General features: G+C 46.8%; 1 protein-coding gene across 3 annotated transcripts; it reads left to right on the top strand.

Moving 5' to 3' along the window:
- The first annotated feature begins 1710 nt into the window (after positions 1-1710).
- LOC144158250 (ninjurin-2-like) lies at positions 1711-48826 on the top strand. 3 transcript variants are annotated; one of them, XM_077688990.1, is made up of 3 exons: positions 1711-1964; positions 43114-43350; positions 46487-48826. In XM_077688990.1, the coding sequence occupies exons 1-3, from the start codon at positions 1959-1961 to the stop codon at positions 46697-46699; spliced, it is 456 nt and encodes a 151-aa protein (XP_077545116.1). In that variant the 5' UTR covers positions 1711-1958; the 3' UTR covers positions 46700-48826. The 3 variants fall into 3 exon arrangements, with proteins under 3 accessions (XP_077545116.1, XP_077545115.1, XP_077545114.1); XM_077688989.1 differs by lacking the exon at positions 1711-1964 and adding an exon at positions 22374-22502; XM_077688988.1 differs by lacking the exon at positions 1711-1964 and adding an exon at positions 30438-31192.
- Positions 48827-60948: the final 12122 nt, after the last annotated feature.

Here is a 60948-nt window from a genome sequence, read left to right as displayed (position 1 = left end):
CCTTTGTCGGTACACAAAGCCAGCCTGGAGCGACTTCTGAGAACTGAAAGGCTAGGGGTCAATGCTACGTCTGCCTGTACTGGGGAAGCGATTGCTCCATGCGCTACGGCGTGTCTTCAAGCCGAATCGTTGTTCTGAAATCTAGATGAAGTTGTTGGTTTTATACTTATTAAAGGAGTCGTGAAGAGAAAATACCAGTTGGGTTTAGTTACGAGACGGCTTTGTATCGATAACTATAATACCAATTTCATCGCATACTTCAGACATATATTACAGATATCGGTAAATGCAGACGACGCAGCCGCCCCCCCCCTTCCCCCCCGCCGCTTTCCGGATATTTCTCTATGACGTCACAGAATCTTCTTTCTGTGATTGGCTGCCGCCCACGTAAGCCACCGCTAAGCAACACGACTGGGCGATTGTAGTGGGGTTTATGCTTCCGATTGGTCGCATCACTTGAATGCTAGCGTGCAGATAACACAATTATATCTACTTTTTTTGTGATGCCCCTTATTACGTCTTCGTAATGATAAGGTTTCAATATATTTGTTGCGTTTTTTTTTTTTTTTTGGTTTGATAACTGTGCTTGGACAGGACACAGACAAGGCGACACGAGACTGGGCGCTGACTGACAACAAAGGGTTTATTTCGCCGCAGCTGAATGTATTCCCTGGGAAATATAAACAATAACACACCCAAAATCATAAAATGGCGACGGCAAGGGTTTGTTTATATAAAAAATGCATATGCGCAAAGGTTACGATTCAGAGTTCATGTCCATGCGTCCTGTGTTTTGTCCTAGCGGTGTTATCAAGCTAAATATGTAACAACAAGCCCGTAATAACCCCGTTTTTATTGTTGCCTCTTTTTTTCAGTAAAAGAACGTTTTTTGTGGCTAGAATAAAACTGCCCGTTGCCAAGGCCTAGTTGTTTCAAAGTGAACAAAGTTTTATCTTGTTTTCATGGTTTCCTTAGGGTTCTGCGGTTACTGGTAGCGCAGAATGCCTGCAGCCAGCTCGGCAGCCGCTCCGACGGGTTAGCGCTCAGACGTCGGTGACCCACAAGTTCTGACTAAAAAAACGGGCGTGCTAAGCCGGGAGGACACACTAGAACGAGCAAACAAGGTAGTTGCGGTACGTATATTTTGTTCGGTGCTTAATTTAAATCATGATGCAGAAGCCACCCTATTCTAAACAGTTGCAATACTTGCGTTTCAAGCCAGCTCTCGTGCTGCATGCTGCTTTGCCACGGTAGGCTATGGCTTTACGCGCCTTCAAGGCGCGCTAAGCGTTACGGTCAAAAACCCACAATCCTCTCCCCTACCGGTATCCGCCGCAAAAAGTGGGCGTACTTCAATCGCTTTTATTTACGTACTTTTTGTTCACGTTTCTTCTCCTTTCAGATTTACGCTTTCCCCACGCATGTGTAGAGGGTAAGCGAACCGCGCAGCATAGCGGCCAGATAGCGGGGCAACCCAGACGAGGGGAAACAACCCTCTCGAACAGGCAAGAGGGAGCGCAACAAAAGCCGAAAATAATGCGCGTCCTTGATTGGTCTACCGCGCACCTCGGCCGTTGCACTCCTTCCTCCCAGAGATCTTCCTCCTCTCCCTCCGTTCGGCTTTCACTTCTCTATCTCCCTTCCTTCCTTTCTCTATGCGTCATAGAGGGGCGCTCTCGATTTTTCGTTTTGTAATGGCAGCTTTGTTTTTTACACCGCGTCTTTCTTCGCTTGAAGTGACGCGCTGTTCGTGCCAGCGCGGGCGCGTTATTCTGTCCGTCGAGTGGTGGTCCCGATCGCGCGTTGCCTGCGTGCGCCTGCGCTCTTTGTGCGGTCCGAAACACGGATATTCGGCTGTCTTCTGCTGCGAATTGGTGTCGTATGCTGCAACTCCTGTTTTCTGCGTTCAGTGCTACGTCTTGAGGATTTGACGGCGGCGCGGGATTTGAAAATCCGTCATGGAGGTAAGAAAAAAAATCACCCCTGCATCTCTGAGCTGTCACTAAGGCCAACCACAGATCTACAAAGGTTAAAAAAAACCGCATGCTACCGATGGGCTGCCCTGAATGCTCTGAAAAGAGCGGAGAGATAGGAATTAAGGTGACATAACTCGAATGCACTAAACGTCTTATGCAGAAATTCATTAGCAAGTCAAGCGGTGTTTAGCCAGTCAACTGATGTTTCTTAAATTTCTTGTGAGGCACTGAAATGAGGGTGGCTGGGACTTCTTGATTAGTTCGTTCAAAATTCCTGTCGTTTTCTTCCTAATAGTTTTTTTTTTTTTTTGAGGTGGGGAGACGATTGGGAGGTGGTCATTGTGAGTCCTGAGCGCTTAACCAGATTTTGACGCTTTTTGATGTATTAGGGAAGGTTGGAGACCCCTGCCCCCTAAAAGGAGTGAAATCAGCACTCATATCATAATTCGGTGCATTCCCAAAAACAAAGTGTCAAGAGGCTTATGTTCAACGTAACCAATTCATCCCTCAGAAAATTACCCTTACTCTTAAAGGGACACAGCGGAGTGGATTCCTTACGCTATAGATTTAGGCGGCTTAGCGCCGTTCTACTCGTCTGACTTTTTATGCAACTATGTTGTGAATGACTGGGGCCTTCGGTCAGCTATTCAGTTTATAAGAAGGGAGTCCAGCGCAATTCGTAGCTACCATGCAGTTTACCGCAGTATTTTCCAACAGCATTGGAATGTGATTTGATACCAAGTCAACACATTTTCCTCCTTACGTGTTTCAAAGGTATTTCCAACTTTTATGTTTGCACCATTCTGCGGGATATACTCCTTAGCAAGTTTATAAATGTATCCCACAAGAGTTTCCAGTGCACAGGTACAGGGAAGTAGGGAAACTGCAGCGAAATAGGCGAAAAGAGTTGTATCTGTCATAGCTACTGTCTTTAATGGGGCAGACAACCGATTTTTGTCAAGAATATTTTCTTTACGCCAAGCGAAAGGGCATCACTTCAAACACCTTAACCCGGAACGGTTTTGCTGATAGCGCCCTAGAACGTTTGAAATCGAATACTATTTAGATCTACCAGCCATCCGTATACCGCCTAGAGGAATGCTCGCAACCATGACAGTCAGCGTGCGGCACGGCGGGATTTAAAAAGGGATTTAGAAACTTGTTCTCGGCTAAAACAACAATAATGTGCAGTCTTTCATATTCCCTCATTCGCTTTCTGAATCACGCTTTCAATTCGATGTTTACACGTCGAATGGCGCCACCTTACAGACCTCGGGAATTTTAGGGCAAAATTAAAATTATTTCTTCCTATTTATTTAAAAATTAGTTGTGGTTAGTTCAGTATACAAAACGCTCGCTTTAATACGAACTACATGACAAGCACTCCGCAAAAATCGGTTGTCCGTGTCATTAAAAGTTATCTGCACTAGAAGTGCGGACAATTTTTAAAATGTTTGCTCTAGGAGTGCGGATAGGGACAGCCAACCAAAACAACAAGTGAAGGGAGCGCCGCTCTAAAATTTTCAAATTTAGAAATTGCAGATTTCACAAATTTAAAAATACATTGACAATTCAAGCTACACGAATACTCGTGCTAAACGGTTTTGCATAAGTGAACTCAAATTTAAAAAATTTAAAAATACCTTTACAATTCAAACTTACACGAATACTCATGATAAAAGGTTTTGCATAAGTGAATAAACATTTCAGCAGTTTCAGTAGCTGCAAGGTTTGCAGGTCACGTGACGAAGACACATACTGTAGTGTCAAGTTTCCACACTACGAACCGCCACCCTTGAGATTTTAGAAAGTTTCGTGCCAAATTAGAATTATTCCCTCCAACTTGTTTATAAATTTCTTGTGGTTACCATGCAAAATAGAACGCCAATTTTCATCTGAGCTACAGAGCATGTACTCGACTAAAATCGGTTGTCTGTCCCTTTAAAAGGGGGGCGCGCTGATTAGTAAAGTAAAAGAATGTCGTATTTGCGACACAACTGCCTGTCTAGAACATGTGTTGTGTGTGGAAAGTGGCAAACTTCTGTTCTTGAATTCCAAGTCATCGCTTTTTTCACTCAAGAGAACTGGTTAAAAATATCAAAACATGTGTCACGCATACTGCAGTAATCTTTAGAAAGTTACCCGGAACATCAAAGAACCTGGAAGCCTTGTTCAGTTTAGCAGGAGTTTCGTTTACAAAGAGGCTACGTTCAACATGCGCGATGTGAAATCTGGGTAATAAGTTAGCAGTACAATGTGGTACACGCTTTACTGCTCAAAAGTAAGCCGTGCATGTTATTTTTTTTCTATTTAAACAACACTGTAATTGAGAAATGTCACTACCTTGCTTAGTCATTCCACTTTGACTATACGCCGGTCACTGCATTTTATTACACATAGAGACAAGCGACTTCTTATTTGCTTGTTCCCGCTTTCGAAATCATTTATTTAAAAACAAATGCGTGAGCACACTCGGTTCATTTGGTGAAAAGGGCGGCGTCCCCAGATTGGCGTCGCAAAACAGAAGGAAAAAGAAATCGGGGCCAGGGTCTGTCATCGAAATTCCCGCTGGCTGCCTGTAGCCCGAAACCCTTCATCAAAATTCCCATCGACGGCTCGAATGCATGCCTACTCAGGTGAATGAGGGGTGGTGACAGCTCCCGTCAAAAACTCGGGTTACTTTCAGCAGCGTAGCCCTAACGCAATGTTTTGAGTTCTGTCGTCGTCGACCGAAACACGCGCATTGACGTACAATGATTTGGACGTTCTTGGCATGTCGTGACGGCTAACGTTATTCTCACATAACGTTAACGCTGATAATATGGCTAAAAACATACCTAGTCAGGTAAAGTGACCTGAGGTGGTGACAACTGCTGTTCGGCGTTTATGGCCAATTCAACAGCGGCAGCCCTAACATCACGGTTTGACGTCCAACGTCGTCGACCGGAACAGGCGGATTGACGTTCAGTAAGTATAATGGTCTTGACACGTCGTTACGGCCAGCGTTATGGGCACCTAACGTTAACGCTGAGTACATATCTACCACCATATTTACTCAGGTTTGTTGGGCAGAAATATGTGGCCGTTAGGAGCTCACGGCCGATTTAAGTACGTTAAGCAATATACTATTACGTTATGACGTCTAGCGTCGTCAGCCGGATCCCGCAGCTTGACGTGCAATGTGTTTGACATGGCTTGGCACGTTTCCTGCTCAACGTTTAAGTGCACCTGAGGGCAACATTCTGCTTCGCAGACGGTAGAAAACTAGCACTTTCAGCGAGTCAATAGCATGGTATACTACGTCGCTTTCGACATTAGCGACATTCTTCAAGCCAACTACTCAAACGTACTAGCTGTTGGACCTCTCTTAGTTTGAAGTACAGTCCTCACAGGCTAAGGCGTTGTGCTGCTGAGCACGAGGACGCGGGTTCGATTCCCGGCCGCGGCGGCCGCTTTTCTGATGGAGGCTAAAAGCAAAAACGCCCGTGTGTACGAGATTTCGGCACACGTTACATATCCCCAGGTGGTCAAAATTAATCCTGAGCTGTCCACTACGGCGCGCCTCATTGCCTGCGTTGCGTCGGCGCGTTAAACCCAACAATTAAGCAATCAATCAAATCAAATGAAGTACAGTCCCTGGTTTATACGGCAACCGCCTCAGTTTTAGGTTGCTGAGTTTGTAATTTTTTGACTGATGTAGTTTCTGGTTTAATAAGTTATAACTAAACTGTTCACTTTTTTTCTAAATAAACTAACACCGAACCTCAGGTATTCTTCAAAACACGTGTCCAAGTGATTACGTGTACACTTCTATAAAAAATGCCTTGACTTGAGAAACATATAGAGCAACGTGAGCTCCAGCCCAGGTCGCCACAATCACAATAGGAACCAGGGCGTGCAGCTCAAAACCACGGAAGTCAGAATAACGAGTTCTTTCAGAAGTTGGTCAAAAGTCACTTGTGTGTAAAGCCAACCAGCAGACAGCGCTAGGAGCTCGCATAAAGTACCGCTTCTGTACCGTTTAGAAAAAAGTAATGTCGCAGACGCTCACCACCACTTCGAAACTTGCCCTTTGGCTGCGACGTACTGATATCTATCAACCCATAATTCTCGCATAACCACTTATAGAAATTGCCGAGTGGCAGTCAGGGGCTCATTGCCCTTTTACCTATTCCCATTAGCAGTATTTTCAGCATCCTCACCCACACATATGCTTCCACAATTCAGTAAGAAATGCTTCTCTTCATTTTTACATCACAAACGAAAGCTCAGCTGCCATCGTAACCTTTTTAATGGCGCCATCATCGTTGACAAGCTACGCAGAAACAGTTTAGACCATTTTAAACAAAATATCGAGCGAAGGTTGTGAGGAATAAGCCTACCTTAACAGGGCTACAAGCAACAAATGCGGGTACGGCGTGTTGGATGTGCGACCACCCCGGAAACCACGGACACGGGAACCGGAGATTTACCGCTACGACGACGGCGCTGTTTATGCCTGGCTAGTTGCGATTTCGAGTTCTCACCTCGTTTGGTGGTTGTAAAATTCCTGTTCCTAATACTCACTTTTTTTTTATATTTCACTCCTTAAAAGCGACCACCGCTGAGGTGTTCGTTTCCTTAAAGTAGCTGTTCCATTCACGCGATTTCCATTTGCGCTTTCCTGCTGTATTTGTGAACTTGAAGTGAAGAGGTTAGTCAATACTTAAAACCCATGTCAGCGTGGCTTGCAGGAGGGAGTCAGACTTCCTAAACTTTGTGCATGCGTTCTACCATCAGTCGCTGTTTCACTTGGGACGAAAGAACAATAGACCAGGTGGGAAAAGGAAGATAAGCTGCCAGCCCAAGCAAACAACTTGTGGAAATGGCATGGGCGTGTCTCTCAGCACCGTTTTCGATCTGTATAGACGTTCTGAAGCCTTACCGCTTATCGGACGCAGTTGTATACCTGAGCCCCTCGACTGCGCTATCTCTTATCAGTTTACTTCCTGCGAAGGACAAACGAATCCTGTATGCCCCGCAGGGCTGTGGGCTGCTCCGACCCGGCTCATTCAAAGCATCTACACCGTAGAAATGCCCTGAACTGACCCACAGGACGGCACAGTAGTATTCCAGGGAATATAGAGTTTTATCTAACCGTTTCCGATGGTCAGCTCCAGTTTTGGCGGCACGGTCAGTGCGACCGGAGCCAATGCCGTTCGCGGCCAAGCGTGCCACGCATGCGCAACGGCGTTCACGCTAGCTATCGGAGCGGAGCGGACCGTGAAAAACGGTGATCTAAAACTCGCTATTATTTGCTGGTGGTCCGCGCAAAGCAGTAAATCCGATATAGAAACACTTCTTTTCACGTGGCACGGTAAGAATTGCTTCTACTTGCAGACAGGTGACACTTCACGCCAGTACTTTTCCAATTTGAACGAAATAGCGCAAGGACGCCGACGAAAGAACGGACAAAAGACAGTACAAGCGCTGTTAACACAGTGACTTCGCAACTTTACGATCAATCAAAAAGAAAAGGAAAATGGAAGGATGAAAAAACCGGTAAAAAATGAACAATGTACACAGCACTGAGGGTAACGTTCTGATGCTGCTATCTCCGACATGCTCCATCTATGTAGTCACGTTTCTTCTGTAGCAATGTACCAGAGGGCTGACTGACCCACCTGTCGCCCTTTATGAGGTATCCGCTACCGTGTATGCCTCAAAAATTTCGCCCGTGCGCAATCCCAAGTAGTGCTTCAGAACCTTCGTGTTGTCAAAAACAGGAACCCACAAGTCCAGCAATGAGAAGCCAGGTGGCTGCCGGTGCCGCTTGCAGTGCCTTTTTTTCCTTTCTTTCGTCCGCGTCCTTGCGCTGTTTGTTAAAATTGATGTATAGCCAACAAGCCAAAACCCAAGCCTTGGTTACGTTTCCAAAATCGCCGTTCTCCGTACCTCGGGTGCAGTTGTTCTCCTCGCGTGCCACCACGTGCGCCCGCTGCCTATTGGCTTCGCCGCCACGTGACCAATACCGCACGCGCTCCTCAGTCGGAACGTGGAGCTTCCGTTGCCTTCGGGGTGAGTGAGTGATTTGTATCGAAAGTGGAAAAAACGTGGACTGGGGATATTTCAAACTCATCTGGGAGTTCACCAGCACACTACCCAGTTCGGGCGAAGGGGGGACTGAAAGGGCACAGGGGAGAACAAATGGCGACAGGGAAAGCGGGAGTGGCGCCCTCGTCCCGTAACCCCGGAGGCCCGGTTTCACCCACCCAGGCCAAAAGGTATGGAATCGTAAGATTTTGAAGTGCGTAATATTTAGACAGGGGACAAAAAGGACAGCGACATGCGATAACCCGTTCTTTTTTCCTTTTTGTCCTCTGTCTAAATATTTGGCGCTTCGAAGTCTTATAATAGGTTACCAAATAGTTCGAACCCACACGTTGTTAAGTTGTATTGAATTGTGTCCTCAAAGCCAATAGCCAGAGAGAGAGAGAGAGAGAGAGAGAGAGAGGGAGGGAGGGAGGGAGGGAGGGAGGGAGGGAGGCAGATTGCTTGGTATTAGAAGAAAGGAGAGAGATCTGCCGACGTGTCTGCATGCTACTCCGCGGGTTCGAGTAGGAAAGATTAAAGGCAATATAGGAGTTATTGCGGATGGGAGACGAAACAAAAATGGAGGTAAAAAAGAAGAAAACAAAAGAGAGATCCTGTAGCTTCGAGTGACGGCGACGGAAAGAGTCCGTGTGGTCTCACAAGGTGACGATGCTAAGGTCTCACAAGGTACGTCATGCTAATGTCGTGCGGGTAGTTGCGGTTGACTATGCGGTTGACATTTTCTACTCATACGAGAGAGATGCAATGGTACAAAGTTATAGAGCAGTTGTTGAGGCGCTCGACCTTTTGTGTTTACCAGAACCACCCGGAGAAAATTGACTTAGATGTTTCGGCGAACGGAGCAAGAAAACTTCAGAGAGAGGGGTGGAGACGAGTGTGGGATTGGAAGGGGGAGAATTGATACGGCAGATGCGGCCAAAATGCTACCCTGTTTCGAAATCATTCGCACTGATGAAAGCCGATACGCGTTCGATAATTTTTTGGTGCAAGTAACTTTGTAGTCATTATTGTTGTCTAAGCTGTCCATATATGTTTTAAACAACATTATTTTACCTACCTTTTATCGCGCACAGCCCGAAAGTTTCAGCGTAGTTGTTATGTATGTGCAAATGCGAAGCGGAGGCAGATTGCTTATCGAATTCAGCCCCGTTTTATTCTACAAGCGTTTACAGCTACAGAGAGGCGTAATTTTCCTCTAGGATTTTATTAAATTGATTAAACGTGTCTGTTCATTCCAAAATTTGTTTCACATAGAACCTTAACTTTTATTGAAAGACAAGATGTTCAACAGGCCGCAAGTTCTTTTCCAGCCGTTCTAGAATAACTATTTTAAAATGGGCCATCCATTGCATTCGAAACCACCTCTGCTTGAATAAAGACACGCTCGGTTTTAAAATTCCGCAGAGATACCGCAATGGTCACAGGTATTAAGCCAAGATTATTGTGGAAATTCGAAAGTTTGGACTCTTACATGGGGAGAAGCAGGTGTTTTGGTTAATGTGTTTTTGTTTGATAATAGGGGTTGTTCACGCGCTACGGTACCCACAAAAATGCCATAGTTACGTCATCACTTCTTCTTGTTATTCCGGCCTATTCATTCGTCCGCATTCCCTTCTCACTCCCAAAGAAGAGGATCCTTGCGGACCGGGAACCGTCGGGAAAAGTCATAGTAGAGTATAACAGAGGTTTGAACTTGGGCTAGTTTCTTTTGCATAGTACGACGAAAAAAAATTCAGCGACGCTTGTACTCACGCGCAAGACTTGAATGGCGAAGCTGTTGTAGGTGATCACTGACAATTACAAATTTCAGTTTTAGTATATTTGTGGTGTCTTTGTTGGTTGACGTCGGCGGCATGCCATTTGAATGACCGTATGTTGAGCAAAGCCATAGTGAGTTCGTCCTTTCGGTAGGCGTGTTCGTGACGCCACTCTGCAAGCGCGACTTATTGTCTCTAGCGGATGCTTTGCACGCCGAGCCGCTCGAAGCGCGGCCTTTTCCTCAGCCGTGCGAACTATCCGCGGCTGGGCCTTGTGGAGTGAATTATCACCTTCAGCAGCTTCAACATACAAGTCGCGGCTCTTGTACGATGCAGAGCGCATGCGCAAGACGACCCGAGGGCTAACAAATTATAGGCGTAGTCTATGACGCGTGTTTCTCGTTCTGAGCAAGTTCTGCCACGATACGGCGAACGCTGGAGCGTTTTTGTGGCCAATGTTGGCTAATCTCCCTAAGTGGGTATGCTTGGTTGACGAACGTGAGCTTTAGGTACGCGTGCACGAGCACTCGGCCTTTTCTCGGGGGGTTTTCGGCGCGCACAAACGCCGAACTTACGGCCAACAACAATAGCTGAGCTGTTAAAACAACGCTCAAAAGAGGACCAAGAAAGGAGTACGCAAACACGAGCTCTGACAAACAACCAAGTGTGTTTTTATTCCCACAGGCAATATAAAGGAAAAACGTCCCCCTCCCCAAATACTCGCCGCGTTTAAAAAATTCCCCGCATTTCCCCGAGGGGAAGAATGTGAAAGTGCGAATGCACGAGTTGAATTTGCGCGGTTCGGTAATGTTCGCGAAAGAGAGATCACACACACACACACAACTACAAAGAAAGAAAGATGCATTTATTCACAGACACCCATTTGTGTTGTCGTTGTACTTGATTGCTAGAGCGGATCTCAGCTTTGAAATTTCGTGTCAGTACTCCTTTAAGCGGCTGCATTAGCCCTTCTCACGCCCGATTCCTGGCCAATCCCCCACGTGGGTATGTGCCATGTCAGCGGCCAGGCTGCGCGCGCCCATCTCCACGTGCGCGGACATCGCCGGTGGACGCAGGTTCAGGGTCGCTTAAGAAGTGCATTGCACTTAAAACCCCGAAGGTGCTGAATAGGGATCGTGATACACGCCCACGCGAAAGTTCGGATGCGTGGGTGATAGCCAAAAGGAACTTGGCTAGCTAGACGCGTGATTTGCTAGGACGATGACCCGGCTACTGTCGTTGCATATCGGACCTTTGTTGTGTTTTTAGTGTGTGTGCTTCCTTCACTGACGTCTATGTGACGTCACTCAATTTTTTCCGTTTATATTGCCGGTTGCAATAAACACGATCTCAGTTGTTAAACAACGCTCGTGTTTGTGTACTCCTTTCTTGGTCCTTCTTTAATCACTGTTTGTCGTCACATCATACACGAGTCAAAACGTGAAAATTTTGCTGCTCTTATTGCTTGAAGTATTGGCGGGCGGGCATTACGTGATTGCTGCCGTCAAGTCGGTCGTGTCTGCATTCTGCGCATAGTTAGAAAGAGAAATCATTGTAGAGTTTCTATGGCTTTGAAAGTGCGCGTGTTACGTGCGCCTAGGACGTTTGAGCGCAGTGCGTTACTTCGAAGGAGCCAGCGGCCGTATCCTGCGACGCGAGCCCCATTACGTGCACCAGCCTTGGAGGGTCTATTAAAGCTGAAAGCGGAACAGGCAACCGACGGAGCCGTGGGCCTTTCCCGTCGGGAATCAGTAGCTGCAAGCGTGCGCTTTCAGTGTTGCGGCTGGCTGTTTGCCAGAGAGGGTGGGGTGCGGCGCAAGGCAGCGCAAGAAGCGGCGACTGGCTACAAGAGTAGAAATTAACGTCGAGTTTACGGCCCCTGCAGCGACCACCATTTAAGAAAGAAAAATGTCCACGAAATGTTTCATAATTCGTACGGTATATACGTTTTACTGCGGTAATATAACGGGGAGGAAGGGAAATATTGTGGCGGGTTGGCAGGGCAGAACACACCGGGCAATGATAAATGGGGCGCTGATTTAATGAGTGGTCATGGCTGTACGCAAACCTGGTGTGTGGGCCATTCTGTTCTTCGTCGCCTTCTGAGTCCGGTCTGCATGTCGCAGCGCCACTGCCAACGTCTTTCTTGTTGTAGCCACATTTCAGGCTCCAACTTCCAACGGGAGCTGATAGTTAAGTTTAGGTATCTACAGTGTTATATTTATCTACGCTGATGGTCCTTTCTTAAAAAGCCGCTGTTAGCCCGCTTCTGTAATTGTTTCATCCTTAATGCGTATACTCCGTAATTGGCCGTTGTGGATAAATAATGACTCATCAAGAGTATTCGAAATTCCATTGAGGTGAATGATGTGGGCTTCAGGCGCTATCCACTGGCCTGTTGGAAATTGGGTGATCTGTGGACAGTTTTTTGCCAATTGCGCTATGCATGAACGACAATGTCCGTATTTGGTTCCTTGAGCCACCGAGCTGGATACAGACGTTTCGAGAAACCTGTATCCCCTAATTTATACACTTTATATCCGCATGCCGTCGTGGAAGGAAGCGGCGTTATCGCCTGAACAGGCGTCGCTTTTCACTAAGACGTCATTAAAGGGAGCATATTTTGGTTACACTTTCAGGTGTATTGTTTAGGATTTGAATCAGCCTGATAACCGACAACGGAAAGTTTGCTAGCTCATGGACTTGTAGTGGCCTTCCCCCTTGATGGCCTATAGAGAACTTCAGGTTCACAACGCAGATCTGAGTTCTTCTAAAAATCTAAATGTCATTTTCGAAAAGGTACGTGTGATGGTACACTAACTTTCTAACAGCAACGCTGTTTAGCAAAACGTATTTTTTCGTGTCCGCAGTTAAAAATACCAAAAAAGTGCCGAGCGCGAGCATATGAGCGCGTGCACATGACAGCGTGCCTCGCGGCGACCGCTCGGTAGTTAACAAAACCAAGAAAATGCCGAGCGCTCGTGTGTGCATGCCTCGCTATGACTGCCCAGCATCCCCGGCGCATGTTTGTCAAGCCAAGCATACCCACTTAGCCAAGATTGGCCAAGACTGGGGTGACTCCCCGGCAGTTCATAAAACCATTCATAAAACCATTCATTCCTGATCTGTATTAACGACCTCCCCAATAACTTAGCTTCTAACATTCGTCTATTCGCAGACGACTGTGTCATTTATCGTCCTATTCACAATGCACGCGACACTCATCCTACAGTCTGACCTTTCTTTGATTCAATCATGGTGCGAAGAATGGCTGATGTCCCTTAACATAAAGAAAACTTGTGTCATTTCTTTTCATCGCCGTCAATCTTATTCCTCCAATAAATACTTCCTGTTTGATTCTGAAATTACAGCAGCTAATTCAGGTAAATACCTCGGTATCACTCTAACTTCAGATCCGACCTGGTCATCCCACATAATGAACATCACTAATGACGCTAACCGTGTTCTTGGCTATCTCCGTAGAAACTTACGTCTTGCCCCACCTTCTGTTAAACTCTTAACCTATCTAACACTAGTTCGCCCGAAGCTAGAATAAGCATGTGCCATCTGGGATCCCCATCATATCTCTCTTATTCAAACACTTGAATCCATCCAAAATCGCGCAGCCAGATTCACTTATTCAGACTACTCCTATCACAGTAGCGTCACCGAACTAAAATCTCAAGCTAACATGGTTAACTTAGCTTCACGCCGCAAAATTTCAAGACTGTGTTTGTTCCATAAATTTTATCATGCATTGCACCTAAACCATGTTATCATTCCAGCTCATCGTCTTTCATGCCGTATATATTAGCCATTCGAAAGCGGTTTATCCACCCCGTGCGCATACCACTGCCCATCACTCTTCATTTTTTGTGCAAACATCAATAGAATGGAACGATCTTCCTGCTGACATCGTGCACCACTCCAGCATCGCCCATTTCAAAGAAGCCATCGAACAAATCATCTGTTTGTGAACTGTCTACCCCCTCATGTAACACCCCTTGACTGGGGCCCTTGAGGTATTATAAATAAATAAAATAAATAAAAAAATGCCGGGCGCTTGTGCGTGCGTGCGTCGCGGCGACCACCCAGCCTCCCCAAGGTGCATTTCTTAAGCCGGGCATACCCACTTTGGGAAGTTGGCCATGATTGGCAAAAAAAGAAGCTACAGCGTTCGCCGTACTCGTGCCAACATTTTCTTAGAATTAGAAAGACATGCGTACGTCCCATCAAGGTGATGTCCAATGATTATAGCTTCCAGAAAAAGGAGGAAAGGTCACACTTATAGCAACAATAATGAAGTAAAGGTCGCCGTGGCAGCAACAACCTTTACTCTAGATACCTTGGCAGCTGGTGACCAATTAGAGAATAATTTTAGGTACAACTCTTTTGGAGCGATCACAAGAAACGACAGATACAGAGACGATTGACAGTGAACTTCAGCTTGCACGAAAAAAAAAATCAGGACGTTACAAGGAAACCCGGACGCAATGCTGTCGGCGGAAGATTGGATTAACCGATCTAATCGTCTAGACACTATTAGATTGATTGAACAAAGTGGATATAAAATGACAATTCATAAAACTGCAAACAGTAAAACAGGAGGTGGCGTTCATTTGTGACACAAGGGCGCTTTTTTACGGTTGAGGTCACTTCCTGACGACAACGGCTTACATACACGACTATTCAAAGATGGACTGGACGTTTGTCGGCAATGGCGGAATATGCATCAACGCATATCATAACTTATCTTCCTTCAGTAGGTTTGTACTAAACAAAGGCGTGTTGCAGCCTATACGCCTCGAGCTTCGCGATCGCCGCGCCGCCTGCCGCCGCTTCTCCGCTGTGTTTACGGGATTTGCGCTGGCTGGCTGATCGGGGCCCGTGCAGTGTTTTGGTTCTGTTTCGCATTTTTTCGCATTTCCCCGCCCTGTAAAACTTGTGATGGTGATGTCTATAAACAAAAGATACGTTTAGGTCAATTAAAACCATCTGTGTCTTCGTGGAGTACTTGAACGCCAACAAGAGCTGCTCGGGGCGCGGCTCTGCGCGCTTCATCGCCGCCCTTCCGGGCGTCGGCGACGTCTGCAGCATATCACCACTGTGCCCTCCCAATACGACAAGCACAAGTTAATTCTACTGTCGCCTCGTTTAGACATGATACTGGCGCAGTGAGAGGTTGGTTTCGTTTTGCAGCGCGGACAACGAATGCGGCTTCGTTTCGAATATATTTATTGTCGCAGAAAAATCTGTCTCGGGGATGTGATTACCCAATCCCGGACAATAACATGACTTTTATAAGAATATGTCAATTATATTACAAGGCTGTGATTCGTTAAATAGGATCCCACTCACGCTTTAGAGCAAGAACCAAGGAAAGTTAATGAAACCATGAAAAATAAATGCTGTGCAAGTCCGAAAGAAACGGAATATCTCTAACGGGAATGAAAAAAAGAACAGTGCAGCTTCTGAGATGCTAAAGACGTTCGTAGAATCTTAAGCCAGGTAGGGTTCACAAGACCAACTATACGCGAAATGCCCTGCTGTTTCGCGAGACATGGGCGGGGGGGGGGGGGGGGGGGGAGGGGGACGCTGTGTACAAATGTGGAGTGAAATCACGCAATGAACGTTTTAGTAATCACAAAAACTAATCTCGCGTTCACGTTCATTTTGTTTATCGACTTCAACGAACTGCTCATCGTTCCGTGGACGCATTTTTGGAAGTATGCACTGCAGGAGGCAGTGCACAGGCGATGACCGCTTGTGTCGAAGGAAGAGTGTGGTATCTAAAAACGCCCTCTTATTTCAGTTTGTGCTTTATTCTGCAGGCTCCCTGTGCCATATGACGATGTTGCGAAGAAGCGTTTAGTCGCGGACGCGGATTATATTCTAAACCCATCTCCGCGCTGCTCGCGGAGGATGTAGCAGATGGATGTTTATTCGCGCCCACCTCACGACAAGACGACTCTTTGTTGTGTGCTGGATCCCCGAGTATAATTGTGAATTATCCATCGTACTTTCGTGGAATGTTCGCGGAATTAAGACACACTGGCTTGTAAATGGGGTGACCAACATATAAGGTATGATATTAGCAAACGTAACTGGCGTGCTGTCAGGTATGAGTGCTCCGCTAGATTATGTAAGCGCACAAAACCTATTTACATCGTAGTATATAGCCGTAGCATGAACATCTGAGGAAACGCTGGTTACCGAGACACTGCTAGTAAATTTGATTTATTGTGGGGTTTAACACGCCGACGCAACGCAGGTGATGAGGCGCGCCTTAGTGGAGGGCTCCGGATTAATTTGGACTACCCGTGGATCTTTAACGAGCGCCGAAATCTCGTACACACGGGCGTTTTTGCTTTTTGTCTCCACCAGAAACACTGTAAGTAAATTTCAGGGCAGTGTAACGTATACAATCAGCTCCATGCATGCGCCGGTTCCGCGACGCTGGCCTGTGACTCACACCCCGCGCTTATGCAGGCTGAATGTACCGCACAAGGATCGCGTCAGAAACAATGACACTCTCTTGAACACACCCCATACAATGACACTCTCTTGAACACACCCCATTTGCGAACAGAGTGACTTCTTCACGTAAACATGTATTTCCAACGCCCACAAACGGTAAATTTCAGTCGTGAACGTGCCGCAAAAGCAGCGGCGTCAGTAGAGAGCCGGACGGAGACTCCCGCGGCTGCTTTCGAAACGAGCCGCTAGGTGGATTTCAGTGGCGCCCCTACAGGCAGCGCTCGAGGCGTATACACTTTGTGGAGGTACGATTTCGGGGTACTTGGTTCATACTGTGTTAGCAAAAAGCAGCGTGGAAAGCATCGATGAAGATAACGGGCGATCTTTTTGTCAGCGCTCGTGTTGTTTGTCCTTCCGCTTGTGCACGTCATCCGCGCTGTCTTTGGCCAATACGGTACACTCTACTTCAGAGTGTACAATAACGAGTGTGATGCCGCGCGCAAATCCACAAAAGTGTGACGTGCACGGGCCCGCCAGTCGTTCGCTTGTAGCATTAACCGCACAGCCATGATCCACAGCGTTTGATTGATTTTCTGGCCCCGGAGGCGCTGCTTTGTTCGGAGGCGTACCGCCGGCCACACACTTCCGCCCAGGCGTGTGCGTGTGCTCGCTGTCGTGTGCACTGTTGCAATCCGCCGTTTCGAAACCCGCCGCCATGCGAGTTCTGCTTCGATGTCCGTACATATACATACACCAATCACATTTGCATATCACGCAACCTTCTCCGCCCGGCTAGAACGATTCCAGGGAACGGAGGCTATTTCTGGAGCGTTGCGCTAAACCGACTCGCTCAGTGGTTGCCTCGGGGCTGTGGGGAATTTTTTTCTTTTGTGGCAGCCCCAAGTGGGGCGGTGGCTTCGCTTGGGCAAGAACCCACGAACGGAGCCCAGCTATCGACGGGGAATGAGCGGATATAATCCGTCGAAAGCCGTCACAGCAAGGAAAAGCCCCTGTTCGCTGAATGCCGTCTCGGCCAGCATCATTTCACCTCCTGAATGGTTGAAAACACCCCATCTGCACGTTTTTAGCTGCAGTCAAATTTGCAGAACGCTTAAACAGCTGCGTGGTTCGCAGAAGTTTGGTCTTCACCTTTGTGTCTGGGAGTGAAAAGGACAGGAATGGAAGTTATAAACATGGACTGATGAGAATAAACCCCGTTTAACGATATCGCTTTATTCGAAACATCGCTTCATTTCTAGATGTGCCACGGTCCTGACTACATGTAGTGCATTGAGAACAATTTACCCTCGCGTTTAGCGAAGTGTCGCTTATAACGACGTCAGTTTCATCTACCCAGGTTTTTATTAAAACTAGGATTTCGTTTCTTGGCTCCTTGAAGCCTCGCATGGGTTGGGGCCAATTTCAGAATTTATTCTGCCGATTTTCATGTCCCATTCTCTTAAGAAAATTTACCTTGCCTTTCTAACGAAAGTTGAGAGAAGGGCGAAAGATTCCTGAGGTCTAAACTGCGTCAAGAGTGCGTCTAAAGCTTCTCTAAATGTGCGTCCAACCTTCACTGAAAGTGCGTAGAATTGATCGTAAAACCTTTGAGGGCCGCAATCTGAAACGAAGAACGACCCCATGAAGCGATTTTTCGCAAACTAAGTAAGCGCATCCAAGAGCGAGCTGAATGTATACCGATGCGTGGTTTATGAGGGGAAAGTATACTATTGCGCTCTTTAATCAGGACAGATCTGCCTGTATTGCCTTATTTAGAACCGCTCATTTTCGTGAATTTCCAGTAACTATCTCAACACATTGGAAGCCCGGTTTGACGCACGCGCCGTGTGTCCAGAGATCTTATCAGAGCTTTCCGGCAGACCAACAGGTCTATGGAAAAATGCATTAGTTTCTTGCCCGAACGCCATCGGTCCCACTAAGAAACCTTTTATCTTAGAAAGAAAATCCCAAAATGTCGTCCCCTGTTGCCGCCCTCCCCGCCAGTTTAAAACTTTATATACTGCAACTGCTTAACTGGCACATCCGCCAGGCACGATCCAGCGGACTGCAAACGTGTTCCACCTACACCAACAAAAAGAAAACGTTATAATAATGGAAAACTAGGTTCGATGGCAATCTTTAAAGACGGGGTTTTATCAAACCACTTTGCAAGCTTGTCTGACGTCAGTGAGTGGGAATAGCACTCGTGATGAGTGCAACGTGCTTGCTCTCTTTTTCTGGTCTTCGGAAATGAGCTAACACTAAAATAAAAGAATACAGACCTGAACCACAGATTTATGCTAGCGATAAGACTGTGACAAATTACTTAGAGTGTTTTTAAGTGCTGATCCTAAAGATATCCTGATTTTAAAAATGGCCACAAATAAACGGTGAAGTTCAGCAGTGGCAGCCAATAGGAAAGCCACCGCACAAATGACGTAATTTCGGCGGTGCCAGCGGTGCATAATTGTGGAAATTCAAGAGAGCGAGGTTGTTTTTCCCACGTCTTTCAAAGCAATTTGCGTGCTCACTACTTCACGTGCACGTTTAATATTTGGCTCAGGTATTCCTGACAGTGTAATCTAAACGTCGCGCAGGTGTATTGGCACTGCTCAAAGAACGTTGCAGGGTCCTTTTAACGCCACGACAGATACTCGACGCAAATGCGTCCGGCAAGCTAGATGACACGTGATTTCCGGAAGCGTAGCTAATCGGCCAGCGCAATAAAGGAGCATTATTTCGTCAGCTACAGTGCGGCTCGACGACTGTCTTCCTTCGGCACACCAACGCCGTGTAGCGACAGTTTCAATCTTCCTATTTATTTTGCGTTGCATGGTGTTGTGGGAAAAGAAAGCAACCAGGCTGTTTTGTTGTCCAGCGGTTGCACAGCGGATCGAACGAAAGGGCTGGTAACCCTCTCTGGTTGTTACTGCTCATACGGAAGTTCTCGTTGGCTATGAAAACACCTAACCAGAAGCGGCCTCGCAGAGTAAGTCACGTGGCCAACCATGTTGAGCGTAGCATGAACTATAACGTTGATTACTTTGACCCAATACAGTCCCCAGCGGCCTCACGGTCGTGCTAAATGTCTCCACCCTGTACGGCGGCGCTGAAGCGCGAGACACATTGACTAGTGGTGCGTGCGATTCGCATGCGGCTGATCGTTACGACTGTCGCCACGACTATTCGTACGAGTGATTTTGAGACACATGGTCCGATGCGCGCGTGTGATGCGTCATCGGCGCCACTCCGCCCACTGTTTTTACTCCATGGTTGCCTCCCTGTTTAGACGCACTGAGGCCGATTTAGGTATGTGAAAGAGAAACCCGAGCTGGAACGGAAAACCGTTATCAACACGAAGTTAAACTGAATAGTGCTATTAAGTTATACATTGCATTTTTATATGTTGAGTAGAGTGGTGGGGGAAAATTTAGCACCCATTATTCCGCTCGCCCATGCTGTTAATACCGCTGGCAACATGTTTCTACCAGTTGGAGAGCGCACGGGTCGGCGGTGGGGGCGCCGCATAGCTGCTCACCACAAAATACTCGGAATTGCCACTGGCACTTCCTCGGGGCTTTGAAAGAAACTTTCTCTGTGATGACACCTTCGGGCCTCATTGGCTGTCGCCGCATGACGAACGCAACAATGGCAGGACTGCATCTGGCTTGCCAGACGCACGTCGTGAGCCTCCTCCGACCAGCGAACGACTCCAAAACCGGTCCTAACGATCAATCGTAACGATCAGTCGCATACGAATCGCATGCACCAGTTGTCTATGTGTCTGGCGCATGACATCGAGGCACCCTAGGTGGCAGTCCGGGACAGGACCACAGGCGAAGTCTTCAGCGCGCCAAATACTGGAGAACAACAGGGAAGTGGTCGTTTGGCCATTGACGTATGGCGCGACAGGCGGCGTTATAGAGGCATCATTGGTTGGACAATAATACCTGTAGAACCTCGTTATAACGATGTAGTATCGGGGAAGTAAATTAGTTCGTTATATCCGATATTCGTTGTAACCGTAGAAGTAAAAAGCGGCTGACATAAATCGGCAGTCTGGCTCGTGCAGAAATCCTAAATAAAAACATGCATTGTTCTACGCTTCGAACGCGCTATAAACAAGGTAGTCATTATCTGTCTCCTTGTGGCATTTCAAACTAAACAGACCGGAACGTAAGAACGTGATATTATAACAAACAAAGCTCTTCGGCAAAACAGGCCGGCCTTCTTAGTTACTTGAAGGATGATGTGGCCTTCGCCTGGTGGCTTTTCACAGTCTGAGCGCAATGAATTTTTTCACAGTGCCCACAAAATAAACGCCTTAGGCGACCAAAAAAAACCGTCGTTTTTTCTCACTTTTTTAAATTTTGCTTTTATTATGCTAGCTGTCGAGTTTTGACCCCAGCGGGAACCAAATATTTCTTCGTTACAGCGTATATCGCACAGCTCTTGAGGTTTCAGCTTCGTTATAAAAAGAATAGGTGTCATTGAAATGAAGCGTCACCAAACACACTTGGTGTTTAGTTGGCTACATCCGGTAATTCGCCATATCAGTGTTCGCTATAACGAGGTTCGGCTTTAGTTCGGCATTCACAACTCATAAGCATGGATTAAATCATTTCAGGGGTCGGAAGGGGCACGGAAGGGGCACGGAAGGAGTACGGAAGCGGCTGCTTGCTGGGTTCATATAAACAAACATGTCTTTCTGTTGCAGCTTCTGCATTCAACTTGTGTGGTCATGCATGGGAGTGAGGAAGCATTTTTTACCAACACTACGGAGTCGGAAACACCGCTGTACAAGCTGTGCGGCCACCATAAGAACCCACCTGGACACGACTCGCTTAATGAAATAATAATAATAAGCAGAGCAGCCTAGGACAGGTGTGGCAGTATAGATAAAACATGGAGCTTACTCAAAGTCCTCAAAAGGAGAATGGCCTTTTCAGCTTTTTCTTTACTTGTACCGTTCATGAATCAGCAGAAAATAGTGCCTACTAATCGAATACTAATTTGTGCTTTTATTTAACCCACCTTTAGCTTAAAAATGTGGCGCTTCTCTCTGCTTCTCGTGCAATCCACTCATCGTCTTTTTCGCCGACACGTGCAGCACAAATCGAGCTGTTTTCTCGCGTATGTATCTTCACACGGAGCGAGTTGATTATGTGCCCTTCTTGGATTGCGGTGCTGTTTCGGATCGAAGGAGAATAATGGATCGTGGCACGGCATGCCAACATGTGTCGTCACTGCCGAACGATCGGCGGTTACCCGGCAGATGCAAAGCCCTCAAAAGGAGCAACACAACAATTGATACAAAATGCATCGACCCTCACTTGCGGACCCTTGCCCGTGACTGCCCAGCAATGTTTCCATGGAAACGCGAGCGTTGACAGTTTGGCCAGCATGCAGCGCGCCCGTGAGCGGGTCCTCGTTTTACAACGTGTTCGTCGCTGGTGCTGAAGACAGGTCTGGGGAATTTGAAATCCTATTAGGAATTACTTTGAAGGCGCCGGAGGCCGGAGGACTACACTGAAGAGCAAAGTTGTAAGAAGAAATACGGAGGTGAAACATTCCACAGGGCTGTGCCGAGAGCGTTCTTGCTGTTCTTTCGAAACCCATGTCTTCCATATGACAGCGCTGTCTCGAGTCTGCTTCTAACCTGCCAAGAAGTTCTTAACGTTTGCCTCCCAAACAGTGCGTCGACGTGACGAACGTTTATTCCGTCCTTGGTGGGTGAAATATTGACTTCTTCCGCTACCAAGTGGTGTTACTCTTTTGCTTTCGGGCCCGGTGCTGGTACGCTGCGATGTCTTGAGCAACCGTGCGCGTCGAACGTGAACGGGGCGAGCCAAAGGCATTTGTAATATTGTGCAAGCAGCTTCCGTGGAATAACACCAGCCGATCTCCGGTCCTTTATTTGATTGACTCAAACAGCGGCGGGTATTTGACGTCCGCTTCACTTAAGGGGACGGTGACGCGCATGGTAGGATTATCGTTAATTGAGGAGGTCACGACTTTCTCACTCCAAGAAACGTGCGCGCCGTACTTCGTGGTGTGGAAATTCCTCTGGGTTTCTGGTGGATGAACTCCTGCGACTTCATTTCCATAGGAATACAACGTGAATACCGCTCTGCACGGAAGAGCCTTAGTCTCATCGCAGTCGATGACGACTAGAGTAAACCCGGGAATGGCGAATGGGGTGAGCGACATTTTCATTTACCCACTTAATTTATTTTACATTTCATTTAAAATAGGCCTATAAAAAAGCTTGCAGGCTATTTGGCTTTCGTTGTCGACACTTCGTCTAGCAAAACAAGTCTGACGTGCGAATAGTGTAGTTTGAAGACGCGGTCTGCTGAATGCAGAGAAGAAATTTGTGGGAGGGCGTAACAACGAGATAAAAGTGAGGAAATAAAAAAACAAATTTTAAACAACCGAAATCACTGGAAGGGGTGGGCGCCATGTACGTGACCTTTCATTCTTTTTTTTTTATTTTGTTATTCTTTATATAGGGGCATTGCAAAACAGCTGGCAGTCGGAGCAATCGCGAACATCCAATCAGCCTGCAAAGTTAACTCATCGGTTACGAGAATACGTGATTATCGGTTCTGTTTATATGATTAATAGAGACAATGCTTCGACCACTTTAAATCTGTCGACATTGTGTGCACGCCAAGGTGCACAAGGCGGTGAAAACGATTTGATTCCTTTTTTAGACGTCATCCTAGTAACACAGACCAACGTGACTAATCGTTGCATGGCGACATACAGCATTTCTTTGACATTTCCAAAATGATTTATTCAGACATTATTTCCCGGGTGAGTGGGCTAAAAGCAGATGGACTCTGCCTGACTAAGGCCCATTCACCCGTACATGAGCATTGCTAACAGCGGTAGCAGCGAACATAAACCAAGCACAGAAGGCAAGAAAACAACATCAATAGCAAAGAACTTCACAGAAAGAACAATTCTTCCAAGAAAATATACATAAATGCAAAACAGCAATCATACCGCCGGTGCAAAATCAGCAGAGTACATTCCATAGTACGGGAAATAAAATACTGCTTGACATTGCGTTTGAAGGCATGTATCGAACGAGATTCGTGGACCATTTTCGAAATATCAAAATGTTTGTTCAAGAAACAAGGTATTAAATAACCAAATGTTTTGGTCCCATAATTTGTCCTAATCATTGGGGTTTTGTATACTTCGTGCCTAAATGTATAATACATGTTGGGTGGTTGATACTGCCTATGAAAGGCGGGTTCATCGAGTTTGATTTCGTTGAAAATGCGTATTAAGAGCTTGAATTCAAACAGCTGCGTAATTTTTTGCAATTTAGTTAAGAGAACGCCGGTGAGGTTTGTTCCAAGTAATGAAGATTTTCACTACATCGAAGAGCTCGTTTTTGTAGTACTGTTTTTTGTTTCATGTTCGTTGTAGTCGTGGTGCCCCGTACTAACAAGCAGTAGTGCAAGTGAGATTGCACCAGTGCGTAATACAATTTTCGTAATATAGTTTTAGCAACTGTATAACATTCCTATAGATCTTGACACGTTTGCATGTAGCTTATCTATATGTGGCGTCCAGCTCAGGCTTTCTTCGAAAACATCTCCAAGGAATTTGTTTTGGCTCATCAAGTTCTGAGGTTTCCGTTCCACCAGGTTTAGCGTAAGCCGCCCCGAGCTAAACGTTTATTGCCGGTGTCGTGCTGCTCACCTTGAACGTTCTTCTTAATTATTATACTTACCACAGGTAGGTGTAAACTGAACGATTAAGATCTCAAATGAGCACATTTATGAAACGCGTGAGATACCGGCTGGTACCGCTTGTGTGTGACGCATGAAACAGTGCTAGCAAGCGAGGTAATAATTATATTTAGGCGAAACACGGAACAGCCGATGTTCGGACAAATCAATAGAAGAACGAACGAGTGCAGCGCAGGAAATGTGAATAGGTTAACTGCAGAAGGTTAAGCTTGCATGTGACAAAAAAGGTGGAATTCAATACAAGAAAAAGAGCGAAGAATAAATCAGAAAATTGTGCATTCGGATAGTAAATAAACACGAGCATACGAAAGAGGGATCTGTTAAAATAATTCAGGGTCCGATGAATGAAGCGTCAGCCTTTAGCGTATTATGGTGATGCGCAAAATTCGAATATTACATTGTCATTTATTCAAATCAAGTCAAATCGAATGTTTATTATACTTACATTACAAAGCGTAGACCAACCACAATAATTTAGACTAGTTTAGGAACATGATCATACCGTTCCGCTAAATAGCAAAACTGCAAAATGTGTAGTGGTAACCCTACGGAAAACGGAGAGAAAGCAAAAGCGATAAAATTCGCTGGTTTTTCAGTGGTTCGATTCAAATGCGTGTGTGTGGATAGCGTTTTAAGACTTCGGTGTAAACACATAAAGGGGCAGAATTTCCAGGAGGATGCATTGCTCAACGAAAAACCGTGCATGCCTTATGCTGCAAGGCAAGATATTCAATATATCGGTTGAATATTGGTCCTTTCTGAATGGCGAACGAAATTAAACTTCCATATACAAGTACTCGTGAGACGAAGAATTGAGACGAAGAATTACAAAATTACGATGAACGGTGTCGGATATCAGGCCATTTTTAATGCGGCAGTGCGCACAGATTAATGTCCACAGCTCAACGACCTTGAACATGCTGAGCAGAATCAGCCCATTGGATGCCGGGTTCTGCTTTACGGTCACTATAGAAACAAACAACAAAGAAAAAAATTGGTTCCAACACACGCTCTGAAGGTGGTCGGACTGCGACGCTGTAAAACGACACCCATAACTATTACCCATGCGGCGTCACTTGAATTCACACACGTGGATCTACAATGCCTAAAACCAGAGACTCTGCCAGCCGTTACTTGGGATTCGGTAGGGCGGTATCCCGAACGCAGTAGCGTCGCCAGAAAGAAAACAGAGAAGTTCGTCTTTCGAACGGTGGGGAAGAGGACGGCTCGTGCGGCTAAAAGTCTCTCACTGCCGCCCCGTCACTCTTGTTCCCTGTGGAGCCTCCAAAAAAGCAACCTCCCCCTACCCAGACGCTCAATACCAACCACCGTCTGTCTCCCCGTCTCCACGTGTGTGCGTAGCTTAGTCGGTAAGAAGGCGAGTACTCGCTCCGCTTCTCTTCAGGCCCAGCTTCGATCCCTGGTGGTGCCAGAAGTTTGTTTGTGAAGCCTAGGTGTAGCCAGTAGTAGCCTGGGATGTTTCTTTGGGTAGCCAGTAGTAGCCGGTCAGTTTTCTTCTGAAGCGGACGTGAAAAATGTCTTGCCTGGTTAAAGGTATACTTCTCCGCAGTAAAAAAAGGTCTGGGCGCCAAACAAGCGCTTGTAGAGACCTCGTAAACCGAGGCCTTCCGTGATGGTTGAAGGACCTCTGTGAACGTGTTTATTGTTTTCGGGCACTACATAGGGCGCGCGTATGCTTTCTTTAACTGATTTTCTTAGACACATTCCGTAGGTGTATGAATATTCCGTCGATTTTAAGGTTTGTTTTACAAAATGAGAGAAGTATCAAAAATAAAAAAAAGCAAGGTGGGCGGCGGTGACAGCACTTGTCTACTCCCTACCATCCGCCAGTTTTGTCAACGACGTGTGGGTTCGAACGAATTGCTAATCTACCTGGTGGCCAGTTCGGTTCGAGCTAGGTGGCACCTCTCCCTGTACTTCACTGCCTGCGTCAGAATTTTTTGTGCTTAAAGGTGCTGATCCTTTTTTGTCTTCAACTTCCGCTCTTTCGTCGTGGCAGCTTGCAAAGCTTCGTATTCGTGATGCTGGCTACAGGCGGCGGCTGCTTTCGGGCAAAAAAAGTCGACGTTACAAGGATGAGAATCTACAAGTCCCCGAAAGCGTGTCTCTCTTAAGAAGCCAAAATCGGGGCGTTTGGAATCAATCACTTGAGGCGGAATTTGTTCGGTAAAAGCTAAACGCCCTTTTGCATTAAGCACTAGGCCCCGTGGCACGGTTTACTTTGAAAATATTTTGTGTGATTGCTTGGAAACTTAGCCACTGCTGATTTATTCGTGTGTTCTTAGGTATGAGGCTTGAGTCAGAACCTCACTGTATCTGGCACAGCTAAACCAAGGACATTTAGTAAACCAGACACGCACGTGTCCGTAGGGACCGTTTGCTGAAATTTCCGTTAGACACTTACGAAAGGTAGATACTACTCGAACAACAATACTGCGCTCCTCGTATATGGCGACAGTGCATTGTTGGCAGCCGCTTTTCAGATGGAGCGAAAAGGGAAGACGTCCGTGTGCTCAAGATTTCGGGGCACGTTAAAGATCCTCAGGCGGTCGAAATTAATCCGGAGTCCACCACTGCGGCGGGCCTTATCGCCCGGGTGCAGCTTCGTCGCTTTAAATCCCACAATCAATCATTATCAATCAGTGCTTATCTTGTACCCGAGTGTAGACGCCTTGCACCTCTACTGCAGGGAGCGGAGCATTGAGAGTGATTGAAAGGTGAATTCCTCCGTTAAATTTCTGCGCGTGCGATTCTCACGCTGACCACGTTCCACAAAAACACGCCAAGAGTGAGCGATTTACGAGGTTCGTCGGAATTCGGAATAAAAATGAAAAATCGGACAGCTAGAGGAAAAAAACAGAAGGTGCCATGATTGAAGAGTGCAGCCGCAGATTAAACAATAAACACGACTCCCCTGGTGTTGCCACAAGATACAGAGCACGGGGAGTTGTGGCGAAATGCACAAAGAGGATTTGGGCATTATCAAGGAAAGGTGTCAAGAAGACAGTAATAATGGAAAAAGAGTGTAGAGCATTCGGATGCCCTGAAAAGGAGCTTCAGGTGTATGTTTAATAAGAAACACGGGACGTATGTCCTGACACGTTCGCCTCCGTTTTCCTATTTTCTCACCAACCCACACGGCCTTCAGTTTATTTCTTAGTAAGGGCTCTCATTTCTTCATACCTTGAATTCGACTTGCGTGGCGCAGAGTTTATGCATACCTTAATGTTTCGACTCTCCCATCTGCTGTGTCTCGGCGTGAGACGGTATAGCGCGCCTTCTTTGCTTTCGCCCTCCAATGTTTGTTGACGAGGATATGCTTTGGTTTTAAGTGTAGGTACGGGCTAGCTTATACTTAATCCTCAAGATTTACCATTAGGCGCCGAGCACAACTTCCGGAAAAATGAGACAGTTATATTTGATTGCCTAAAACTACATACATTAAAGGGATACTCAAAGGTGTTCCGAGAAAACTAAGTAAGAAACGCAGTGTAGGTTGGGTGGTCAACGTCGTCTGTGCCAAGTATAACTTTTTTTACGTTCAGAGGAAAGCTCACACTTTTGCTGCACAGTTTGTCGGCCTTTTATTTATTATTGATTTGAATATACTGCCGACCTCGGCGGTCCATGCAGGAGTGGTACGAAGGATACGCTCAAATAGTACAGAAAGTAGGATCCCGGCATAAAAATATAGAAAAAGAACAAAACAATCAAACCGCCGTGGCTGTATCAGGTTGAAGGAAAAAAATATACGAGACGCCCTTGTACTCTTATCCTTTCGTGTACCCTTACCTTTTCTTAGCCTTTCTGGCGTGTTTATGGACACAACCATTTAAACACACGTACCTCATCGATTCTCCTATGTGCGTGCCGAAGTGAAAATTGATATCAGAAGCTTTTCTTTCTCGCACTTCCGGCTATGAGGAGCATCGTCCGCTCAGCTTTCGCGGGTTGCGGAAGCACATTTGGGTAATTAGTGCCAATTCGTAATGTTTTATAGCATTCATTGCATTTAAAACAAACCAAGTAAATATATACAAATTAGGGATTTGGATTTGAATTGGAAAAGACGTTTCTCCAAATTAGGGAAGTTTGTCAGTGTTCTAGGTGTCAAGAGAAGACATCAATAACTAAGACAAGTAAGGAGAAAATGGGTATTTGTGTGACAACATCATGCCGGTACTTTACCAAAGGTGTACGCGCTCTTTTCGACGCAAGACAACATTGGGGAAGCAATGTTACTTTACAGATATTTTTTAGACAATCTTCGGTATATTGTTAAACTACCCTGTTTAGTGACAGGTCACTGCTGTCGACGCCACTAATTCAGTTCGGAAGGCAGCAGGAATGTGTTCGCTGATATCATTTCCTCGCTGAATGCCATAGTTGTCGTCGAGAAGCATCGAACTATTGGTTTAACAGCTGATGTAATTCACTCTAAATGAGACTAGATTATGCCGTGTGAAAGGGGCATTATCATATTTGGGCCGCTTAGATTCTATAGGCAGAAAGCCGCTGCACGCATTAGGGGACATCCGAATGAGCTGGAGTTGTTTCACGAACTGCTTACATCGTGCACTCTAGCGAACATGAAAAAGAAACGCGATAGGCTGATTCGGCGTTGACGACGGTTACAGTCTAAGCACAAGGTCATGGTACCTATACGATGACACAAAGGAGTAATTTCAAACAGAAGGGCGCGAAAACTTTTCTCAAGAGTTCGCGGGGAAATCATGGTACAGCATTGTCATGACGTCGCTTTTGTCTTCACCAAGAGTATGAACCAGACGCCTACACACACACCTGCCAGGCAGAAGCGTGTTCCGGGTGTGAAGCTGAAGCACGGCTCTCGAGGCCTATAAGTTTGTTGTATGCAAATACATCGGCTGAAACAAAGTTTCGGTGTCCGTGACGTGCAGATCTTCGGCGTAATCTGCAATTTACAATTCGCCCGGCCGTAACAGTTGCTTTGGCTCGTTAAGCTAAATTAAATTAGATGACATACCTTTTCGAGGAGAAAACATGTCACAGGATGCATGAAATACCAAATATTTTTCGGTGCACACGAGACCGTTCTTTCAAGTTTCAAGTTTCAAGTTTCAAGTTTATTGACTTTCCAATTGTGGAAAGTAAGCAAGAGCTAAAGGCTACAGCCTGACCGAGGCTCTTGCTTCACGGGGCAATCCCGCGTCAAAAGCCGGGAGTAACTTTTACGTCAAAAGCCGCGAGATGCTTATTAATAACTTATTTTACTCCTACAAAGCCCGGTAGACGGGGGCCGCCCCTCACGATGTGCACGCTCACGTGCGGTCAGTATTTTTTAGTGGTGTTTTTTTTTTTTTGCGAACGCCACCGTACCAAGGTCAAGCTTAAACAGCTCTTCTGTTAAAAGCCACCAGATCTACCCAGCAAGAAATCGCCTTTTTCATTTTCGACAATTCAGCGCAGAAATTTGTGCTAGTTGGTGATACGACTTGGACATGGTAAAAATCGCACTAGACGGGGACAGAAGATACTCGTCCCGTGTCACTGCATCTTCTTCTGTCCCCGTCTAGTGCTCTTTTTTTCCATGTAGTAGATAATTCCTCTATGGCTGTGAGTCATCTCTGATCATAGGGAATTTTTTTGTTGCCGCTAGACACGGCGGTACACCCCAGAAGGTATGTCGAGCTTCTGTTCCGCATACTAGGATTTACGAAATGCGATAAAACTACCCGCGTTTATACCTTCGTGTAAAGAAATCGTGGCCGAGTGCTTTATGCTTCCTCTTTAGATACATTGGGTGTAAAATGATCTGCAGGATTTAGGAAGAGTCAAATCAATTTCACTTGCAGATGGGTGCCGAGAATCTCCCAGCACGGTCGCGCCGAAAATTAAAGGTGGGTTTGGTAGCTTAAAACAGTGTTAGGAGCTAGAAAGTAGGAATTCAGACTACCAGCGCAAAACCTATTACCGTATCCGTTCTAGCGGCATGGTGTCACTGCCTGTGGCATGCCAGCTGTGCCAGTTTCATGTGCGAACGAAATTCCCGTCGTAATGACCGTGACAGCGCTGTCGGAACCGAGAGCTGCGGCGGATCACACGTTCTGTGTACGTTTTCCGCGAACCGGCCGACTCGCCGTCAAACTCCCGCGCGCAAAGGTCGAAAAACAGAGACAAAGAAAGGAGCTCTCCCGTCACACACGCACAATTACACAACAATGGCTCACCCCAACCATGCCGTGTCCATCAGAGCGCGACATCTGCCACAGCGCTGTCTAATCGCGCCGGTATGCGGACAGCGTTGCCATGCGGCGGCATCCGGCGCCGCTGCGGCAATAGCCACAGTATGAGGCCGTTCAGCTGGGCACCACGTGGTCCGTGGACCCCGAGAGACCACGCTTGGCTGAGCCGTAGCCGTATCCGGGCGCGTAGCCGAGCTCGACTACATATGCTTGATGCCTCAGTAGTGAAGCGACGCGTCAAGGGCGGGGAATTCAGCTCATGTCTGGTTCAGAGATAGGTGCGCGAGTTAAATTGTTTGGAGTGGGGTTTCATTACGCGTTTTGATTTGGATAAATTCCCTGCGTGCTTCTGCCATCGTACGGAGACCTCGCCATTCGCTCGCACACAAAATCTCCCAACCGTTCAAACTGAGCGGCTCTCCTTTTTGTTTCTGTGCGTATGTGCGTGTGTTCTGAATTTTCCCACACTTTCACTTCAGCCGCAGCTGTGTGTGCGTGCCGGTCGTGGGAATTTTCGCCCCACTCGTTCGTGTCAACGGTGATTTGCAGCTGCTGTTCCTGCTGCCCGCCAATAGGGTGACTTGTGCGGAAGCAACGCTCAGTGTCTGCTGGATCGGGTACCCGAGTGCGTGACTACGGAATCAGAGAAGGCGTAGAAGCACGTGACGTTGTTTGGACGCGGCATAGACGGACCTTCATCGCCTGTAGCCGCCGTTCCGACACCTCGGCGTGCTTTTTTCCGGAAGTGCGGTAACCCTCGGCTTGCGAGCTTGGAACATTGACGAGGGACTTTGAGGATGCACAACAGGTCATACGAGCTGCACGCGCCTCCGGAGTTCCTTCCACACGAGGCCCCTCCGCTCTCCCTGATGGCGGTGAGCACTGGCTGTCCAGCTACGCCGTCTGCGGCCTTAGTCTCCGCTCTTATTTTATCTGCTTCGTATTGCAGTTTAAAGTGTTTGGCCGTCCTGGCCGAGAACACGGTGTTATGGTTGTTCTGGTCATTTAACACCTACGTCAGCCACCTTGGAAGCTTACAGCCCGAGAGCGAACAGCAAATAAAGTACAACAGGGAACGTAGCGCAGCCTCACGGTGCATAACTAACATAAAACAATGAGGGATGAGTAAACAGGTGCAGTGGGAAGGAAAGAAGAGCTCGAGTTTTCTTGACTCAAGCTGTAGAATTACTTAATTTAATTGATAGGTTGATTATTTGAATATTTTATTGCAGGTACTTATCTCCCTGCGGGCTGTACAAAGCACTAAGTGATTTGTCTCTTCTGGGTGCCTGGTGTCTGGGGCCGTGTGGTCAAAATTCCCTCGGGCCACAGGGTACTCTTACGTCGCGTAGATAGAGGGGCCTCATCAGCTCTCGTTAAGATACTTCATTTATAAAAGAACGCTTCTTTTATAATTGCATCAGAGAACATTTTTTACGGCTTGAGGGAAGCTTAGCTTTGAAAAACGATTGGGATTCAGCAGTTCGTTTTACGTTGGCGTAAATAAGGCTACACGCCTACGAGGGATGAAGCTGGAGATCGAACTCCAGCCCTCGTTAAACGCGGCTGCGCATGTGCGCGCTCTGCGGCGAACGTCGTCAGAAGGCTATAGGTTTCTGCCGCCCTCGTAACATAACAGGCTTTCCTCTCTCCCCATTCGACCCCTCTCGCTTCTTCCATGGTTAGTCCAAAGCCGATTTTCTTAATAAAATTAAATGTTCCCGCGGTCCCAACTCTCACGCGTTATCAGGCAGGAGAGAGAGAGAAACAACTTTATTGAAACCGATTTTACCACGTCTTCACCCGGCGTCGTCGATTGGAGTCAGCTTGATTTGGTCTTCCAGAGTGGGGCTGAACAGCAAGGGCTCCCATCGCTCGGTGAGGGACGGGGTAGTGAGGGAATGGTTGAGGGGGGGAGGGGTGTCTTTGGTAAAATCACATTCTCCGGTTATGTAGCGGAGTGTGCCGAGTTCTTTTTTTACAAAAGGGGCAATTTCGGGTGTACCGTTCAGGAAGCATCTTGTTTTGGAGGATAGGGTGTCGAAAGGACCTAACCTGTATCTGTCTGTATATTGATTGTTGGTCTCTGTCCAGTGACATGTGTGGTTCAGGGTACCACTGTCTTTGTTCTTTGTAGTATTGCGTTATGTCACTATAGCTAGTGATGGCGCGTGGCTCTGACTCCTCTGTCCGGTATTCCATTTTTCCGGCGAGTTGGTGGCTATTTCAATGCCCGCCAACCCGGAGTGTGCCGGCGTCCATATAAGCTCCACCATTCCTTTGGTGGGGGTGCGGCATTTCTTGAGTACTTTAAGTGCTCCGAGAGCTGGCGTATGGTGTTGTGACTTGGGACATCTTGAAAATGGAAAGTTCAAGCGAAACTGGTGGGCTTTTTGAGAAGGCGGGAGAGGCCGCGTGGGGTGAGGAGAGGTGGCTCACGGCTCTAAAGTGGTCTATAGACTATAGACCGCTGTAGTCTATAGTCTATAGACCGCTAGACTAGGGCACAATTCAACCTGGAGGGTTCTAGTGTGTGAGGGTCCATGTATGAGGAGGAGGAATTCGGAGGAGAGTTGAAGGTTCTGTAGCGCGCGAATTTCGGAGAGTGCCAGATTAGGTGCTGCAGATTGGCAGGTGTGAGGGAGGCACAGAAGGGACATCGAGGCGGCAGAGGTGGGGTGCATTATTTATGGAATGTATCAGGGGCTCGGATAGCATTGGAAAAATATTCGTTTATGAAAATTTCGGCTGATCTTGGGAGGGGGGGGGGGAAGAGCGGAAAAAAATACGGTAGGAGTGAGGGTTTCGAGGCGGTCTTTCATTCCTTTTTTGTAGCGTAGAAGCTGTATGGCTGGGATAATGTCTCAGGAGGTGGAGGAGCCAAGTCGGGTAGCATCGGCGTCCTAGGAAAGCGTAGGCAGGCAGGAAAGCGCAGAACTTTCGCTTCTTTTTAGATGCGACTGCATCTCATTCACTCGCCTTGTCCCTGCATCCGGCGTCGTCGTCGGCGTCCGCCCCTCCCCCATTCTCCTCGCCGCGTGAGCTGCGCTCTCCGCCGCTCACTGCCTCTCCTCTCCGATAGCGAACAATCTCTCGCGAGGGGCATTGGATTGGATTCGAATGGTTTGGCTTGGCTTGGCTTGGCTTCGATTGGATTGGATTGGATTGGATTGGATTTGGATTGGAATGGATTAAAGTGGATTGTGTTGGATTGTGTTGCGTCATAGCCGCGGCAGACGCACTGGCGCCGGCGCGTCCCCTCACTGTTATGCGCGCTATAAAACGGGGTGCCTGCGCCGCTCCGCTCCATCGTTCCAGCACCGTTCCTCCGCTGTCTAACACTGCAACGTGAACCCCCTATGCGTCGCATCTACACAGGGGTTCCCGCGAGGGGAGGTGGGAGTTTTTTGTAACGTTTTTTTATAGCCTGTGTGTATACAGTACCCTCAGACGGTACTATAAGCATTCCATTAAATCGTCCACCGTCGGCGTTTTGTAAAAAATGGCTGCGACTTAGCTCGGCTAACCTTGGGTATGCAAAGGAAAAGCTTGACATAGCCTGGTTATGTCCTGGTTTCAGTTGGTTGACCTTTGATTTGATTGTATCATACTATTCGTCTAAAGCCTGCCTTTGTCTGCGGTTGTGGTCCCGCCTGCGGCGTTGTCCGAGCTGAACGGCTCGCTCTTCCTCAGTATCCGACGCTAGCTTCAGTCGATTGTGATTCCGTACCCTGTGGAGTGAAGCAGCTCGCCGGGAAATATCGGCATGGTGGTGAGACACCGCTGGCCGACGACGGCTCAAAGCCTCCAGCTTCCGCGTAACGCTCATAGAAACCGGCCCGGCCTCGCTCTCAACCATGGCCAAGCTCGCATGCGCGCCGCGAGTCACGTGATCAGGCGCGAACAGCAGTAAGCATGATAATTAGCTAATCTTCGACAACCAGGAAACCTAAGAATAGCCAGCTGAACCTTAGCTCACGCTACGTATATCTTGCCATAGCCGAGCTAAGCCACTGCTACTTTCCCTTTCCTGCTCCCTCCCCTCCTGCACTACACTTTCTGCATTTCTACCCTCCCCTATCTCCACTCCTTTCCCCTCCTCACTTCCAACCTACTCCCCCTTTTCTAGCTTCTCCACCCGGGTCCTGCACTTGACAGGTCTGTCACGTGGCCTACGGGCGGCTAGTAACTTGCGCATTACTGACCCGCTGGTGACCACTTTTGAGTGGTGATCCGGTAGTAGCTAGTAGCTTCCTCAGTATCCGACGCTAGCTTCAGTCGATTGTGATTCCGTACCCTGTGGAGTGAAGCAGCTCGCCGGGCAATATCGGCACGGTGGTGAGACACCGCTGGCCGACGACGGCTCAAAGCCTCCAGCTTCCGCGTAACGCTCACAGAAAACGGCCCGGCCTCGCTCTCAACCATGGCCAAGCTCGCATGCGCGCCGCGAGTCACGTGATCAGGCGCGAACAGCAGTAAGCATGATAATTAGCTAATCTTCGACAACCAGGAAACCTAAGAATAGCCAGCTGAACCTTAGCTCACGCTACGTATATCTTGCCATAGCCGAGCTAAGCCACTGCTACTTTCCCTTTCCTGCTCCCTCCCCTCCTGTACTACACTTTCTGCATTTCTACCCTCCCCTATCTCCACTCCTTTCCCCTCCTCACTTCCAACCTACTCCCCCTTTTCTAGCTTCTCCACCCGGGTCCTGCACTTGACAGGTCTGTCACGTGGCCTACGGGCGGCTAGTAACTTGCGCATTACTGACCCGCTGGTGACCACTTTTGAGTGGTGATCCGGTAGTAGCTAACGGGCGCACGATGGGTGGTTAACTGATTGGTCACCTCGTGAACCACAAATGACCACCAGCGAGCCGACCTTCCTTGAACATTTCTTGAGCATTCCATGACGGTTGCGGTGGCGTCCGCTGCAAGGGGGAGGTGAGCATTACTGAACGCGTGCCTATTTGCTCACCAAGCGGAATTCTTAACCCGAAGCTTTCAGCATCTCACTGATTTCGTTTTTAGTTCACACAAAAAGCACTGCATGAAGACCAACTTTTGCAGACAAGGATGGTGACGGGGCTGGAGTGGAGAAATATTAAACGACCTCTTGTAGTCGGACTCTAACCCGTGTCCCTCGCATTATGAAGCCGTTGTCTATGCGGGGGCGCCATTCCGCCACGGTAGAAGCAGCTTGGATTTGTAGATGGTTGCAAGGACGCGCAAAATTAAGCAGAAAATGAGCCTGTTCCCCTAATAACGACTGTGGTTGAACAGTAGGGAAAGCCATAGAGTGCCCGTCTCTGTAGAGCACTAGACAGCATAATTGGAGAACAGTAAACCGCCCAAATAAGGGTCCGCTCGCGTCTGAGCTGGTTAATTTGCAATGGTTTGGGCTTGATTTCAAAAAGCTACGCGTTTCCCCGTCGCCGTTTCGACAAATTGGTACTTGATTTTTGTTATTACCCACGGCTGTTCATTGATAAGCAGCCGCTTCTCACACTCATAGAAGATGGCTGCTGCATACCTAAAATCGCCGGGGAAAATCCAGCAAAAGTCACAATCTGAATATTGTTGTCACTCTTACTTCTTAGAGGCGGGGCTGCGGTTGGCCATTACGTGAGTGCTGTCGTTACGCAGGTATGTACGGTGTTCATGCTTCGAAATACGAACCTTTGTCGAGATCGTGCGACATTGAAAGCGAGCGTGTTACGTGCGCCTTGGCCATTTGAGCTCATTGCGTTCTTTCGAAGGAGCCTGCCACCGTATCTTGTGCAGCGAGCCCCATTACTTGCAGCAGCCTTGAAGGGCCTTATCAAAGCCTAATGCGGCACAAGCAACCAACGAAGCCGCGGGCCTTCCTGTCGGGAATCACCAGCTGTACGCGTGCGTTTTCAGTGCCGCGGCTGTCCGTTTGCTAGAGAGGGCGGAGTCCCGGCACACTGTGGTGCCGGAAGTTGTGGCTGGCTGCAGAGGGGAAAATTAATTGTGAGTCGACGTTCGCTAAAGCGACATACGTTCGATAAAGAAAAGATGCAGGAGTGGGTTGCTGTGTCTTAAGGAAAAATAGTGCTAGTGCGCTAAAAAGACGTGGACGAATAGCTACATGTACGGGCGCCAAATTCCCTGTTGCACTCAAACTTCTGTTTAGATTCTACAGCGTTTAGTTTATCTAGGCTGACGTTCCCTCCTACAGATGCAGTGTCAGCCCCTTTTACACTTGTTTACGGATCGTTACTGTGTACTCCAAGCTCAAAGGTTATGTATAAACAAGCGTGGTTTTTCCTGAACAAACCGCATATATTGTTTGTGCCCGCCCTCGTCCATCCCTCTTAGCCCCCTCATTCCTTTTTACCTGAAGTTATGAGCAAACTAGCTCAACAAAAAGTACAGTCGCGCTCACTATGACCTACACCGCTCATTAGTATTCACAGCTTTATATGACCTTTGTCTGGCACCCGGGGTTAAAGACCAAGTGCGGATTAGGAGAACAACGCCCTAATGAATCAAGCCTTATCCTAATGTATATGCCCATAGTCATTGTTTTGACGATATAATCGTCTGAATACTAATGAGCGGTGTAGGTCATAGTGAGCGCGAGTGTACATACCTTTTACATGCATCCCAAGTGTTTGAAATTCGATTCTGTTTGAGAGTGGTGGTGGCTTCAGACACAGTCCACCAGGCTGTTGGATATAAAGTGAAGCATAGACAATTCATTTTTTTACCGCTACGCATGAGCGTGGTTCAGTATTGCGGGAACATTAATTCAGCAGTTCTCCATTATCTGCAGCTCTCACGAGATGCTCTGTATACATTCGAGTATCGTCATGGCCGGATGCGGCCGGACGCCTTTAATGGGATCTCGCTGCGATTGTTCCTCCACGGGCATTGTTTACGATTTCATTTAGCCTGATCGCTCATAAAAGGCTTATTGATTTCGGCTGGGTTTGTAGCGGCTTTCTTGGACCCTTTACGTCTTATTATAAAACTGAAGGCTCACAAAGCCGAGATGAGTGCTATTCAAAATCCTAATCTCGTTTTCAATAAGATGCTTATCATATGCTGCTATTGAGCTCAGTCGCTTCCGCTTCGCACAGGGGTCGGTGCAATCACAGACTTTTTTGAATGGTAGTATAAAAGTGCCAGAGATAATACGGGCAGTTACTTTGGTCAAGACATCCGTTTGGCAGTATTGGACGAGTGTACTCGAATGCACGACACAAACACAGCAAAGTTTGGTTCGTCGGTGATGTCGGGTGATGCCACCGTGGAGGGGTGTGAGGCACCCAATGACAAGACGAATGAGGTAGATGAGGAAGAAACGTCTATTTACACGTATACACAAGGATTTGTGAGGTGACGTGCTCGTTTCGACGACTCGTCTCGACGCGGGAACATGACCATGAAGGGATTGCCTTTTTCCGGCCTTGCCGAAGAAGAAGAAGCGGCAAGTCACACGAAGGGAGGACGTGGACAAATCAGAGGCGGGCACAACCGAAGAGCTATGGAGGCCATGAGAGTCGAACCAGAACGCCGGGAGGAGTCAACGGAGCAAAGACCTCCGCCCCCTCCATACTGCCGACCGTCAGGAGGAAGGAATTGCATTCCCGGATGCATGCTCAGGGTTCAGAAGGCTGGCCTTTGGCTCGTGCAGACGGCGGGGAGACGGAAAAAAACACGCACGAAGGGAGGGGAGATAAAACCCTGTCGAGGCGCATTGGCGCAGCCATTGCTATAAACACCTGCTATCATCATTTTCATTAACAGCGAACTATAGTTCATTCCACAAGCTAGGTGCGGCACTGTGAAGGCTACATTGTTGCCAGCCCGCCCACTGAGGTTGCCTAACTCACTGTGAGGGAAAGCGACATTATGCGTCGGGGCCTTGCGGTTCTACCTGCCGAGAGAAGAGAAGGAAATGCCCTTTCAAGGCCCCCTTCACGGTGAGTTAGGCGTGCTGAGTGGCCGGACCGTTGGCAACAATGTAGCCTCCACAGTGCTGCGCCTAGCATGTGGAATGAACTATAGGTCCACTCCAGGACGAAGGCCTCCCCCATCCTCTCCGTTCCTGCGTTCTTCGACTCCCTTCCTCGCCCCCCTCCTACCCCACGAATTTCCTTATTACGTTTCTCCATCGAGTTATTGGCCTTCCCCTTCTTCAAGACCCTCCTCTCGGTATCCACTGGATTACGGGTGTCGTTCCGCCTAACTACGGGGCCAGTTCATGCCCATTTCCTTTCTCTTAATTTGAACTAAGATATCTTCAACTCGAGTTTGCCCCGTTGTTTAAGTTGTTCGTTTCCTTCCCTAAGCGTTCCTCATATCAGTATTCTTCCCACGGCCCGCTGACCCGACCTCAATCTGCTTTCAAGTTGTTAACTAGGCGCCAATAAGGTGCTCCATAAGTGCGGCGAAACCGACGCGAAGTCTCTCTTACTGTAACCATGTCCAGTGATAGTGAAACTAGGAAGTGCACGGCGGATAGGAACATAGGAGGCGTCAGAACGAAATGAGGGTTCTTGACATATTTGAGGCGCCGCGAAAAGAAATGGCGTGTTGTCGTCATCGAGATTGCCATCAAACGGTCGTGTCACACGGTGTATCGGTGGCTTTTAATTGGAATATGTCATACTGCGTAGTCAATTAGAATATTTATAGGTTGTAGTTGTATATTAACAATCACGGCAGTTGCTTCTGTAACCCAGTTCAGGCCTGGGCTTGAGTGCAGCAGCGGTGAGGAATAGAATTCGCTTTAAAGTTGCGACTGCCAATTACCCGTGACCAAGCATGAAAAACACTTCGACACAGTTCTGCAGCTATTGCCTTAAAACCTTCCCTTATTTAAATTGTTGCAATATAATGCCAGGTACAACAATAAAACGTGCTGTTGGTCCAGTAGGTACATACTAAATAGGGGTTAGCGCAAAAAACACGAGGACGGTGGCAGACGAGACAGGCGCTACTGTCTATGGCAGATGAGGTAGGCGGCAGACGAGACAGGCGCTTCTAACAACTCCGCCTGTCTCGTCTGTCGTAGACAGTAGCGCCTGTTCAGTCTGCCACCGGCACCGTCCTCCTCCTTTTTGATTAACCACCCTCCCCCCATTCAGCCAGATACAACCATTTGCAAAGACCACACTTTTTTCATAAACCAATCATCTATTTCAATGTGGGAGCAAGTCATACCCCTACAGTCACTGTATACTACCGTTCAACAGAAGGCCGTGAAAATCACAGTGGCTGTACTGCCGCCACGAGGAATAAAGTGGATACTACATTTTGAACAAATCTCGCTGGTAGCATCGACTATAATTGGAAGCATTCGTTAGCAACTAATCCCGCTTTCGGAGGATTGTCTATGTGACTTTCGGGCCTCCTATCGCAAGTACACTCGAACACGTGGTAACATCTGTTGTTAACGTAAGTGGAGAGCACACTCGCACATGGACGCACCCACAATTCTCTCACTCGCAGTACTGGCACGGTAAGGTTCTCTTGCCTATAAAGGCCCAGGAATCCTTAACTGTGGATACCTGTGAGGCAATACGACTATACTCTCCCAAGTTTAAAGAAACCCTGCAAGTCTCTTTTCAACTTCTTCGAAATCTTAAATGCTTACACAACGTACTCAACCAACATAAAAAAATTACAGCTCTGTGCCCATCCGGTACCTTAGAAACCTCAAAATATGTTTATCTCCTTCCCGGTCTTGACGTTCTTAGACCGTTTAATTTACGCAATAATAGCGATGTAGCGGCTGTTGCCTGGCTATAGCGGCTATTGCCTGGCTATTTTTCAGTTGCAGCAATGAAAGCATGCGATAGCCACTTTTAAAAGAAGGTCACAGAAGCAAAGTAGAAACGGAAGGCGTATCTGCTGCGACGAGCAAATTACGCAGTGCCGCTCCCTCCTTGGGATAACTGTAACTTCCAAACGCAAAGCAGTGAAAGCGCTTATCGGAAGAGTTGCGTAATCCCTTTAAAAATGCTTCGCAGGAAAAAAAACATTGGGGAAGAATTTGTTCTGCTCTATGACCATTTCATGCACTTTGTAGAGCGACGAATTTTAAAAGAGTTGCGATACTAGCGCCAACATTTTAACAATCCATGGTATGCTTATAATGACAAATCCTGTTGGTTCTTGCAATAGGTAACTAGGCGCAAAATGTCACTAGTGTTAAATAACCAGCGAAGGTACCAGAAGGTAAAGGTAACCAGCGAAGAGAAAGGTAACCAGCGAAACAGTAACGTGCACGGTGTTTTATGGATGCCGCATTGCTTACTCATTTTGAACTAACGTGGGGCGGGTGGTTGCCTTTAGACAGAAATCACACTATCAAAAAAGATGGTTGCGTTTACTAACACCACACGTACCAGTTACTTGTCTCAACATCCACTGGGTACTTGTCACAGCATCCACTAGGTACTTTGTAACTTGAGGTTGCACATGTAGCACCAGTAAGTTTGCTAACTGAAGCAGGTAGTAAGCGCCATTACCTTCAGCACGAATGTCCCAGTGAACAACACTCCCCTTAGCTACATGCTTTTACTAAATGGTCATGCATAACCTAGTGAAAAGCGGATGTTGATCACACTAAAGTTTTTTACGCACTTTTTGGCCAAAATGGCGTGGAAATATTGTTCCGTAGCCCACACCTTTAAAAGGTGTTTAAAATAAAAAAAAAAAGGTGTAAGGATGAAAACAATTGGCCACGTCTGCTCCTTTCGTTGCAAATGTCGAAAAAAAAACGATGTCTTTGTCGACATTTGCCAAGTAAATTATTCCCTTCATAGTGCCGCTCACCTCTCATGTTGGTCATCTTGCGTCAGGCTCCTCCCAAGGTAAACCGGCTAAATGTTTGCTGAAGTCAATTTAAATTTACCGCGCTCCACTGCTGCAAATCGCGTGCATCGATACCTGCGCTGCCGTACGGGGGAGATGCGCGTGAATCGAAGCGCCCTTTTTCACCTTGTTGCCCTAGTCCACATGCGTTCCAAGCAGAACGTGGAACTACGTAGTAGAACATTTTGTAACAGTTGCCGCTTGATTTCTTAAAATGCCGCCAGAAGCTATAATGGCGCGGATGACAGCAGGCGACAGTGTGATTTTCTTTTCTGTTGTGGATGTAGTATTTCATTTCGCAAAAACGAAATATAAATTTTTGAATAGCAATTAGATTTTTTTATAAAGGAATTGTATTAATTTTCTGTGTATTAATTTTCTGTCTGATATTTGCGTAATGTCTTGTCCTCGTTCAACAATGTTGAGAAGTATGAACATATAAACGAACCTACACGTTTAGATTTGGCTGAGTATATAAGACTATTGCGCATATTTGCGTAATATTTGCGGAATTTCTTGGCCTTGTTGAACAATGTTTGAAAGTATGAACACCGAAACCTGACTTTTACGTTGAGATTTGGGTGTGCGTATACGAGACTATTCCGCAGCTTTCATTTCACTTTCGCTAGGTGGCTGAATCGAGTCACAGACAGACAGACAGACAGACAGACAGACAGACAGACAGACAGACAGACAGACAGACAGACAGACAGACAGACAGACAAAAATTTGGGGTTTAAGTAGCCCAAGGAAGACTACCGTCTTTAGAAGGGCGTGCTTGTGAACGCTCTAATGTAAGGGTGTGGGCGGCGCAGCTAAGCGGGACAATGGGGATCGGCTGAGCGCTGAAAACGACATAGAGACAGACTCAACACGCGCATATCGCACGTAGACCTCAAATAAATTGAGCAAGAAAACCAAACGGATGCACGGAGAGAGCGAGAATGAGTGAGTTACCTGAGGAGTTTTTCTGCTTTTGCTTTTATAGCCAGCGGCGAAAAGTCCTCCGATAGAGTCGGTGGGCATGTCGCAAAAAATCAAATATTTTGCAAATACTTCTGCGTGCCTGTGTAGACTTTTAGTGGGAACCTATTAGCCGTGAACATTTGTGAAAATGGTGAATCAGAATTTATATGTCTCATACCATCTGCCTTTTTTGTGGACAAATAAATCCTGTATATTTTCCATATAAGAGTGGAAAAGAGACAAAGAATATTGACCGTGGTGGAGGGTTGGCGTTTTATAAATGCGTTTCGTAGGTACCGGGTTTGATTACATCTCCAAAATTTAACTAATGCTATATTTATTTTTATTGTCCTTGCTCTTTTGCCTTTTTTCTATAACCATCTCTTGATTACGCCGACGCCGTATTGTCCAGTATTTGGGAATTTAAAGCACTCGCTAAAAAAAGTATGTAAAGGGGCCAGGAAGAAAAAAATGCACCATTGCAAAATATAAAACGACTAGCCTATGATAACTTACCGCCATCCCATCCACGAAAAAAACTTTTAACCTGAAAAACTCCCGAAGCAGTGAAAAGCTTTCAAACTGCGTGCGACAGTGACGTAATATGGGCCATCACTAAAACGGCTACATGCGTGCTAACTACGTTCTAGCGTTCAAGTGACTCGATCGAACGAAATTGGGGCCGCACAACAATCGCCCACACGTGGATTGTTGCTATGGCCTTATCCTGCGGACGCCAAGCGGACAAACAAGATTGTGTGACGTCATAGGGAAATCTCCGTAACGTGGCTGGGGAGTCGCCATTGCTTGATAAGTTTTTCTGAACATCTTCATTATTTCTTTGAATCTTGCGATAAACCTGCTACCGCTGTTATTGTGAAAAAGCTGTCTTTTAAATGAGTGGAACTTGTGTTTTGGCTTCATGGCTTCTTTACTTAAGCGCTGTTGCCTAAGTTCGCCTGTCTCTCTGTTTCTCGCAGTCGGAATCAGCTGGTGGAGGCGGTCCATCCGGCAAGGCCGCCAACGGAGGCTGGGTGCGCAGCGGCAACATGAACCCCAACCTGTACGCGACCAAGAAGACGGTGGCGCAGGGCCTGCTGGACGTGGCACTGCTGTCGGTCAACGCCACGCAGCTGAAGACCATCATACAGCGGGGGGACGACCACGACTTCTACACGCTCATGGTCGTGCTCATCAGCGTCTCTATCGCACTCCAGGTACGCTACGTGCACACCTCTACACGACTAGCTCTCAACCATAAAGTTTGTGAATGGATTCTCACGCGTTCGCTAGACGTGTGAGTCGACTTGAGTGCCTCCTCACGCCTTCTGCGAGAGCGATACTGTGTTCACCCCTCGGCAAAGCTGGACGCCACTCACGCGCATTCACACGGAGAAATATATTTTTCCTCATGCACTTACACTCACGCTCACTAGTGCCCCCACCACTCGCAACCATTCGGGCTCACGCTCACCACTCCTCTTCCCCTCTTGCACGCTAGTGTGCGTCGGATATCCTTTAGAAGTCATGAAATGGAACATTGTCACTGCATTACGGTGGCAGAACTCCATTCAAATCATATTCCTATGCCATGCCACAAGAGAGTCAGTGCTACTGTGCCCCGTAGCAGGTGGGCAGTGACGGCATATTTCGGAAGCTAAATCGCGCCATTGACAACCATCACAGCGGGCGGTACCTGCGACAGATAGCCGACAGCGACTGCAGGCGGAATGTGGCGCTAACTGCGGTAAGCCCCGCCAATCGCGCAAGTAGCACCAGTGCACACGGGACTGGGGAGCGGGGATCCGCACTCGCGAGTGGTGAGCGGGGCTCGCGGCCAGTTACACTAGCACTCGCTCGCAAGTTTCGAGTGGGACTCGCCGCGAAGGCATAAATGAATAAAATCTTTATATGCAAAAACAGGTGCAGTTGTTAGGGCACTCGCCTGGTAGAGGGGGTCCCTCGTCCGGGATTCCCTGGCTGTGGCTGCCTGCTCGCACTCGCCCATGGTGAGCGGGCTCACGGCCAAGGGGTCCCGCACTCACTCGCACTTGCACTCGCCAGTCCAAAACGATGGCGAGGCTCATTCACCACTTACTCGGGAATGGTGAGTGGGGCGCGTGTGAGTGCACTCGTGAGTAAACCTGTCGACCTATGAACGCATCCATCCTAGACGCAGTTGTGCTTGCGCAGCTTTTCGAATAACCCTCTGTCTCACCGTTTGGAGGCCGCTTGAATACTCCCCGTGCTCCTTCCCCGTTGTGGAATGATAAGAGGAGGGATAAAGTTTACTTGCAGCGTGCAATTTCAGGGGCGAATGGTGACCGCTGGTCGTTTTTGAGACGGTAGGTCAAAGCCGCCGAGCTCCACCTCGCAACAATCAATACAAGGGTAAGGAGATTTGGGGGCATTCCGCCATATTGTGGCAGACGGGGGCCGTCAGTACACAGAGCAATCATAGGGGTGATGGGTACTGGTAAGGTTATATGCGCGGAAGGTGTTTCAGATTTCGAAGGGTATTCGCTTGAAGGATCCACCAGAAGCGGTCTTAAGTTGTAAAAATGGAGGGTTGTGCAACTAGAAAAGGTTCGGCAAAATAAGAGTGAATGCTTTCGCGACTTTGAGTTTCTCCATTTATAGCCAGTTGCACAGCCGATATGTAATGATGAGATTGCTTTCTGAATTTCCTTCTGGACCAGTCAACGGCAACGAGCAAAACACATTCCCCTCCTTTATCCTCTCCCCTCCAGAGCAACCCCTTCGATCTTCTGGGAATTTCCAGCCCTCACAACTCGAGGCAATGCGTCAACTGATTTTGCGTTGTCCGATTTTGACACCCACGTTCATTGGCGTACCCGCTCTACTGGCGAAGAGTTTGATTACGTACGTAGCAGTCTGACTACGAATCCGATTACGAAGAGCACGTAGATTAGGGCACGGATACATTTTAATTGGGAACGGGATATCAACGAAGCATCGCTCGGCCGCCGCTGGAGCCAAGGAATCGCGCGAAGCCACCATGTACAGACTCCTAAAGTTGGTCGAGCGCGTACTGCACCAAGCGTGTTTTGCCCATAGTTACGGTGGCAAGACGCTGAGGAGTTCGGAGGGAAGCCTTAGCCGATGTTCGGCCATTTCTTTGTTAAGTTTGACCGGCCTGCCGCGACTTATGTTCTGTGTTCTCAGTGTAAAGTAAAGTATCTGTCCGATACAGCATCCCGGAAAGAACGCTGGAGAGACGCGCCCAAAGTCGAGGGAAGTACACCCAGGAGTTGAAAATCCTTTTATAAAGATTTGTTCACTTTATAACGGTTTGATTTTCGGTGCGTAGTTAAGTACACCCACGATCAAAAGTTTACGGACCACGAAAGCAGCAATTTAGAGTTATTTCTCTGCCGCACGGCAGCCAGGGCTACTCTGTGCCGTATTTTTCATTACTTCAGTAACTACACAATATCGGGATGTTTGGTGATTAGTGGGAGAGGCGTTTGCCCTGCAGTGGGCTTAGATAGGCTGGTGATGATGATGATGATGATGATATCTCACATGCACACGGCAGTTTGTCGGGCTGCTACCAGAAGAGAAACAACCTAAAATTGTCACTGTCCTTGTCCATAAATTTTTGATCGAGGCTCGACTTTACTGACACTGACTTCTAGGAAGAAACGAAGTGAATTTATGTGGCAGCTCAATGAAAATTTGAAGTGTTGTATGTGGAATGCCCCATCCCTGCCCTTCGTTACGCGCAATGCCCCCTGTTCTTGTTAACAGGTGCAGGAACTTCTTGAAATTCCGGAATACTAGCGCAGTCGCATCTATCTACAGGGCTAGGCCTGCGTTCTAGTCAGCCAAGAATGCCGTGTGGGCTTCAAACCAGTTTGCATATGCGTCATTTACATGCACCAGTGAGGTGTTGCAAAATAAGACAGTAAATAACACCAGTTTATAGTCAAAACAGTGTTTGGCAGTACTGACTATTGATATTGATAGTACTAACCGCTTTGTTTTGGGTATTTTTCTCTCACATTTCAACGGCATCTGTTGGTGGATTCTAGCTTCCGCTGTCGTACACGCTTACGTGTAAAGGTCAGAGCAGGATTAAAGTGCGTTTGGGAAGGAGGAAAACACCCTCGCTTTCACTTCAGCTTCGCCTGAAGTTTTGATTACGTGCAGTCGGTTGTAAACACTGAAGACCGACAAAAGACCGCCGTCTTGCACGGAAATAGTGTTTGTGTGCGTGTTTGTGTGCGTGCGTGTGTGTGCGTGTGTGCTTCAGTCAGACAGACGCGCGGTATTTTTCAGTAGCCCACATTCGTTCCGGCGTTCACCCGTGATGTGTCTGCTCATGCGCAGCTCCTGGTGGGCGTGGTCTTCCTCGTGCTGGGCTTCATCAACGTCAACAAGGAGAAGAACCAGCGACTCGCGGAGATCCTCAACAACGTGGCTACGGCAGCAGTGTTCGCCGTCACAGTCCTTAACATCCTGTCCGCCTCGTTCGACACCCGGAACAGCGTCGAACCCTATCGGCGAGGGTCAAGCGACTCTGAGCCCTTGGCACCCCGGTGAACTGGTCCCCACGACGATCCATTACACCACATCGGCGGGTGCTGTCACCGTGGAGTGAAGTGTTTCCGAAAGAAAAGACACCTTGTGCGAAAAGTTTCACGTTAAAAGATGCGCTTTCAAAGCCACGAAAACAATTTTTGTAGAGTGCGTGCTCTGAAAACTCGAAGCGCGAACGCGTATGTAGGAAACTCTCAGCGCCGTTATTGCGAAGATGGGCCAAGGTAAAAGCCGCGAACGTAAATGTACAATTCTTTTCCTTCCCCTTGACAGTATATTGCGAACGCCGAAAAACTGCACTGGAATCACGCATAAATTCGTGACTGTACAATTGCAGGGATAGTGTTGTGTCATGCAATGTTTCGCACGCGTTCAACGAAATATTTGGTGCATTGGCAAAATTTAGGAGTCGTGTTGTTGCCAAACAAACACAGATGGTGGCTAATGGAGAAATAAGCGTGAACTTGTATATTATGTTTTCAAAACGCACTGTTACGCTTCGATATGAAGTACTACATTAAGAGGACTATTACACATACCGACAATAATCGACTCGGGGTGTGGGGGAGAAGTCGCTCCACTCATTCGGCTGCGCCAAAGTCTGTTCCTTTGACTACATTACGGATACAATCGTAGTGTTACAAGGCTATTGAACGTACCGGCACGGCCTGCTTAGTGTATTCAAGTATTTTTCGCTAAGGGGATAGTGATGCATTAAAGAGCACTGGAATGCGGTAATCAATTGAAGAGCTGTTTTATGGAGTGGAAGTAGCTGTACATTTTTCGGGAAGGTACAGATATGGGTGGGCGCCGAAGAACGCTAGAAAATAAGAAAAACGAAAAATAGATATTGCTTACGGTTTTTCCGCGTATTCTATCAAAAACGACACTACAAAACCACAATGAAAGCCTCGAGGTATACATGGTTATTTCGTGTATACGAATAACAGAGGTCAGTTTGAACAAAGGAACTGTTGCAGTGTCGACTTCCTTTATCACAAGCGTCGCGAGCTCATCGTTCGTTAAATTCTTTATGACGCTTAGGCTGCTTTTGCTAGATAGAAAAACCCTTGATGGTACAACATATTGATGTCTGAGGTAGTTGGCTGTTACTTCAAAGTTATCAAAAAGGAGAAAAATTAAAACCTGGCCAATGCGTCAACTATTTCTCGCGACACGCCAGTCCTCATAAATGCCGTGATTATTAGTCTCACCTCTAGGTGGCAGCAAGGGACCACTCTTATTGTAGGACTTGACTGCGTTCGTTACATTTTCTATTTTCTCTTCCTATTTTCATGTTTACCTTGGCATCGTTTGCCCAAGACACCAAAATATGCCAGGAAACAACATGGTGTTCCACCTTACATGTACATGCATTTCTCTCCAGATGTCATCATTCGGCACTTTGTACTTAATCGCCAACGTTCAGGATACACAAAAGTGAGCTCCTTGGCTAAAAAAACAGCACCTGGACGAAACGAGGAAGTGTTGTTTTGAAACAAAATATATATAACAAGTCCGCAAAAACACGCTTCTTCGACTGAGCTCAGTTTGCTTGTGCTTCAGCGGTGGAATATGCCGATTGCTTCTCCTTCCGTCAGTGCCCGTTTTGCTAACCCGCAGTACTCCAAGTGATTGCTTCTGCGTAGGAAAAGTGAAAGGGTGTTCGACTTGTTCATGTGCATTTACAGTGTCGAGTGAACAGGGGGAGCGCCTGTGTACAGGAATTGTACGAGGACCGTGCGCATGTGTCCAAATTTTGCAATAACTTCTTCCGATAAGAGTTCCGCATGACTGAGGACGTTCGGCGGAATGTTGAGTTTGTAGCGCAGGGATAAAACTAACTATTCCCATGCGCATGCACCGTGAAATGGTATGTGTAGAATGTATGGTGTGAATTTTCACAGGGCTGCAACCAAACCTCAACGTGTGTTACGCGTCAGCATTTATTTTGGAAAAAAAGCCTCTTCTCAGCGCAGCACGGGTGGCGTTTGAACCAAGAAATGGAGCTCATCTCGTCGCAGTGCCTTTAATTGGAACAGCAAAACCACAAACAATTCTATCATGAGACAACGCAGCATCTGTTTTGTGTAATCAAGTACAATAAAATGTTTAGTGAACCACCAACGTACGAAGGTTTGCGTGCATGCAAGATGCGTATTGTGGTCTCTCTTAAACGACTGTGCAGGCGTTCAACGTAGACACGGACATCTCATTTGCTGCTCAAGTTTTAAGTTTGCCTTTTGATGTGCCTTTTCCGTGTCTGGTTTTGCGGAGCCATATTTCATCCGTCTGTAGTTAAACGAACTGGTTTTCAGGTGAATTTGGTTGCAAGGGGCTTTAAAGTTATTTCGATCTCCTATATTTTGAGATTCATTTCTTCAGGCTGTCGAGGACCTACGTGTATTTACAAACGTCTTACACAGGTTGAATATGGTCGTATTGTTACATTTCGCCCTGGTGGATCACCAGTGAGTTGTCACGGTTGACGTTATAAAATTCCTCAGGAGGGTGGTGCGACAGAAATGACAGTGAGGAAAACATTTTCTTTACAAAGGAAGACGTGTAAATGAGCGGAAAAATCCAGATTGTTGCTACACGTAGTGAAGTATACAGATAGGATGGAGGGAAAAACACTATAGCAGACGCAAAAAGATTGGTCAGGGAAACGTCCAGTCGGCTACGTACGCTAGAGGTGGGAATGGGGTATTGAACGTGAATGAAATTATGCACAAAACAGACAATAAAAGAGAGCAAAAGGGGAGAAAAAGGTAAGGAAAGTTCAAATCCCTCCTGGCACTTACGAGGACTCACCCGTTAACATTCCTATGCGAATTACTACTTCATGGCAGGGTCGCCTGGTTTGGCGATTTGTCGCCCAACTGGCCACTTTCGAGTCTCGTGGCGACGGATAATTCACTGTGGTGACTTGGCTACTTTCTGTATGCTTTGAGCATTGGGGATTTGATATATTTCCGGGCACTTCCGACGCCTCACTATTCAAAAAAGGTTCTTATGTGTCCAGTAAATTTCAGATCTTCTCCGTATTCAGGAATGCACCGCTGTGTCTCGTATCGTCGTGAGGGACGAGGCAGACGCAGATATCCAAACTATGTACTGTTTATGTACAAGAATATTTACTGGGCATACACAAGAGAGCAAAGAGTTAGCCCGCAGTGGGGCTTAGAAGCTTGCCGGGGTCTAGCCGGCTCAGGCGGGACTCTCCCCACGACCTGCGGCAAGTTCAGAGCAAAAAGACCCCCTTCCTCTCACCGGGCTCGACATAAATACCCTCGGTGAGGGAAGAGAAAGGTTTAAAAAAAACAAGAAACGGCAAGGCCGGGTACAATGCTTCCCGACCGAGCAAGGTGCGTTCGGAGAACCTCCATACATGGTCGTCGCCACCCAACTTGTCAAAGAGAGCGGCGCCTTTTTGTCCCGGGCCGGACACGACTCTGCTCGTTTCCGTAGGCGCCGTGCGTCGAGACGGCCTAATTGTTAGCGGCCCTCCGAAGGGTGACGGCCGTCTCCGCGTCTCCGTCATTGGGGGCACCCGCAGTGCAACGACCTCCATGGTCAAACCTTACATGACCTTTCAGTGCATTTCTTCCGTCGGGACAAACTTAACCAACAGAACAGAACAAAGACTTAGGCAAACGACAGTGATCTGAAAAATTCAAGAATAAGTACCAATTAATTATATCATCCTCGATGAAGCGCACTGGTGCGCACCATCTAACTTCGCCTCGGCCTCGGAAGCCTCGATGCGTGTTTATCGGAAACGCTTTTAGCCACTAAAACACACCAGCGTACAGCGCTACTTACCATCAGATATCGAAATTGGTCTTGGTCGGTAATACTATCCGGCGCCTGGTTTCCTATGAATAGCAGGCCGATGTTTTCAACTTTCGGTTCTATTATTGCGCTCCTAGAGGTATCGGCCCTGGGGAAACACTGCTCCTCTCATTTTCTTTCTTTCCGCTTCTCCCCGGCGCGACTGGCGCCGCGCATGAGCAAGGACGGTCACCGCTGCAGCACGACGAGACTATAGATGGACAAAATGGCTCACTTTAGTGAGCGGCTCAGAACGGCTCACTTCACTGAAGTGAACCGGTTCATTTGAACGGCTCAGCAGTTCACTTAATTCTGTAACCTGTATTAAGCATAACTTAAATTATACAAATTACGTACGGGGACTCTTTCTTATTATGGCGATCTTTCTTTTGTTAAAGAAAGATCGCCCTTTATTTTTACAGAGAAGAATTAGCTTTACCGTCATGAAAAAGCGTTTTTGTGTATTTGAGGTATTTCAAGATCACGCTTGGTCCCAATATAAACAAAAAAGTTTTAATTTTCAGTCGACTTGAGCTCACAATAAATAATAAAATGGGCGCTAAACAGAAGAAGACCAAGTATACACCGCCGATTTTATTCTCTCAACTAAGCATGAAGCGATGAAGTCGAGACAGTGACGGAATCCCGTCTGGCCGGGAGAATACATTTCAAACACACGAGACGCCGTCCAGTCAAAAATCGTTCTTGACGTTTCGGCTTCCAGCACGGAAGCCTTGCTCGAAGCCTTGTTCACAATCTGAACAAGGCTTCCGTGCTGGAAGCCGAAACGTCAAGAACAATTTTTGACTGGTCGGCGTCTCGTGTGTTTGAAAAAGCATGAAGCAACTACCTCAGCAAGTTTTCTCAGCTCACAAACGTGTTGTCTACTAGTGAGTTGGGACGTGAAAAAAAATATTGTGCCAAACACGATACAGGGATGTAAGTTTACTACATGACATGTAAATTGTTGCGTATGAACAACTCTTTGCTCAGTTTATCCAAAGTGAGAAGGTTCCCCTTTTTCGCATCAATAATAGATGACGCGAAACTTGCACACAAGACCCGGCTGAGTCGGCCGACAGGCCTCTACTGGCTCTACAGGAACGTGCCATTACAGTGATGTTCCGTGAGGGAATGTTCCCATTTTCGGGGAATTTCCCGCTGTAATTTTGGCGAAAAGGGAAAAAAGAGAATCTTTAACAAATACATGGAATTTTAGGAGCCGTGGAGTAAAATGAAAAACAATGTCATTAAACCACACCTCGCATAATTTATTGTTTGTTTTCTTTAAAAAAATTCCCTTAACACGCCGTTGTATTTATGTTTAAATATCCGCAGCATTCAAGACAACTAGTTTTGTTGGATACTGGATTATAAGCTTCCAATGCAGTTCATAAAACAGGAGGGAACATGCAGGAAAGAATACTGAATAAGAATGAGCTTGTCAAGCGTGAAGCGTACGCGGCTGAAGTGCTGAAGCCCGTTTGCATGTATTCGTGCGCACTATACATACACAAGATATTTAAGGGGCGCTTTAGTCCGCGTGCTGTCAACAACAGATGGCGCCAGAAGTCCAGGCGCCGAGCTAAAATTACCTCAATTGCCAACAATGTCTCATTCTTTTTAATTTGGGGAGTTTTATCTCAGAGTTTTAACATGTAAAGTAAGCATGCTAAACATGTAAAATGCATGTCAAGTGCTGCTAAAGACTTAGATACATTGGAATTCAGTTCATGCTGAAATTCTTATTCTCTGAACGGCGCCTGCATCCGGAAGGCTATGTAAAGTATAGCTAACGTCCAAAACCGGAAAGAAAACCATGTAAAATTATATCAATTGGGAAAAAAGGAATGCCGGGAAATTTGCTGGAAATTCTCGAGGAACCTGCGAGGAAAAAATGCTAAAAAGAGGGAATTCAGAACCTAGAAAAGGGATTTTTTCGCAGCAGCACGGTAAATCCCTGCGTGCAAACACGATTCGTCCAGAGCCACGTGGAGCGGCTCTCCCAAAGAACCACCGAGAGCCGAGAACCACCACTCCCAAAGAACGGCTCAAAAGATCCGGCTCACACGTGACTCGGACTGTATGCTCCTATGACAGGATCGAGGGAAGGGGCTGAAGGCAGGGCAGTTGCTTTCTCGCACCAAAGACCCGCTCATTCAGCATTCCGGCTCTTGGGCTCATTTGGCTCAGTGGCTGTGGTGTGGCTCACTCGGTTCGACCTGGTTCGACACAAATCACTGAGCAGGCGAGAAGCGGCTCCTTCGCTTCCAGAGAACGGCCGCTCACTTTTACTGAGCCATGGCTCACTCGCTCTTTAAAAAGAGCTGCTCAAAAGATCCGCCTCACTTATGAGCGACGCATGTGAAGGCAAGACGGTGAGGCCGATGCGCGTGCCTTGTAGTGGGAGATTTCTCGTGAAGGCTCTCTCGGACAACCTAAATGAGGCAAGTCAGCACTACTGCCTTGAATGGGGAGTCGACTGTCCTCCTTACGGTAAAAGAAACAGAAAACAGGCTATCAGATTGCCCATGCTTCAGACAGGATAATATCCAAACTTGTGTTTATTTCACTTCCCCAATGCAGACCGCTCTAGTCCGGAATGCCCGAGATGTGAACCGGAACATAATTTAGAACATATGCTGTGCGGATGCCCCTCGTTACAGAGAGACTCGAATAGCTCCACCGAAAAAGAGTGGAACTCTGCGCTACGAAGCTCCATGATTTCACGTCAGTTATGTGCTGTCCAGAGAGGTCACGATGCGGAAGCTTGACCTTCCCATCCCAATGTAAGAGTGGCCCGCGGCTTCGCCACCCCCCTCAAAAACACCGTCGGAGTCTCTCAGGACCATCAATAAAGCTCCTCGTCGGTCGGTCTGCACCATTCTTACAAGCTTAAATGAGTATTTCTAGAATAACGGTTGCGGAGTAAACTTTCTCCACGCCACACCAAATATCTTATTTCTAGCAACGGCATTCCTCCGGCAGGAAAAGCGATCGAAAATACCCGCCGCTGCTGCTGCTTACCGCTGTGCTAGTTCACCCTGCCGAAAAAGTGTTTGTCGTAAATTGGTGATTTGCTTTACAATAAGTCCTCGGTTGCTTTTAATTCCTTGCTACCAGTGCTAGCTTAGCTCTATCTTCTCCTGTCTTTCATTGACCGTCGATTTACTATAGACGTACCGGGCACACACCTAAAGGCCACTTACAACTCAAGGAAAATGAAGGCAGGGAAGCGTCGTAACGCCACTGTGAGTTTTGAATAGGCACTAATGTGCACTTATTTAGACTTCACGACTCTACTAATTCATTTGCTCTACAGGCTAAAGAAATAGAGCGACATTCTTCAGGCCGCGGACCAGTCTTCACTCCGCGAACAACTCATAACCCGTCAGCGCCTCGGCGAGCCGCGCAGTAGGCGCCGTCATGCCAATATGCAAGAGTAAGCGACATAGGAAACGTCACAAGAAATCAGCAAGGATAGACACAGAGAGAAACTTTATTTAGATCCAAAGGTGGTTCTAACAACCGAATTACAGGTCGTCTTCAGCGAATGCTGAACTCAGCTCCAGTGCATTTTTGATGTACCGCACTAGGGCCAACTGCTCCTCAAAAGCGGAGGCGAGAGTCAGCCAGGTTGGGTCAATGGGTTATGGCAGCTGCGTTGGTATGAGTAAGGCAGGAGTGCTGGGAATAGTGTAGGGGAATTCCCGTAGGATATGTTGCTGATTGGGATATCCACCACAGTGTTTGCAGTCTGCTGGTTCTTGTGCCCTTCCTTTAGAGAAAAGATATTGTCTGACGAGGTGCACGTCGTGGTAGTCTGTGCTGGTCTCAAGAATACTGATTGCTGCCTGTCTAGGTGAGGGTGAGGTGGAGATAATTTTTTTCTGTTAAGTTTAATCTCTCTTAGTGTATTGTTCATAATGCCACGACAATTGGACCTCTCCAGGGAGATGTTCGGTGCCCGGATTCTTAACTCATGGGCGAGCGTGTCTGCCCAAACGTTGCAAAACGTCTCCGCGTGGCCAGGTGTCCAAATAATGTCGTAGTGATGATGACAGTGACTATTAAATACTTCGGCTGTATCTTTATTCATGTCGTTCAGTATAATTTGTCTGCATGCTTCTTGAAAATCTGTGAAAATGATCAACGGGAGTTCTGTACCATGCGGACTATGCGGTGTGAAGCTGTTGTGGTATCTAATGGCTCTGGTGATGGCGTGGAGTTCAATGCCTGCTGTGTTGATGTTGGCGCTACTTTTGAGACTGCTAGCTACTGCCGGATGAAGGTCTCTGTTCAGCACTACAATGCTGTGCTTGCCTCTGCTGCAACTAATATCTACATAGTATATTGCTTGGCTTGTTGGACATCTTTTCACAAGTTTCTGTGAAAAATTAACTCTTTGCCGTCTTCTGTCCTCATTTTTTTCGGGATCCATATTCCTGGGTAAAGGGGCGACTTTGAGTAGGTCTCACATTTTGCTGTCGAGAAATGGGCCCTTGGATTCCTGTGGCTAGTCTCGAGGTGTAGGATCGAAATTGATGCTGCTGAGGATGCTCCTGCCTTGCTATGTTGACCGAAGTCTTTTAACTTGCTTTTACCAAATGAACTGAAACGATAGCATCAAGCGTTTTGTGAGTACCTGTCCTGAATAAAGCCTCGATGCTAGTCGACATTGGTACTCCTAAGGCAACCTTGGTAGCCTTTCTGATGAGCACCTCTAGCTTATGTTTCTCGGTTTGTGATGGGTGCAAATACCGGAGGTGATATTTAAACCTGGAAATTATCAAGGCAACCCTCAGTCTCAGGGCTTCCTTCTCCTTCAATCCAATAGTATGGTTGGTGATTCTTTTCATCATGTGAATGATCTAATTACCTTGCTTCAAAAGTTGTTTAGTTGTTGTATAAGACTTGCCGTCTTTCTGGATGTGAAGCCCCAAGACCTTAATTTCCGCTCTTTGTGGGATGGGAATTTCCTCAAGGTAAGATGAACTTTTCCTTGGGGGTTTTGTTTGGTATGCCTAGTTAAGAGAAGAACCTCTGGTTTTGCAGGGGAGCAATGGAGGCCTTTTCTCGTAGCTCCCTTTTCGATTGTATTTAGTGCTACTTGCAGCGTGCTTTCAATGTGCCCCAAAGAACCCTTAGTTATCCATGCTGTAGGGTTATCCCCGCATAAGGTGTACTTTATGTCTAGAATTTTATCCAGTTTTCTGGCGACTGCACACATGGCTAGGTTATTTGGAAGTTTGGAAGTTATTTGGAAGATTGGCCAGCTTCCTTTCCAAGGTTGCCTACATGTTGTGGGCATTTATACCTCAAATACATGTATTACTAGCTGTTCAGCACTGTTGGCTGTAACTTGTCACCTGGTTTCTAGATTAACGTGTTTCCACTTTTGAAGTGCTGCATACTGCATGAAGTCTTATATGTGAAGTGCCAAGCTGACCACACACTCTCGCAGAAGCACACGAAGCACAGCTCTAAACAAGAAATGTCGCATCGAAAACGAGAGGCAGTAACCGCAAACCAGTCCTGATCAGCACAAGCGCCCTGGACACTAGGGCAACCACAGTAGCGTCATCGAATTGTACCATACAGCACGGCTGTACAGGCCTTCTGCAAATAAACAATCACAGAAACAATTCAAAAATTAAACTAATTAAAATGACAGCCTCCCATCCTATCTGTAAGTATCTGCAGCTGGGTAGTAAGAATGCTTTCAAAGTACACATAAAACAAAAAAGAGTTCAAGTAAAACAGTTTATATTGACTTCCAAATTTTGTAATATGCCTTCGCAACACAACCACTTTAAGTTTCATTCCGATCTGCCCTGGCCCACAGGGTACACATTGTACAATTAGTTTCATCTCATCCAAATATGGCCACACTACCAGTGTCACCCACCTAAAAGCATCTGTCGGACTGCCACTCTTAGCATCAAGACGTAAAATCTCACTACTCTGCCTATTCCATAAATTGTATTATAACTTCCCTGACCTTCGTTCTACGCTTTTATTTCCACCCGTGCGCTCATCACATCGCCTCTTCAATTCTATGAGCATTCAGAGACTTCACGGTTCTACCAACGCTTTCAACAAATCTTTCCTTCCCGTAGCAATAGAACAATGGAACTCCCTACCAGAATCTGTCGTTGCCGAGCATAACCCTTCGAAATTCCGTGAGTTACTAAGCTCCTATATCCTTAATTAACCTACAATATTCTGTTTCTCGTTCTTTTTCTACGCGTAATTTTAGCGTCATTTCCAACTGCTTTTTCCTCTGGTTGCTTCTTTTCATGTCTGAAAAATATAATTACTCCCCCTGCGTCCCGATGACGGCAAGGCTCCTTCTTCAGAGGTGACACGGCTTACATTGCAACGCCGCCTTGCAACCCCTCCGCCGCTGCCGGCCTTCCACGAACCCCGCCCTGCGGAACGCAGCTCGTGTGTTTACTCAGACTGGGGAGTCCCTTGCGAGCCATTGCGGCTCCGTGGGGTTCGCTGTAAAGGCACTTCCTCCAGTTCGCCCCTTTTTCGAAGATGGCAGTTCCGGCAGGGTCAGCTTTTTGGTCTGACGCCCCGCATTGTTCGGAGACGGGGGCTGCGTTCCTTGACCTGTCTGCGGTCGTCGCTCTTGCCCTGCCTTGTCCTCCCGGGAATATTTTGGGGTACTGAGCACAAAGAGTGGGGAACTCTACTCCGAGTGCTTCGCCCATTGTTGCATGGTCCTTGGGGCAAGGGGATTAGCCGGCCCACTGACGCCAAAAGCTTGTGACCGTGTGAGAGTACTCAGGCCGGCGGGCCGGCGCCCTTCTGGCTGCTCGTTCATAGGGCATTGGCACGCGTTTCAAATGCCATACGGTTGACGCCCTCAGTCAGTTCATTGCTCTTTCTAGCTTTTTTTTTTTTTTTTTGGCGGACTAAGGAAACTTTGACTTCTTGAAATTGGTCACCTCTCTCTCTCCCCCTTCTCTCTTTTCATTTCTTTTTTCATGCCTGTTCGTCTTCCCTTTCTTTACACGAATGTATGTCGGAATTGTTTATGTTTTATTGTCTTAATTCTTGCTATGTGTGTGCTATTGTTTTGCCCCCCCCCCTTTTTATTCTTTTCATGCCTGTAGGTCTTCACTTTCTTTACACGAATGTATGTCGGAATTGTTCCTGTACTACTGTCTGTATTCTTGCTATGTGTGTACTATGATTTCGCCCCCCCCCCCTTATGTAATACCCCGCAAGGGGCCTTTAAGGGTACAATCAATGATGACGATGATGATGATGATGATGAATAGTACAAATATTCATGACTAAAAATAAGTCACACACAGCACAAAGGTTGACAAAAAATAGGAAGAAAAGCAAACATGTAAACCCAGAGTACAAGCACAAGATAGTTATGCAACTTGAAATAGTGCACATGAAAATAATTGGGTGAAAAACAACGCAAGAAAACTGTGAAAACAAAGAAATGATTGAATGGTGGTTATAAACACATAAAATTTACGAAACTAAATATTTCAAATGTAGTGAAAAGTTTGTGGAACAATAAAACAAAAGCACCTAGGAAACACAGAAGTGGTGTTGAGTGGTGGTTGTGAGTGCCATACAAATTTAAGCTACTTTAAACAAACCAACATCTAGGGAAATGGTTATGATCTATAGAAAAGGTGTGCATAAAAAAATGACTGCACGGCGGTTACAAGAGCAGTAGAAATTTACGTGATGAAATGATTTACACTTAGTGCAATGGCAGCACAACAATAAAACAACAAAAAACTTTAGAAACCACTTTTTGAATTCTGGTTAGGAAAACAAAAAGTTACACTATTTCAATATTTCACACAAAGTGATATGATTTGGGAACAAACGAGAAAACGAGGAACACGGAAATGATTGAATATTAGTTACAAGAAGGCAGATTTACTTGACTACGTGATTCACACCAAGTGATACGCTCCAAGAACAATCACACAAAATAAAAACGCATAGAAGCACAGAAATGATTCAATGGTGGTTCAATGGTGCATGCCTCCATCATCAGTTATGATAGGGATTCTTGAACAGTTTGCGTTCTTCGTTGTGGTGCCAGAAACTGCCAAAATAGTTGCAGACCGGATTGGCTGGAAAGTGAGTAAAAATGTCATGGCCCAAAGGCTGGAAGAACTTTTATACCGCTTCTAGCAATAAAAAGTAAGAAGCCTCAGGTTGTCGAGAAAGCTGATATTTGCGCAGGATGTGACTGACAATAAAAATCTGGGCCCTATACATTGTCTGGTGAAAGCACTTGATGTCTTAACTACACGAAGATATCTAGTTACACACAATGCAGGATGCCACTCGCAGGTGGAAAAAAGCGTGTTCTCTGTTTCCCAAACCAGGAGAAGTCCTGCGCCAAGTTGAACGTCAACAGTAGCTTGAGCAGCGCCTTGTGCAGGCTGTTGCAGTAGCATCTCCCTTGCAAGCCAGTTCATCAATCTAGGCATGGGTACAGGAAAACCTGTGTTGTTGATACGGATTTTTAAGACTGGTCTAATACAGAATGGCCGCTTACATTGTCCCTGAAAAAGACAGTGTATGACAGCTGCATCTTCCCGGTACTCGCCTACGGGGCAGAAACTTCCAGGCTAACTAAAAGGGTCTAACTTAAATGAAGGACGACTTAGCAGGAAACAGAACGCTAGAAGATGGGTGTAACACTAAGGAACAGGAAGAGAGCGGAGTGGATATAATTTAATGTCAGCATTGGCACTACTAAGGCAACCTTAACACTAACTATGACAGCTAATGTGAGGTACCTCTAAATATAAGAGCTATATTTCGTGAATGGGGATTCTGAGGACATTTTAGCACAGCTACCGGTCCCATTTGAACTTGCAAAATATTTTTCTGTGTGTATCCTAACCACTTGGTGGATTGAAGTGACAATATACACGGATGAAGCCATGTCCACAAAATGTGGCAAAAGGAAATATGCACAAACCCGGACAGCGTCATGCCATGGACGTATACTTCGTGGAGCAGAATGGCGAGGTGGGCTAGTTGGTATATATGCACAACTAAACCTTCAAAAAGCACATCACAGAAACACTCGTCATGTTGTCCTGTTCGCTTGTCCTGCTAGGCCTACATTTTTAGTTGAAGTATACGTTGTACAGCGGGAAGCATCAAAGTAGTGCAAGAACTTTTTACAGCACAATCACATTCACACATTGTCTAAGTTGCACCAGTCAGCAGCATGCAACATGTAAGTTACTAGCAAACGACAGGCCAGACACCAGAATCATACTCTGCCTTAAACCTGCGAAATCCCAAATGCTGTGTTACTCGGATCACCAAGGTGTGTTACACACTAAATTCATTAAGCTGGAAATTCCATAAGTGACAGAAATTTAACATCCATTTTTGAATATTTTTACTAGGTTCTGAAAGGTTAATTTACATTTCCGATGCTGCAGTAAGAGTACGAAGCAAAACCAGCGCTGCTCATACTACTGTACCAGTTACGACATGCGTGTAGTTCTGACGTACAAATTCGGGTTGCATACACGTTGCTCATTCCAACATTTCACGACCAAACTGAGCGTTCCAAACGATTGGACACTCAATCGAAAGGCGAAAAAAGCATCCAGATGGCATTTTCATCTAATGCTGTACTCTCGGAATTCACTGGATTAATATTTTATTTTAATGCTACATGAACGGCAATAATTCAATTTATTGTGCACGTTTTTTAACCGACAACTATTATGACGAAAAAAAAACGGCATCAGCAGAAACGAAACAAAAACCAATATCACGCTAAAAGTACACGATGTGCGTGTAACGCATACACGCTTATATACGCACACGCATTTATATTCGCACTCTCCAGCTATTTCATATCTAAGCATTCGCCTAGCAAAACAGGACAGAACACAAACACTTCATCAAACACAGGGCTAGAAATTGCGCGAGAATTGATTCTGTTTACAAACGCAGCAGCCAGGTGCAAAGGTCTACCGACAAATCTCCGTAATACACAAATCGAGTCCCTGAAATCGTTAGGGCTAACCGCTTACGCGTACCGAAGTTCGAGAGCAACTCTGCTACGTTAAATACATATGACAAGAAAACAAGGTTTACTAGTACTCCCTTACCTCCTCTACTTGGCAGTATTTCTTCGTCCGGTACATAAATCCATGCTAGTCAAATCACCGAAATAACGAAAGGTGAAGGCGTGCACACCCGTCCCGCCGCCGGCCTGCAGTGTTGCCATCGCTGGGGGTCAGACATCCGCTAAAAAGCAATGAGAAATCCGCCAGATTCCGCTAGATTGTAAAACATATCCGGTAAATTCCCGCTAGAGCCGATTTTATTAAAAAAACAGTGCAATTTCGTATGACAAATACCTTTATCATTCTTAAAAGCTCCCCAAAACT

Source organism: Haemaphysalis longicornis, unplaced genomic scaffold, assembly GCF_048455015.1.
Source record: "Haemaphysalis longicornis isolate Haplotype H1 unplaced genomic scaffold, Haemaphysalis longicornis Haplotype H1 scaffold_10, whole genome shotgun sequence".
NCBI classification, from domain to species: domain Eukaryota; kingdom Metazoa; phylum Arthropoda; class Arachnida; order Ixodida; family Ixodidae; genus Haemaphysalis; species Haemaphysalis longicornis.
This window is presented reverse-complemented; position numbering and strand designations above follow the sequence as displayed.

Excerpts from the sequence above, each read along its gene's own strand:
- LOC144158250 (XM_077688988.1), top strand. The coding sequence starts at position 31,115 with ATGCACAACAGGTCATACGAGCTGCACGCGCCTCCGGAGTTCCTTCCA. Across the intron at positions 31,193-43,113 it reads CTCCGCTCTCCCTGATGGCG|TCGGAATCAGCTGGTGGAGG; the intron begins GTGAGCACTGGC and ends TGTTTCTCGCAG. Across the intron at positions 43,351-46,486 it reads GCGTCTCTATCGCACTCCAG|CTCCTGGTGGGCGTGGTCTT; the intron begins GTACGCTACGTG and ends GCTCATGCGCAG.